Source organism: Bubalus kerabau, chromosome 13, assembly GCF_029407905.1.
Source record: "Bubalus kerabau isolate K-KA32 ecotype Philippines breed swamp buffalo chromosome 13, PCC_UOA_SB_1v2, whole genome shotgun sequence".
Classification (NCBI taxonomy): Eukaryota; Metazoa; Chordata; class Mammalia; order Artiodactyla; family Bovidae; genus Bubalus; species Bubalus kerabau.
In genome coordinates this window covers 4,680,613-4,752,701 of record NC_073636.1, presented here as the reverse complement: position 1 = coordinate 4,752,701, position 72,089 = coordinate 4,680,613, and the positions used below count along the sequence as shown (strand labels likewise).

General features: G+C 41.2%; 1 non-coding gene across 1 annotated transcript; it reads right to left on the bottom strand.

Annotated features, from left to right (window-relative positions):
• Nucleotides 1-28,494: 28,494 nt before the first annotated feature.
• On the bottom strand, nucleotides 28,495-28,567 carry TRNAC-ACA (transfer RNA cysteine (anticodon ACA)). The gene has a single exon. It is a non-coding gene; the product is annotated as a tRNA-Cys (tRNA).
• Between the last annotated feature and the right edge of the window lie 43,522 nt (nucleotides 28,568-72,089).

Below are 72,089 nucleotides of genomic sequence, written 5' to 3'. Positions count from 1 at the left end.
TGTCCCTTGAGCAGGCAACTCTGAGACACGTGTTCTGAACTGTTTTCACTCCTTGCCTCTCCAGGTGGATGAATTTCCACAGTCATTTGCTAGATGACACACCATTTATTGCTTTTCTTCCCTCTTTTGTCTCACTTCTCCATGTCCTTACTGGTGTTTCTTAAAATCACTCCACTCCCAATAAAAAACTACTTTGATTTCCATTCTTGTCTCAGGACCAGCTTCTGGAGGACTGCAACCCATGCCTGATCCTGGGACTGAAATGTGTCCAGTCAGAGAGGGTTTCACCTTTTAATTCCTACAGGATCACTAGAAAGAAAGCTTTTGGCCAAATGTGATACAAGTAGATGGAAGTGAAAGAAAAAAAAAGAAAGAAGAAGTATTAGAGAAAAAGACAGAAGAAATAGAAGGGTGAGAGGGTGGTAACCAAAGAAGAGGAGAAAGGAGAAAAATGAGGAGGAGAAAGAAGAGGAAGAAGAAGAGGAGGAGGGGTGAGGAAGGAAGAGAAGAAGAACAACGTTTGCAGGATTGTTCAATTCTGTTTTCCAGGCTACAGCCTCCAAAGACAAAACCTGTAAGAGAAACCCTGGGGTACCTGGCATGTGTGTTCTTGAATAGAATAAGGTGGTGGTCTGTCTAAGGCACAAACTAATACTGGCCCGGTATTATCAATCAGAACAGCCCTGGGTGAGCGAGCAGTGGAGATACTACAGAGCAGAAGGCTTGGCGTCTGGTCTTGACTTCCCCAGTAAGATTCTGGATAAGTCTGTCCATGTCTTTTAGTCTTTCTAGGTCTCATTTTCTTTTTGTTGAAGTATATTAGGAAAAATAATGCATGCTTTGCTTACTTCAAAGGGAGGGGGTCTATGAGATAAAAACACAGAGAAGTAACTTCGAAGTATACAGACTTCCCTGTGGGAAGTGGTTATGACTCTGAGCTCCCAATGTAGGGGGTGTGGGTCTGATCCCTGGTTGCAGAGTTAAGATCCCATATGCTACACAGAGCAGCAAAACAAAAGTATAAAGCCCTGTCCAAGGGACATCAGACTCTGTGTCCTCAAGGTAAGTGAAGCAGACCTGTTGGGAAGGACCATATAGGGAACTAGAGAAGCTACTTCCTATCCACGCGGATGTAGTGATTATGACAATTAGACAATTGTCATTAGAACTTTCAATATCTTTAAGAATCCAAAAATCCTAATATTTATACAAAATCTTCTGACTACAGTGTGTTAACTAGTTCACATGTTCGAAAAATATAATGAAGATGAACACTGGAAAGGTCAAACAATACATAATTACAGGCTGCATTCCTCCCTTAGAGATCAGGTGTGACCTCTGGTCTTTACAGATGAAAGCAGTGAGAGATTTGGGCTACTGTAAGGCCTCCTTGGTCACAACCTGCTGATTAAGATATTCTCCAAACTAGACCATGTACTCATAGAGTCAGCCAGCAGCCCCCTCATTTAGTTTGCTCAGAGACCAGAACATCCATGCTCTGGCAGGTTTTCCCCACAAAGGTCCATCTGGTGGTACCTTGTACAAACAAATAGGCCCTTCAAGGCTTGAAGTCCAAATAACTTTCTCTTTAGCAGCACTGTCCAACCAAAGTTTGCAGAGGCTATCAATACACCAGTCCCAGATAATCTATTTTAGGGTCATCAGTGTTTATTCCCAAAATGTGTGAATGATACAGCCCAACCCAAACAGAGCAGACCACTGTACCCCATGGAAAACAAACATCCTTTTCATGAATATTTAAGTAAAACCCATTGCTTATCGGTATTTGACACAATTGGGTCAGTCCTCTCTTTTGTGTTCTGAAACATGTTCTATGAAGAAGCTCAGAATACTTTCTATTCTGACTTTTTTTTTTTTTTTTTTGCCTTCATAGCCTGAAACTTACTATTAAGCAATTTTGAATTCAGGTGATTTTCCCCAGGTCTTCTTCCTTGAGAACTAAATTCAAAGCCGTCTTGCCTATGAGAACATTAAAGGTTTATCTGATTTATCTCACTGACAGGATCATTGTTGACAAAGGTGCTTAACAGGTATTCAAGAGAAAGTGAAGCTGCTGGCCTTGCTTCAATGTTGAAGCACAATGTTGATTTGGGAAAAGATCCTTGGGAGTTGAAATGCAGGTCCAAAGGTGGTGTGTTAAATAAAAGAAAAAAAAGAAGAAAGAGAGCACCCAATCAGACCTATAAACTATATACCTTATGCATGCATTTGAGGAATATTCAAAGGCTTCCCTAGCCCCAAACTGTTCATTTTCCAACCTAGCAAAATGTGCCTGGAAAACTCATCTTTAATCACTTGCCCCAGTTGATTTATTAAAAACAAATGCATTAAATACACACACACACACACACGGAGTTAATATAGGTGGTGGTTGAAAGCTTGTGTCTCAGTTTGCATGAATGGTCCTGGACTCTGACCATTGCTTTGGTGTACCACAGCACCCCTTGTCATTCTCAAGAATGTCCCACTTGGATGATAAACAGCATGGTCACTGCAGATATAAGTCACCCAAGATCTCAGTATGACTACTCTTCTCCAGCTCTGAGACTTACACGGAACTCCCTCCCTCTGAGCTCTAATTCCTCATCTGTAAAATGAGAACAAGGGGAACACCTCCTTCTCAAGGTTGCTCTGAAGGTCAAGTGTGATAATAAATCTTAGATGTTTAACCTGCTGCATAGTAAGCACTCGGTGCATTTTAGCTGTTATTGTTTAAAGATATGTCGTCTGGGAAGAAACTTGTCACATGAGATTGAACCATCATCACTACAAAATGCTTGATCCATCTCAGGATATTTTAGGGAAAATACCATTGAGTCCCAGCAGGAACTCCAATGCAGCCCTCAAAGTATAACATAGGAATACTCAGGGATGGGTTTGAAACCTATGAAGGTGTCCCTCAAAAACTGTGCTGCTGGGAACTCAGGAGGTGGCAAGCCTGCCTCAGGCCCCATGGAATAGATGGCAGGGAGATGCTGCCCTCTCAGATGTACTCAGGTTTTTAAAAGAATCAAAGCTGGGGGTCTCCTAGGCCCCTTTGCTTCTCTTCCCTCCCATTTCTTGCAGCTGTGAGCACCAGCATTAGCCTGACTGGGATCAGCCGTAGCCACACACGGGACTGTGAAGTCCTGGTCCTGCATCCCTGCCCAGCATTTCACCTTTTGGAAGACTTGCCCAGCTCCACACTTTCGAAGCAAAGCCCCTCATTTCTCCTCCAGCAGTGGAGGACAAGGCCCAACTGTAATTTCAATGACAGCAATAACAAATTCATGAGGGCCCAGCCCTTGCCATCTGTCTCTGGAACATGTCCACCCTTTTATCCATCATGAGGAATACCGTTTCACCAACCATCTAAACAAATGAGAGCAAACCCATGGACTTTCTGCAAAAGACAGCTGATCAAATGAAGACTGGAACTGTCTGAATCCCCAGCACACGGCAGAGGTAAAATTTATCCCTTAGTATTTACATAATTCTGGAGAAGGAAATGGCAACCCACTCCAGTTATTGTTGCCTGGAAAATCCCGTTGACAGAGGAGCCTGGCGGGCTACATGGGGTCACAAGAGTCGGACACGACTTAGCGACTAAACCACCACTGCCATTTGCATAATTCAGTGAAATTGCCCATTTAAAAACTGACAAGGGCAACTGAAACAGAGCTTTAATTAGAAACCAAAAGGACAGATTTTTAAATGTTAAATTATCTATCAATCAATCTGTGAAATGTAACAAACTATATTGTAAGGACTTTGGTATTTGCTGGTGACTGTGCATTTGGTGTGGATGGATATGTAAATATAATAGCTAGCATTTATTAAAAACTTCCCACGTGCCCAGAATTATGCCACTTTGTTTCTTTTAATTCTCATAATTACTTTAGGTATTGTACCCATTTTAGAGGTGAGGATTTGAGGCTCAGAATGAGGAAGTGATTCTGAGTGATTCCTAGTTATGAAAGTGAAAATGTTAGTCACTTAGTCATTATGAAGCCCCAGCTATAAACAACAAACCTGATCCAACTGACTCCAAAACCTATGGTCTAACCTCTACCCCACCACAGGCCCTTGCATACATACAAACACACACAGTGAGTTTCCATTTCCTGTCCTGATGAGAACTGGCCTAGAACAAATCACCCGCCCCTCAGAAGAGGCAATGGGAATCCTAGGGCACAGGGAGAGAAGGCAGCAGAGTTTGGAGCTGAGGGAAAGCTGGAGCGAAGCAATCAGAGAATCCACCAAAGGATCAATGTCCTGGGCCAGCCCAGGAATTAAACTGTGGGGCAGATTTAACGTGATTTAATTAAACTGATGTGGTCAATTTAGCATGTTTATCCTAAAGACTACTAACACTTACTGAATCCTTCATGTGTGCCAGAGACTATTCTAAGCATTTTTGCATGGAATTATTCATTTCATTCTCAATGTTGCCTCATGCCCATTTTGCAGATGAGGAAACTGAGGTACAGGGATATTACAGACCTTGTCCAAGATCAGACAAATTATAGATCACAGAGTTTATATTGGAGCCCAGAAAATCTAGTTTAGGAACACAAACTTGTAACCCTTCTATACCACTGTGTTCCACACTTGCATGTTCTTGGGGAATATATATTTTGGGTTGAAATTTTGCATGGGATTAAAAAAGAAAGCACTGCTCAGAATTCAACTTATGAGTGCTATTGGTAAATAAGCACTATTTTTCTCTTTAGGGACACAAAGAACTGCCTATAACATTGGGGAAGAATAAGCTTCATGGCTCATATTAGCCAAATAGCTGTTTCCGAAATTATAAAAGCCATGTTGACTACTGCCAATATTCACAGCAATGAATCATATTCCCAATCCATTTCTTTCCAGTTGACATCTGGAGCTCAAGTGAAGTTGATATGGGTGGTATCTCATTGTTACATATCGATATAGCACTTCTGTAAAACTGGGAACATTACCCAGGCATAATAACCCTCATAAATAATCTATCAGCCTGAAGACATTAAATGTAAAGAAAGGGTGACCTCTGACCTTCCATTCCCTTTAATGGTGCTTCATTAGTCTCACAAATGGAGGCAAATTCATAACAGGGGGAATCAATTCTGCCACTTGGAAATAATTAAGACATGTACATCAAACAACAGCCTTTTTTTATTCTTCTAATTAAGTGATCCATCCCAGAGGAGTGCTAAATTGGTCAGGGCAAATATAAATTACACTAAGCCTGAGTGTTTTAAGATCAATGTAGAAGTCTCGATGCTTCTTCTGTACTCTTTGACACTTTACAGGCATTAAACTACTGTACTGGCTATGGCATCAAGAAACTAAAAACCTGGACTCAGTTGGCAAGAGGACACAAGTGGCCAAACTTTCTGCCTCTCTTACTGAAGAAGCAGTCCCTGTGATGAAGCTGACATCATGGGAAAACCCCTTATTGTTCCATCCACAGCTCAATGCTAACCTTGGACTTGAATATATCAGGAGATATAATATCTGGCTTGGGGATTACTTTGAAGGCTTTGGGGATTACTTTGAAGGGACAACTTTGAAGGCTACTTCTTATACCTTTTGCTAGCTGTCTTATCCTTCCTGAGATATTATCCTTGATGTGAAGGGTTTATCAAAAAGCCCACTAGTGGGTTTTTGCCATTATCATCCTCAGCCATCAGTAGAATGGGACTTCTGCCTGCTCTGATGCCAAGACCTGGTTTGTCTAAAACCTTTGACTTCTAAATCAACTCAGAAATTACATGCACTAGGAACTAATCAAACTCATATTTCTCCCAGGAAACTGAAGCAGGGTTTAAAAGCAAACTAAATGTATTCAACATTTTTATGCAGCTTTGCTTACATGTAGAAAATTAATATTAAAAGATTCTTCAACAAATGACTGACACTTTCAAAACCCACCAAGCAAGAGTGTACAAGAGTGTCTTGGATTCACAAAGAGAAATCAGAGAGAAGAACCCTGGACTTAGAGGCAAAGTACTCTATTCAAACCCTAGATTTATCACTTCCCCGAGGAGAGAGATGAGCTTTCAACCTCCCACACCCATCAGATATGGGGTATGGGCTGCATTGAGAGTTGTAACCAGGCAAGACTCTGACAATCAAGGTGCAAAAACCAAAGCACACAGAGGTGGGGAATGAGCAGATAAAACCACAACAAGTGAGCCAAGGGACTCTGCTTAAGGCCCTGGTGAAGTCTTCTCCAACTGGTTTGCAAGATTTTGTAGTTCTATAGACAAACATGGAGAAGAGGGTGTCAGAGGATGAGATGGCTGCATGGCATCACTGATGCAATGGACATGAACTTGGGCAAACTTTGGGAGATGGTGAGGAATAGGGAGGCCTGGTGTGCTGTATTCATGGGGTCACAAAGGGTCAGACACAACTGGTTGACTGAACAACAACAACAACAACAGACAAACACTGAGGAATAAGACATCTGGTCCTTAAACCAAAGGAGATCCTATCAGATGTTTAACATTTAATCTTAAAACACGACTGTGTAATAGATAAGGCTTCCCTGGTGGCTCAGACCGTAAAGAAACTGCCTGCAGTGCAGGAGACCCAGCTTCGATCCCCAGGTTGGGAAGATCCCAGGAGAAGGGCATGGCAACCCACTCCCGTATTCTTCCTGGACATCTCCATGGACAGAGGAGCCTGGTGTAATAGATGGAACACCTGATGCTATAACCTTTAATGCCAAATAGGGGACCTTGGACCCAGGGGAGAAAAATGGCTTGTCCCTGACAAAACTAAATTAGCAAAAATAGTTATCCATTATATGACTATAACTAGGGGAGGGCTGAATTGTTTGCTCAAGGTTATGGGCACCGGGAGACACTGGTGGTTTCGATGCTCACTGTAGGCCCTGGAGAATGAGTATAATGTAAGTATATAGCAGAGGAAAGAACATTCTAGATAAGAGAAGACCAGAGGAAGGAAATACACAGATAACCACAAGCTGGTTATCCTCAAAATGTCACTGAAGGTAGGACATGTCATTGAATGATGTTACACAAAGAAAAAGAAACTGCTACCAATTAAACTATGACACAATGCTCCCTTTTCACTTGGCATCTATATTTTATGTTTATTAAAAGATTATTTTATACCTATTTACACATAGAAGTGATGATATGAAGAATAACAAATTGAAGTTCAAACATGCAATGATAATCTAACTACTTCTTACTGCCACGACTGACAATCTGAGATGCACCAAATTACGATGCACCCCAAATTTATGTGTGTTAGAATTGACAATATGTGTTGTCAACAAACTGAGACCAACTCCTTAAAAAATCTGAAGGACTTAAAGATTATTTAAGGGGAAAATTATTACAAAATGTGTTATATATTCAGTTCGGTTCAGTTGCTCAGTCGGTTCAGTAGTGTCCAACTCTTTTTGACCCCATGGACTCTAGCACGCCAGGCTTCCCTGTCGTTTACCAAGTCCCAGAGCGTGCTTAAATTTATGTCTATTGAGTTGCTGATGCTATCCAACCATCTCATTCTCTGTCGTCCCCTTCTCCTCCTGCCTTCAATCTTCCCCAGATTTAGGGTCTTTTCAAATGAGTCAGCTCTTTGCATCAGTTGGCCAAAGTATTGGAGTTTCAGCTTCAACATCAGTCCTTCCAATGAATATTCAGCACTGATTTCCTTTAGGATGGACTGGTTGGATCTCTTTGCAGTTCAAGGGACTCTCAACGGTCTTCTCCAACACCACAGTTCAAAAGCATCAATTCTTTGGCATTCAGCTTTCTTCACAGTCCAACTCTCACATCCATACATGACTACTGGAAAAACCATAGCTTTGACTAGATGGACCTTTGTTGGCAAAGTAATGTCTCTGCTTTTTAATACCCTGTCTAGGTTGGTCATAATTTTCCTTCCAAGGGGCAAGCGACTTTTAATTTCATGGGTGCAGTCACCATCTGCAGTGATTTTGGAGCCCAAGAAAATAAAGTCTGTCACTGTTTCCACTGTTTCCCCATCTATTTCCCATAAAGTGATGGGACTGAATGCTATGATCTTTGTTTTCTGAATGTTGAATTTTAAGCCAACTTTTTCACTGTCCTCTTTCACTTTCATCAAGAAGCTCTTTAGTTCTTCACTTTCTGCCATAAGGGTGGTGTCATCTGCATATCTGAGGTTATTGATATTTCTCCCGGCAAACTTGATTCCAGCTTGTGCTTCATCCAGCCCAGTTTTTCTCATGATGTACTCTGCATATAAGTTAAATAAGCAGGGTGACAATATACAGCCTTGATGTACTCCTTTCCCAATTTGGAACCAGTCTGTTGTTCCATGTTCAGTTCTAACTGTTGCTTCCTGACCTGCATACACATTTCTCAAGAGGCAGGTCAGGCCATCTGGTATTCCCATCTCTTTAAGAATTTTCCACAGTTTGTTGTGGTCCACACAATTAAAAGTTTTGGCATAGTCAATAAAACAGAAGTAGATATTTTTCTGGAATCTTTTGTTTTTTTGATGATCCAACAGATGTTGGCAATTTTATATCTGGTTCCTCTGCCTTCTAAATACAGCTTGAACATCTGGAAGTTCATGGTTCATGTACTGTTGAAGCCTGGCTTGGAGAATTTTGAGCATTACTTTGCTAGCATGTGAGATGAGTGCAGTTGTGCAGTAGTTTGAGCATTCCTTGGCATTGCCTTTCTTTGGAATTGGAATGGAAACTGACCTTTTCAGTCCTGTGGCCACTGCTGAGTTTTCCAAATTTGCTGGCATGTTGAGTGCAGCACTTTAATAGCATCATCTTTTAGGATTTGAAATCACTCAACTGGAATTCCATCACCTCCACTAGCTTTGTTTGTAGTGATGCTTCCTAAGGCCCACTTGACTTTGCATTCCAGAATATCTGTCTCTAGGCTGGTGATCACACCATCGTGATTATCTGGGTGTTATATATTGGGTATATTGGGTTGTCTATAAATCACTTGCAGTCATTTCTCACAGCACCAGTGGTTCATAGCCACATTTACTCAACTCTTACACTCAATAAATGCAGAACGATCATTGTTCTTATGAGGAAGACAAACCCCTCAAAGAGCAGATGTTGACACAAGTCTAGATTGCTTAGTATTTATGTACAAAGGTGCTTATGATCATCTGTTCACACTTTTTCCACCTAGTTACAGACACAGAGAATAACTGTCATCAAATTTTCTGGTTGAAATGTCCCTGTTGACAATCTCTAAGCCTAGTTTGGCTGAAGAAAGTTTGAGTCACAAAAAACAGAGTGAGTTTCTCCTTCACAGTAAAGACGTACAAGAATAAAACATGGCCAGTTTAGCATTGTTTCCTTAAATATATATATATATATATATATATATATATATATATATATATATATATATATATCCATGTCTCTTTACCTTCAAATTCAGGACCATCCTACCTAATCTTCTGTTGGAATCAAATTATAATTGTTTGATTTTTAAAAATGTTCAATTGGTATTCTGTTTGAAACTGAAACCATTGAATTCTAGAATAATTGGCATCTAGCCTCTTTTTTCTCTCCTTTAAGAGACACTCAGCGTCCTGTCTCAGCCTTATATGCACAACTTTGATCCCTTTCATAGACTAAATTGAGAAGCTTCAATAGGTCTAAGTGTCTCATTTCAAGTCAAGTCATTATAACCATATGAGGAAGGAGTTGTCATACTGTAATCCCAAATTAAAAAGCATTTCTGTCATTTTGAGATTAAATTAAAAACAAATATAATTTAATCCAGTGTTCTTGCCTGGAGAATCCCAGGGACGGGGGAGCCTCGTGGGCTTCCATCTATGGGGTCGCACAAAGTCGGACACGACTAAAGTGACTTAGCAGTAGCAGCAGCAGCAGTGCTTTTTAGGCACAGGTTCTACTTATACCTTCAGAAGATAGATTTTCTTAAAGTGAAAAAGCATAATAAATTATTATTTTCAAGTACTTTTCCATGTACAGCTCAAGTCTGTGGTACAGAGAGAGTACTCAGATGGTGTTGCTGTATGAGGGTGACCTTTAAGAAGAAGCACTGTGTGTATCCAATTTCACAAACCAAGGTGGGAAAAGTGAATCTTAGCAGGAAGCCATGTCCTTTAGTTGTAGGCCTGGAATATTCCATAATAGATACTGGTTGAATTGACTGATGGTTTAAGTATCAGTGGACCTTGGAAGGGAAAAGATGGCCTGCACAAACTGAAGAAAGGTTGAGGCGGGGCTGTTTACCATGGGCAGGTGAAGTGTAGGACACTAACAAGAAATGACAAGAAGGAAAACCTGTTTTGAGCTCCTAAACCAGAATGAGCACAATTTAGAGGCAGTTGCTGGAATGCTGAAGGATTTCTATAGGAGAGAGCTGGGGTCTTCCATGACAGGATCAATTGACCCATGGTTGAGGGCAGGGAGGGAGCCAGGGGAATAGCACTCTCATCATCACTCTGTAGTTTTTCCGTCTCCTCCCGAAGCCTGCTGTTGAGCAACTCAATTGGAATCAGAGATCCACAGGGGTCAGAATAAGGTGGATAATCTGGTGATGGATGGAAAGAGGTAGATGAAATGTACCTAGACTGTTGTGGGATGCTGGGTTCTGCTTTAGACAAAGGTGATGTAGTGGCTTGTCTCTGATACCTCCTCAGTCTTCTTATGGTCAACTCTTCCTGGTCTGTTTCTTCCTAGGCTGACCCACTTACCCACCTAGGCTACCACCGTAAGTACACCATCATCAGGCACTGCGTCTAGGACTGCCTTTGACCACCATGCGACCCCCACACATGCTTTTCTTCCCTGAGTTACCATGCATATCTCAGATGGGCACAGTCCTTTTATTTCTCCTTTATATTTGTATTTTTCTTCATCCCAATCCTTCAAGGAGACTACTCCTTACTAGGTGGCAAGCTGGCCAATCTAATAAATAATTCTATGCAGGAATTTCCCTGGTGGTTCATTGGCTAAGACTCCAATGCTGGGGGCCTAGGTTTGATCCCTGGTCAGGGAACTAGATCCCACATGTCACAACTAGAGGTCTCACATGCCACAACTAGCGACCCCATGGACAGAAGCCCACCAGGCTCCTCTCTCTGTCCATGGGATTTTCTAGGCAAGACTACTGGAGTGGGGTGCCATTGCCTTCTCCGACAACTAACACCAGACATGGCCAAATAAATTTTTTTAAAAATTTAAAGAATGACATGAATGTTTAAAAAATAATTCTTTGCAATATCTAATATTACTAATTGGATATAACATTAAACTCTGACTAGAAAAGTTCTGAGAAATTATTTCTGATGCTGTCAGAATATTTAATACAATAACATGAAGATTTTATATAAGAGGTAATAAAGTTAATTATGTAAGGTAACACATAAATAACACATTATGTAAGGTAACACAGTGGACAAAATGTGGTCCACTGGAGAAGGGAATGACAAAACACTTCAGTATTCTTGCCTTGAGAACCCCATGAACAGTATGAAAAGGCAAAAACACAGGACACTGAAAGAGGAACTCCCTAGGTCGGGAGGTGCCCCATATGCTACTGGAGAAAAGTGGAGAAATAACTCCAGAAAGAATGAAGATATGGAGCCAAAGCAAAAACAACACCCAGTTGTGGATGTGACTGGTGATGGAAGTAAAATCCGATGCTGTAAGAATATTGCATAGAACCTGGAATGTCAGGTCCATGAATCAAGGTAAATTGGAAGTGGTCAAACAGGAGATGGCAAGAGTGAATATCAAAACCTTCAGAATCAGTGAACTAAAATGGACTGGAATGGGTGAATTTAACTCAGATGACCATTCTATCTACTACTGTGGGCAGGAATCCCTTAGAAGAAATGGAGTAGCCCTCATAGTCAATAAAAGAGTCCAAAATACAATACTTCGATGCAATCTCAAAAATGACAGGATGATATCTGTTCATTTCCATGGCAAACCATTCAATATCACAGTAATCCAAGTGTATGTATGCCCTGACCAGTAATGCTGAAGAAGCTGAAGTTGAACCATTTTATGAAAACCTACAAGACCTTCTAGAAATAACACCCAAAAGAGATGTCCTTTTCATTATAGGGGACTGGAAAGCAAAAGTAGGGAGTCAAGAAGATACCTGAAGTAACAGGCAAAGTTGGCCTTGGAGTACAGAATGAATCAGGGAAAAGGTTAATAGAGTTTTGCCAAGAGAATGCACTTGTCATAGAAAACATCCTCTTCCAACAACACAAGAGATGACTTTACATATGGACATCATCAGGTAGTCAATACCGAAATCAGATTGATTATATCCTTTGCAGCCAAAGATGGAGAAGCTCTACACAGTCAGCAAAAACAAGACTGGGAGCTGACTGTGGCTCAGATGATGAACTCCTTATTGCCAAATTCAGACTTAAATTGAAGAAAGTAGGGAAAACCACTAGACCATTCAGGTATGACCTAAATTAAATCCCTTACAATTATACAGTGGAAGTGACAAATAGATTCAAGGGATTAGATCTGATAGACAGAGTACGTGAATGAACTATGGATGGAGGTTTGTCACATTATACAGGAGATAGTGATCAAGACCATCCCCAAGAAAAAGAAATGCAAAAAGGCAAAATGGTTGTCTGAGAAGGCCTTAAAAAGACCTGAGAAAAGAAGAGAAGCTAAAGGCAAAGGAGAAAAGGAAAGATATACCTATTTGAATGGAGAGTTCCAAAGAATAGCAAGGAGAAAAAAAAAAAAAAGACTTCCTCAGTGATCAATGCAAAGAAATAGAGGAAAAACAATAGAATGGAAAAGACTAGAGATCTCTTCAAGAAAATTAGACACCAAAAGAACATTTCAGGCAAAGATGGACACAATTAAGGACAGAAATAGTATGGAGCTAAAAGAATCAGAGAAGAAGAGGTGGCAAATAAACACAGAAAAATTATGCAAAAGAGCTCTTCATGACCCAGATAATCACAATGGTGTGATCACTCACCTAGAGCCAGACATCCTGAAATGTGAAGTCAAGTGAACATTAGGAAGTATCACTACAAACAAAGCTAGCGGAGGTGATGGAATTCCAGTTGAGCTATTCGAAATCCTAAGAGATGAGGCTGTGAAAGTGCTGCACTCAATATGCCAACAGATTTGGAAAACTCAGCAGTGGCCATAGGACTGGAAAAGGTCAGTTTTCATTCCGATCCCAAAGAAAGGTAATGGCAAAGAAGGCTCAAACTACCACACAATTGCACTCATTTCACATGCTAGCAAAGTAGCGCAGTAATACTCAAAATCATCTAAGCCAGGCTTCAACAGTATGTGAACTGTGAACTTCCAGATGTTCAATCTGGACTTAGAAAAGGCAGAGGAACCAGAGATCAATTGCCAACATCTGCTGGATCATAGAAAAAAGAAGAGAGTTCCAGAAAAACATCTACTTCATTGAGTATGTTAAAGCCTTTAACTATGTGTATCACAACAAACTGTGGAAAATTCTTAAAGAGATGGGAATACCAGACCACCTGACCTGCCTCCTGAGAAATCTGTATACAGGTCAAGAAGCAACAGTTAGAACTGGACGTAGAACAACAGACTGTTTCCAAATTGGGAAAGGATTACTTCAAGGCTATATATTGTCACCCTGCTTATTTAACTTCTATGCAGAGTACATCATGTGAAATGCTGGGCTGGATGAAGCACAAGCTTCTTGATTCTAATCAAGATTGCCAGGAGAAATCTCAATAACCTCATATACTCAGATGACACCACTCTTATGGCAGAAAGCGAAGAACTAAAGAGCTTCTTGATGAAAGTGAAAGAGGAGAGTTAAAAGGTTCACTTAAAACTTAACATTCAGACAACGAAGATCATGACATCTGGTCCCATCACTTCATGGCAAATAAATGGGGAAACAATGGGAACAGTGACAGACTTTGTTTTGGGGGGCTCCAAAATGACTGAAGATGGTGACTTCAACCATGAAATTAAAAGACACTTGCTCCTTGGAAGAAAAGTTATGACCAACCTAGACAGCATATTATAAAGCAGAGACATTACTTTACTGACAAAGGTCCGTCTAGGCAAAGCCATATTTTTTCCAGTAGTTGTGTATGGATGTGAGAGTTGGACCATAAAGAAAGCTGAGCACTGAAGAATTAATGCTTTTGAACTGTGGTGTTGGAGAACAGTCTCGAGAGTCCCTTGGACTGCAAGGAGATCCAACCAGTCCATCCTAAAGGAGATCAGTCCTGAATATTCATTGGAAGGACTGATGCTGAGTCTGAAGCTCCAAAACTTTGGCCACCTGATGTGAATAACTGACTCATTGGAAAACATCCTGATGCTGGGAAAGACTGAGAGCAGGAGGAGAAGGGGACGACAGAGGATGAGATGGTTGTATGGCATCACCAACTCAATGGACATGAGTCTGAGTAAACTCCAAGACTTGGTGATGGACAGGGAGACCTGGTGTGCTGCAGTCTATGGGGTCACAAAGAGTCTGAAGTGACTGAGTGACTGAACTATACTGAACACATAAATTTGTATGCAATTCCACCTGGGGCAAAAGACATTTTGCTTTTAATAAAGACCACCAGAAAGCCCAATATATACCAAAGTGTGGGACTTTCCTTAATTAAAGGCATTCACACAGCATCAAGAACACTGAAGCATACTGTGAGAAAAATGATTCTTTTTACACTCTTGTCAACAATTGATTTTGATTAAAATAAAAAAAAGGACTTGATTGGAGCTAGGACATCTTAATCCCTCTTTAAACATCTGCTTTCCTTCCTTCTTATCAAAAAAAAGTATCAGGCACAAACTTCAAGTTCCAGCCATGGTTGATACATTTAATTTGATAATATTTTATTTCCCTTAAATTTATATTTGTCACCTTCTATTTCATGATGCTACTGGAGATCAGTGGAGAAATAACTCCAGAAAGAATGAAGGGATGGAGCCAAAGCAAAAACAATACCCAGCTGTGGATGTGACTGGTGATAGAAGCAAGGTCCAATGCTATAAAGAGCAATATTGCATAGGACCTGGAATGTCAGGTCCATGAATCAAGGTAAATTGGAAGTGGTGAAACAAGAGATGGCAAGAGTGAATGTCGACATTCTAGGAATCAGTGAACTGAAATGGACTGGAATGGGTGAATTTAACTCAGATGACCATTATATCTACTACTGCGGGCAGGAATCCCTCAGAAGAAATGGAGTGGCCATCATGGTCAACAGAAGAGTTTGAAATGCAGTACTTGGATGCAATCTCAAAAATGACAGAATGATCTCTGTTCGTTTCCAAGGCAAACCATTCAATATCACAGTAATCCAAGTCTATGCCCCAACCAGTAACACTGAAGAACCTGAAGTTGAACGGTTCTATGAAGACCTACAAGACCTTTTAGACCTAACACCCAAAAAAGATGTCCTTTTCATTATAGGTGACTGGAATGCAAAAGTAGGAAGTCAAGAAACACCTGGAGTAACAGGCAAATTTGGCCTTGGAATACAGAATGAAGCAGGGCAAAGACTAATAGAGTTTTGCCAAGAAAATGCACTGGTCATAACAAACACCCTCTTCCAACAACACAAGAGAAGACTCTATACATGGACATCACCAGATGGTCAACACTGAAATCAGATTGATTATATTCTTTGCAGCCAAAGATGGACAAGCTCTATACAGTCAGCAAACACAAGACCAGGAACTGACTGTGGCTCATACCATGAACTCCTTATTGCCAAATTCAGACTTAAATTGAAGAAAATAGGGGAAACCACTAGGCCATTCAGGTATGACCTAAATCAAATCCCTTATGATTATACAGTGGAAGTGAGAAATAGATTTAAGGGACTAGATCTGATAGATAGAGTGCCTGATGAACTATGGAATGAGGTTCGTGACATTGTACAGGAGACAGGGATCAAGACCATCCCCATGGAAAAGAAATGCAAAAAAGCAAAATGGCTGTCTGGGGAGGCCTTACAAATAGCTGTGAAAAGAAGAGAAGTGAAAAGCAAAGGAGAAAAGGAAAGATATAAACATCTGAATGCAGAGTTCCAAAGAATAGCAAGAAGAGATAAGAAAGCCTTCTTCAGCAATCAATGCAAAGAAATAGAGGAAAACAACAGAATGGGAAAGACTAGGGATCTCTTCAAGAAAATCAGAGATACCAAAGGAACATTTCATGCAAAGAAGGACTCGATAAAGGACAGAAATGGTATGGACCTAACAGAAGCAGAAGATATTAAGAAGAGATGGCAAGAATACACAGAAGAACTGTACAAAAAAGATCTTCACGACCCAGATAATCATGATGGTGTGATCACTGACCTAGAGCCACACATCCTGGAGTCAAGTGGGCCTTAGAAAGCATCACTACGAACAAAGCTAGTGGAGGTGATAGAATTCCAGTTGAGCTATTCCAAATCCTGAAAGATGATGCTGTGAAAGTGCTGCACTCAATATGCCAGCAAATTTGGAAAACTCAGCAGTGGCCACAGGACTGGAAAAGGTCAGTTTGCATTCCAATCCCAAAGAAAGGCAATGCCAAAGAATGCTCAAACTACCGCACAATTACACTCATCTCACACACTAGTAAAGTAATTCTCAAAATTCTCCAAGCCAGGCTCCAGCAATACATGAACCGTGAACTTCCAGATGTTCAAGCTGGTTTTAGAAAAGGCAGAGGAACTAGAGATCAAATTGCCAACATCCGCTGGATCATGGAAAAAGCAAGAGAGTTCCAGAAAAACATCTATTTCTGCTTTATTGACTATGCCAAAGCCTTTGACTGTGTGGATCACAATCAACTGTGGAAAATTCTGAAAGAGATGGGAATACCAGACCACCTGATCTGCCTCTTGAGAAATTTGTATGCAGGTCAGGAAGCAACAGTTAAAACTGGACATGGAACAACAGACTGGTTCCAAATAGGAAAAGGAGTACGTCAAGGTGTATATTGTCACCCTATTTATTTAACTTATATGCAGAGTACATCATGAGGAATGCTGGATTGGAAGAAACACAAGCTGGAATCAAGACTGCCGGGAGAAATATCAATAACTTCAGATATGCAGATGACACCACCCTTATGGCAGAAAGTGAAGAGGAACTCAAAAGCCTCTTGATGAAAGTGAAAGTGGAGAGTGAAAAAGTTGGTTTAAAGCTCAACATTCAGAAAACGAAGATCATGGCATCCGGTCCCACCACTTCATGAGAAATAGATGGGTAAACAGTGGAAACAGTGTCAGACTTCATTTTTCTGGGCTCCAAAATCACTGCAGATGGTGATTGCAGCCATGAAATTAAATGACGCTTACTCCGTGGAAGGAAAGTTATGACCAACCTAGATAGCATATTCAAAAGCAGAGACATTACTTTGCCAACAAATGTTCGTCTAGTCAAGTTTTTCCTGTGGTCATGTATGGATGTGAGAGTTGGACTGTGAAGAAGGTTGAGCGCCGAAGAATTGATGCTTTTGAACTGTGGTGTTGGAGAAGACTCTTGCGAGTCCCTTGGACTGCAAGGAGATCCAACCAGTCCATTCTGAAGGAGATCAGCCCTGGGTGTTCTTTGGAAGGCATGATGCTAAAGCTGAAACTCCAGTACTTTGGCCACCTCATGCGAAGAGTTGACTCATTGGAAAAGACTCTGATGCTGGGAGGGACTGGGGGCTGGAGGAGAAGGGGAAGACAGAGGATGAGATGGCTGGATGGCATCACTGACTCGATGGACGTGAGTCTGAGTAAACTGCGGGAGTTGGTGATGGACAGGGAGGCCTGGCGTGCTGCGATTCATGGGGTTGCAAAGAGTCAGACATGACTGAGCGATTGATCTGATCTGATCTGATTTCATGATGAATAATAATGACCTTCAAAATATGTTAATTGCATTAAAATTTCCTTTTTGGAACAATTTTCAGGGGTAAAAGTAAGCAATTCAAAGCAAAAGATATATAAAGAGTGATAATACAGTTTTTTCATGTATATGTGAAAATAAAAGTATTAAGTGAAGCAATGAAGTTTGGGAAACACAACTTTACTGTAAAGAACTTTTACCTATAATCCTGGAAGGTACATAAGTTTGAAGTATATGTAATTTACCTAAGTGTGTATGTGTGTGTTTAATGACAGGAAGAATCTAACATGGCCTCTAATATTCCCTGAAACACATACTCTATAATTCCTCCCCCTTGAGTGTAGACAAAACCTGGGAATATAATAGAATATCACTTCCATGATTATGTTACATTATAAGCAAAAAGGAGTTTACAAATAATTAAGATCCTTATCAGTTGACTTTGACTTAATCAAAAGGGCTATTATCTCAGGTGGGCCTGCCCCAATCAGCTGAGATAGATGAGAGGGGATGAGACATGAGGGAGGAAATAGCAGCAGATGTGAAGCAAACAGGAGAAGGCGATGGCACCCTACTCCAGTACTCCTGCCTGGAAACTCCCATGGATGGAGGAGCCTGGTAGGCTGCAGTCCATGGGGTCGCTAAGAGTTGGACACGACTGAGCGACTTCACTTTCACTTTTCTCTTTCATGCACTGGAGAAGGAAATGGCAACCCACTCCAGTACTCTTGCGTGGAAAATCCCATGGATGGAGGAGCCTGGTAGGCTGCAGTCCATGGGGTCGCTGAGGGTCGGACATGACTGAGTGACTTCACTTTCACTTTTCATTTTCACGCATTGGAGAAGGAAATGGCAACCCACTCCAGTGTTCTTGCCTGGAGAATCCCAAAGACTGGGGAGCCTGGTGGGCTGCCGTCTATGGGGTCACATAGAGTCAGACATGACTGAAGTGACTTAGCAGCAGCAGCAGCAGCAGCAGTGAAGCAAACAGCCGTGCTGTGAAAGGAAAGGGCCCTATGGCAGAGACCCGAGAGTAGTGTCCAAATGCTGAGAGGGTCTGCAGCCAACAGCTGGTGGCAAGACAGACTTAAGCCCCACAACCGCAAGAAAGAGACTCTTCCCACAGTCAGTGAGCTCCAAGGAGGAACCTCAGTTTCAGAGAAGACCCCAGAGCCAGCTGACACCTTCACTGTAGCTTGATAAGATCCTGAGCAGAGGACTCAGCTAACACACATCCAGACTTCTGACCCATAGAAACTGTGAGACAATAAAGGTGTGTTGTTTTAAGCTACAAAATTTATTATAATTTGCTACATAGTGTTGGGGGAAATCTAAAACACAGGCATATTCAGACACTTAGAATGTAAAAGAATTTGGGAGAATTCAATGGAGGAAAGCTTCATGGGAGTCTTCAGATCATACAGAAACCAGAATACGACCTACACAATATAGGCAGTTTTGCGTAACTACAGGGCAACCTATCAAAACTACTCATCATTCACCTACCAAGTAGAAATAACTGAATTTTCAAAGAACTATCCAGGAGTCTTCCAAACCAGTGTTGTCTCCCTTCAGTGTACACACAGATCCCTCAAATACCTCACAAAATCACAGACACTGATTCAGGAGATGTGGTTTGGAGCCTGAGAGTCTGAACTTCTCCCAAGCTCCCAGGGAATATCAGTACTATCACTAATTGTCCAGATTCTTACCCCCTTTTCCTAATAGGGCTTTATCTAAGTCACAGCAAATGGTTTCCTAACTGGCGTTGGAGAGCTATCAAGGTGGTACTCTTTCCTTCCCACTATCCACCACAGCCAGAGTTCTTCTATTCGTGGTCCATTCAAAAAGTGAAAGGGTGCTGGGAGGTATCCACCTCAGAAGTGAGATTTCCAAGACTGAGTTTAGCAGTCACTTCTCTGACACAGGGCAGGTCACAGGAGACCGGAAGTTCTGTTGAAAAGTACGCCCAAGATTTGCAGCCTAGTCTAACCTCTATTCAAAACTTCTGAGACTGTGAAATTAGGCTGGAAGTCTCTGCATTTATTATAAGAGTCTTGGTATTTCCTGTTTCCAGCCAGGCTGGCAATATCACAAACACAGGCCTCTGTAGTGGGTTTTGGTACTTCCAGCTACCATCCCAGCTGGAATCAAAAGGAGATAAAGCAGCATACAAAAGATACCCCATTCAAAGTAAGAGTGAAGGGAAATTCCATTTGTGTAACCTCCAAAGAGTTTCATTTGGTTTTCACTACAGGTGGAATGCAGATAATTTCCTCAACTACATAAAATCACATGCCTGGTTTTTCTTCCCATCCCCTCTCACCATCTAATCTGTTTCATTCACCATATTGGGTTGAATGCTTAATCTAGAGACTAGAAAAGGATCTCTGGAGATGACCTGTCTAGTCGATTTGTAGAAAACCAACCACCAGTGCATGCAAATATGCTCACAGTTTTGTCTGAAATTTGAGATAAACTGATACATCTCCAAAAGAGACTGGAGAGTTGTACCAATTAGTAAGAAAACTTTCTTGTTCGTGCTGACTGAGGAGAGACAGGAAAAGGCTGGAGCAGGAGCAGTTGGCCAGAGTTGGGGAAAGGGAATTTGTGGTTAATGCAGAAGTTGAAGATGGAGGCGACAAAGATAATAGACTTCTCAGGCAGCCAGGCAAACCCTTGAATCAAGAAGCTGATTTAAGTACTAGGGTTTTATCCAGACCCAAAGAGAGAAAAAAGAAAAGTGATCTTCAGAAAAGAACAAAGCCACGCCCTCTTCTGAAAAGTACCAAGTATTTCATTGTCAGTGTCTCCATTTCACACGTCGGCTGTTGAAGTCGGAGATGTATTTAGTGTTACGTATTTAGTGTTATGCTTCGGAGACCGGCCTTATGGAAAATGTGGATTGTGTGACAAGGCAGAAATAAGAGATGAAAAGGCTGTGCTTTCAGGATTCGGTAACAGATGCTGCCGTAGCATCCCTTGCCAGTCACAGACCTCGCACGGCAGCAGCCAGGCCATTGGACATCAGGGTCTGCTGGCTGATGTGCCTCTCCACAGCACATCTTCCAGATTGGGGACCAAAATTTGGGTAGTGCTGAGATACAGCTATTCCTTGATGCCACTTTGAAAAGTCTCTTCTTTTGTTCTGAAGCAATGTTGGCACTCAGCACCAACCCCCTGCATCAATGCCCAGTGCCCAGGCATGGCTTAGAAGACCTCAAGGTGTCCTGATGCTGAGGTGTGTGGCAGAGAAGGTGTGGGCTGACGTCTCCCCTTAAGGACCACACTGCAGTTTGTAATAATCTCACTTATAAGCAAGAGTAGAAGTGAGTACACACAAACTTACACACATATGTACACGTGCACACTACACAAAAATTTCAGAGGTAAACATAATCCTTCAAATATATATGTTTATATATAATTTAGATATATTAACATATATGATATATTGATGAATGTATGTTCACTTCTGTGAGCCACTTAAAAAAATACTGGCTAAAGAAGGGACTAGGGATTGAGGCAGGAGATCCAGAGTAGAGGGAAGATGGGTACATTTCTCTATAGAGAATTTGGGGCAATGGAATTCCCACTGTAGGTGGAGGGCATGATTCATCAGGCTAATAGCACAAACTCTAGGCTGTAACTTCCCACATGACAAGGATACCTGTTTGCAAAAATAAAAGCTCCATGGACTACGTCCACTTAGGAGTTCTCTGGAGGCAGGTGTCTCCTCTCCATCCATTGGCCAATGTGACTGGGCTGCAATACGCATATCCTGCTCCCTACAGGGGACTTTCCCTCTGCCAGGATCACACTGGCCAGCACTAACCAGACCCCCAAACCTCCATGCCTGCCTCTGCCCCCACAGCATGAATGAAGATGAGAAAGACACCCGCTTAGGGAGTCTTTGTCTCTGCTCACTTTCTGTTCTACTTCTTTGATCAACTTTATTGAGAAAGCAACAAGATGCTACTACAAAAAGTTAGCTTACCTTGATTAGCAATTTGAAATCCTCTTGAAAGTCCATACAAGATGGTCATAAAAGATCAAAGAGAGTTTTTAAAAAATCATACACATTTTAAAAGCACTGTTGCCAAATAATTGTGGCTGGCTCTGGGTCAGATGATGCTCCACAGACCTCAGGGTGACAGAGCTTTCCTGAGACCTCCCTACATGTGCTATGCACTCGCCTCCTGACCCTCAGATCTATCCCCACCCTGACCCTGCTGTCCTGTGGCACCTGGCTGGCCCTGCAAGGTAAATTTCCCAGATGCTCTTGTCTATATGCTTTCCAAATAAGCTGGGGGCAGTGGGAAGGTGTTCTCTTAGGGGCCCAGGGCAGGAAAAAGGAAGAAGCCCAAGAAAATCATAATTCTAAAAGAAACATGAGCACCAGTGTTCATTGCAGCACTATTACAATAGCCAGGATGTGGATGCAACCTAAATGTCCATAGATAAATGAATGGATAAAGAAGATATGGTACGTATATACAGTGGAATATTACTCAGTCACAAAAAGGAATGAAGTTGGGTCATTTGTAGAGACATGGATGGACCTAGAGAATGTCATACAGAATGAAGTCAGAAAAAGAAAAACAAATATCGTATATTAATGGTATGTGTGGAATCTAGAAAAATGGAATGGGTGATCTTATTTGCAAAGGAGAAATAGAGACACAGAGGGAGAGAACAAATATATGGATGCCAAGAGGGAGAAGGATGTGTGGGAGGAATTGGGAGACTGGAATCGACACATATACACTACTGATACTACGTGTAAAATAGATAACTGATGAGAGTCTATGGTATAGCACAGGGAATTCTACTTAATGCTCTGTGGTGACCTGAATAAGAAGGAAGTCCAAAAGGGAGGGAATATATGTGTATGTATGGCTGATGCACTCTGCTGTATGGTAGAAACTAACACAACATTGTATAGCAACTATATTCCAATAAAAAGTAATTTTTAAAAAATGAGGAAACTGAAAAAAAGGAAAGAAAAGAAGCCCAGGTATTTCTCCTCCTTGTTCTGCTTAGAGCAGCTTCTCCAGAGAGGTTGCATCACCTCTGAGTCTCTAGGCAGGCTCTCCTCCCAGGATCCACATTTCCCTGAGCAACCTCTGGGCTCTGCAAACATCACTTCCCTTCTCCGTCCTCCAGCCTGACACACGTGCATACTGCACTGTTCCTCTGTAGACTGCCTCATCTTCCCTAATTTTCAGTTTTTTTGATAAGTCTCTGATTCAGTTCCTACATTACAGTCTATCAACCACTTTGAGTGGATTCAGTTTTCTTGAAAAACCGTAATGGATTCAACACACTGAATTGTTTTATGACTCTTCAAGAGGAAGAATGAATTTCACCAAGACTGATTTCACCATATTCCCCTCATTTTTGCAATCACCTATTGACTTCCTGCTAAAGAGCTGGTAAGTTCTAAGACACATATGCCTAGTTTTCCAAAGTTCTACCTCCTAAACCCAGAATACTTTCACATGAAATGAAGGACACTCTCTAGGACATTACATAGTCTCTGAAGGCCAGAGACAACACAGCTAACCCATAATTAAACTGCTGAGAAAACATGAGAAAAGAGTAGGTAGAGCTGAAGGCCAATTTCTAGAACCAAAGTGGCTCCCACCAAAAATCCAGGTCATCCACACGAACCAATATCTTTGCTCCTTGAGAGTCAAGGAGAAGAGCTTAGTCTACTGACCCCAAGAATCAGCCCCTCCAGGGCTGGCTCAGCTTTCAGTATCACTTAGAACCTACACAGTACTTTCTATCTTCAAAGAATGAGGCAGACATTAACCAATTATTCTGTACTTGGCTCTATGCTGGGTTACATTATCAAGATTTGACAAACACTTTGTACTCTCTGTAGGAATGTAGGTTTGTCTATTTCAATCAAAACTGAAGCCAAGCTGGGACCTTCGACTGAAGGAAGCCTTGACAATTTAATATTTAATACAAACATCCTGTTCTCATAAACTGATCCTCTTTAACAGAAAAAAATAATTTGTCATTAGAACACAGCTGAGCAAAAGGGAAAAGGTTATAAACTTTGAAAAGAACAAAACAGTTAATGTTTGGAGCTTTGAAAGTGTTTTCAACACACAGCCATGCAGCTGTGGTAACTTGGGAGGTGGGCTATAACTTCGCCCCTTTTCATCTGCCTATGGGTGCCTGTTATTGAAGGTTTACATTTTGTTTATTCTCTCCATGATGTGCAGATATTTTCTCTGCCTTTTGAATTTCCTCCTTCTTGCTTACCCTTTGAGGCTATTCTCTCTTTCCAGCACTGAGTTGATGAAGAGTGAGAGAGACATGAGTCCTTGAAAAGAAAGCTAGTTTCTTCAAGCAAAATCAAGGGACAGTGGATGAAGCTGTTCTCCAAGTCCCCCACCCTGCTCCTTCTCCAGCCTGATCACTGCCCGGAGAGGACCACCTGTTCCCTCCAGGCCTTCCTCACTGCCTCTTCTGTGAGTCAGGCTGCAGAACTGGTTCTCTGCAATGAAAATCAAGAGCCTGTTCATGCTGCAACCAGCTCCAACGCCAGAATTTCACTGTGGCAAAAGTTATCTCCACTTTTTGGGAGATTTCTGAGCATCAGACAACTGGAATATAACCAAAAACCACCAAATACCGTTTGCCATCTGGTCTTGATTTAAAAGCCAACCACATGACATTTGCACTTCTCCTTGACTGACAAGTTCCTTCGCAAAGCAGCCTTGGCTTTCCCATCCTGCTTGTCCCTGGGAGTTCAGATAAGTAACTCTGGCATTGACTATGCTCAAAAATACCCTACCAGGGAATGGAGCTATATGATCATCCCTGAAGGAGAAGGGGTCAACCCTAATAACATTATGCCCCAATCAAAGACAGAAAAAGATAGAGGCAACTTGGGTTTCAAAGAGTGTTAGCAGTCAACAAGCTGCTATTTCATAGTGGCCACTTGGTGATTAAAGTTTCCACTGGAGACTCAAGCACTGTTAATGGCTGACATTTAGTAAAGCAAAGAAAAACAGAGATTTGTAAGAATCCTAGAAAAATTCCCTCCCACGGATTCCCATGCCCTGGATTCCATTTAAGAATGTATTGAAATCATATTCTCACTTAAAGGCTTGACTCCAATGACCCCAGTTTTCAGTGATGTATTCTCATTTCTTACAACTCCTCTGTTATCTATTTTCTATTTATCTCCCATATACATGTCATGTCATACTGCTTTACGGTATTATAGTCTACACCCTTTATAATTTTGTGAGTGTAGTTTTGTCTTTTTGTCTTAGCTTGGGAAAAGCAGCAAAATCGGAGACAAGGATGCAACCACCTCCTGGAACTGTCCAGCTGCAAAGTAGGAAGCTGGAGTATTTATCCACCAGATTCCATCCCCCACTGTGGTTATTGATTCCCTAGCTCTTCTGCATGACTCTGAAACAGCCAAACAAGCTCCAGCTCCCAGAGTTTGGCAGGAGGCTCAGGGGCAAAGCAGAGAAAGCCATGTAGTGCACCCTCAAAGTAAGATGCAACAGCTGTTGTTGAGTCTTGAGTTCATGGAATTGTCTCCCATGTGGGCTAAAAACAGAAGTGGGCCATGAGTCTGTGGTCTCAGTATCAGAGGCACTGTTGCGTATCATGCAAACTTGGGCTGTGAGTTTCTCAGAACAGAGGTTGTCTTCCCTGACCTGGTACTATTCTGTGTACCTCGTACAACACCAGATGTTTGGAAGGAGGTGCAGTCAGTATTCCTGATGGGAACAAGTTCCGAATAAAACAATCATATATTATCCAATGCTTCTTTTTTCTTCTTCTATCTTTCTTACTCTTAATTTCACTTGCGATTCTGCTAATAAACAGTTGAGCCACGGTAGAAGGAGCATTGCAAGTTACGTGGAAATTCCCTGGTTCCAGTCTAATCTCAGACTGAGTGGCATTGGGCAGGTCAAAAGTATCTCCAAGTTTTGATTTTGAAATCTGTGAGCTGCTTTTCTCTCAATATTAATATCAAAATGAGCATATGTCTGTGTGAAAAGTAGTTGGAAACCATGGAAATGTGTAAGGGACATTCCTCCTCTTCATTCCCATGGACAGCTGCTTTTCCAGTCTGAAAGTCTGAGCATTGCCAACTGTGCAGGAGACACAGAACATAGAAAAAAATATAATCTGACCAGTACCCCTGCTGCCTGATGAATTCTTAGCCATTCCACAGCTTCTGGTCAATACATATCTTCCTAGAAGAGTAGATCTCACTAGTTCCTTTGGTAAGAAAATGTCATATTGGCCACTTTTCTCAGAACATTGGCTTATTTCCCCAAAGTCTTCTTTATATATTTTGTCCACTGCATCACTTACTTACTACTACAAATAATGCTTACATAATAATTCATCTCAAAATGCAGTGGCTACAAATGAAAAACATGATTCAAAAAGGGTATGAATAGAGTGAATAGAATGATAGGTATGTAGATAGAGGATAAAACAAATATAGTAAAATACTAGGTGTTGGATTGTTGAGTAAATGGCTACTCACTGAAAAATCCATTTAATTTTTCTGTATGTTTGAATTTTTCTTTAAAATATGTCAAAAGAAAAACTAAATATTATTTAGTTCACAAACACAGACATACCTCTTTTGATTGCACTTGACTTTATTGGGCTTCCCTGGTGGCTCAGTTGGTATAAGAATCTGTCTGCAATGCAGGAGACCCAGGTTTGATCCACTGGTTGGGAAGATTCCCTGAAGCAGGGCATGGCAAACCACTCCAGTATTCTTGGCTGGAGAACTCCATGGACAGAGGAGCCCCATGGGCTATAGTCCATGGGGTTGCAAAGAGTCACGCACAACTGAGTGACTAGTACTTTACCTTTATTGAACTTCAAAGATACTGTTTTGTTTTGTTTTTAAATTGAAGGTTGTGACAATCATGCATTGAGCACATCTATCAGCTCTGTTAGATGTTAGTTGTTAGTGTTAGTTGTTAAATATTAGATGTTAGTGTTAGAACAGCATTTGCTCACTCTGTGTATCCATGTCACATTTTGGGTATTATCAAAATATTTCAAACCCTTTCACCAGCACTCTGGTAGCTCAGTTGGTAAAGAATCCACCTGCAATGCAGGAGACCCCAATTTGATTCCTGGGCCAGGAACATCCTCTGGAGAAGGCATAGGCTACCCACTTTGGTATTCTTGGGCTTCCCTTGTGGCGCAGCTGGTAAAGAATCTGCCCACAATGCGGGAGACCTGGATTCAATCCCTGGATTGGGAAGATCCCCTGGAGAAGGGAAAGGCAATTCACTCCAGTATTCTAGCCTGGAGAATTCCATGGACTGTATAGTCCATGGGGTCACAAAGAGTTGGACACGACTGAGAGACTTTCACTGTCACTTTCCACCAGCAAAAAGATCACAACTCACTGAAGGCTCAGATGATGCTTAGCATTTTTAGCAATAAAGCTTTTTAAAATAAGGTGTGCACATTGTTTTTGAGACATAATGCTATTGCACACTTAGCAGACTACAGTATAGTGTAAATATAACTTTTACATGTACTAGTAAACAAAAAAGATCATGTTACCCACTTTATTGCAATATTTGCTTCATTGCAATGGTCTGCAACTGATCCTGCAATGTCTCTGAGGTCTGCCTGTATATGGGTTCTTCTGCTGTGACCTGGGCTAGGCTGATTTTGGCTGGGCTTTCTCATGCTTCTGCCCTGTAGAGTGGGGGATCCACTTAGGATGTGCAGTCTAGGATGGCCTTAGCTGTGATAACTTCTCTCCATATTTTTGTCCTCCAGAAGGCTAATGGGTTTGGTTACATGATGGTCACAGGAATCCAGAGAAGAAGTAGAAATGTTTAAGGCTTCTTGAGTCCTTGGCTTGGAAATGTCACACCCTCACTTTTACTGCAGACTATTGTCCAAAGATTGAAGGTGGGAGGAGAAGGGCACAATAGAGGATAAGATGGTTGGATGGCATCATTGACTCAATGGACAGGAGTTTGAGCAAACTCCAGGAGTTGGTGATGGACAGGGAAGCCTGGTGTGCTGCAGTCCACGGGGTCACAAAGAGTTGGACATGACTGAGCAACTGAACTGAACTGAATTGTCCAAAGTAACTTATAAAGCCAGCCCAGATCCCAGGGGAAGGAAAATAATAAATAGGAAAGTTAAAGAGCTGAGGTCATTTTTGCAATTGATCACATCTACCTTGCTGGTTACTAACCATTGCTGCCATAAAGCCATGGAGCCTACACATTCAGACTTATATACTCAATTTCAATCACTCAGTCACATGCATAGAACTTTGGGAGTCTAGATGTCCTCAGACCCGAGAAGAAAGGGATGGGACTTTAAGATCTGTATTGGTCAGGTGAGGCTGCAGACAAGTAAATTAGCAATTGCCCTCTGGAAGCACTAATCAGGAAGTAAAGGTGTCAACATTCACCCTCAGGTTTGGGGTCCTGCTACCCCCAGCCATCTCCATCATCTAATCCTATGTGTGTGTTAGTCACTAAGTCATGTCCAACTTTGCGACCCCAAGGACTGTAGTCTGCCAGGCTCCTCTGTCCATGGAATTCTCCAGGCAAGAATACTGGAGTGGGTTGTGCTTTCCTTCTCCAGGGGATCTTCCTGACCTAGGAATCGAACCTAGGTCTCCTGCATTGTAGGCAGATACTTTACCAACTGAGCTACCAGGGATGCTCTTAATCCTATGGCTCCCTCTAATCCTATGACTCCCTCTAACCCTACTTCTAATCCTATGGTTTCCCCTAAACCCACAGGTCTCCCTATGTAACCTCTTTCCTGGTGCGTCTTGGAGAATATATCATAACTTTCCTTAACTTACTACTTGTGGACCATCCCTTGTAAACTAAGATGAGGCCAGAAACCCACCTTTTCCAGAGCTCATACCTTTCCTCTCTTTGGCAAAAATTTTAGGGTTCATTAAGTGAATCATCCCCATACCTTCCAGAGTACTCAGAGGGCTCCAACAAAACCTTGTCCACACCAGGACACAGAGATTCCACAAAAGACTGAGCTGGCCTGTCTTTGACTGTTTGAGTGTCTCCTGGGAGGCATGGGTCAGCAGTGGCTTTCTGCGGGGACAGAGGTTCTGGCAGCAGCAGACCTGGGAGGTACTGCATGCGGCATAAATCCTCTTGGAAGAGGTCGCTATTAGCCCCACCATAGAGCCACTGAGCAGATGACCCACAAACCTGAGAACAATTACACCAAAGTTCTCACCCTGTTGCAAAGTTCTAGGATCCACAACACATTCCCCAACCTGGGGACCCAGCAAAGGGACTGAAAACCCCCAGTGAATTTGACTTTGAAGGCCAGTGGGATTTGATTACAGAACTTCCACAGGACTGGGGAAACAGATGCTTAGAGGGCACAAACAAAACCTTATGTGCACTAGGACCCAAGAGAAAGGAGCAATGTCCCCACAAGAGACTGAGCCAGATTTGCCTGTGAGTGTCCAGGAGTCTCCAGCAGAGGCGTGGGTCAACAGTGCCTGGCTTCAGGATAAGGGGCACTGAATACAACAGCCCTGGGAGCCACGGGGCATCCTGGCATAAGTTCTTTTGAAAGAGACAGCCATTATTACCATTACTCCCACCATAGTTTGGCCTCAGGCAAAACTTCAAGGAGAGAACACACCCCCACTGTTGATTTAATTCAACCAACAGAAAATTGAATCAAAGATTTACTGAGCATAGCCCCATCTATCAGAGCAAGACCCAGATTGCCCCAGAGCCAGTCCCTCCTAAGCTTCCACAAGACTCTTATCCTTATCCATCACAGGGCAGACAGAATGAAAACCACAATCACAGAAAACTCACCAAACTGGTCACATGGATCACAGCCTTGTCTAACTCAATGAAACTATGAGCCATGCTGTGTAGGGTCACCCAAGACAGATGGGTCATGGTGGAGAGTTCTCACAAAATGTGGTCCACTGGAGAAGGGAATGACAAACCACTTCGGTATTCTTGCCTTGAAAACCCCATGAACAGTATGAAAAGGCAAAAAGATATGACACTGAAAGATGAACTCCCCAGGAGAGTAAGTGCCCAATATGCTACTGGAGAACAGTAAGAATGAGGAGCCTGAGCCAAAGCAAAAACAATGCCCAGTGGTGGATGTGACCGGTAATGGAAGCAAAGTCCAATACTGTAAAGAGCAATACTGTACAGGAACCTGGAATGTTAGGTCCATGAATCAAGGTAAATTGGAAGTGGTCAAACAGGAGATGGCAAGAGTGAACATTGACACTTTAGGAATCAGTGAACTAAAATGGACTGGATTGGGTGAATTTAATTCAGATGACCTTTATATCTACTACTGTGGGCAAGAATCCCTTAGAAGAAATGGAGTAGCCCTCATAGTCAACAAAAGAGTCTGAAATGCAGAACTTCAATGCAATCTCAAAAATGACAGAATAATCTCTGTTCATTTCCACGGCAACCCTTTCAATATCACAATAATCTAAGTCTATGTCCCAACCACTAATGCCAAAGAGGCAGAAGCTGAATGGATCTATGAAGGCCTACAAGACCTTCTAGAATTAACACACACAAATACAGATGTTATTTTCATCATAGGGGACTGGAATGCAAAAGTAGGAAGTCAAGAGATACCTGGCGTAACAGTCAAGTTTGGTCGTGGAGTACAAAATAAATCAGGGCAAAGGCTACCAGAGTTTTGCCAAGAGAACGCACTGGTCATACCAAACACCCTCTTCCAACAACACAAGAGAAGACTCTACACATGGACATCACCAGATGGTCAATACTGAAGTCAAATTGATTATATTCTTTGCAGCCAATGATGGAGAAGCTCTATACAGTCAGCAGAAACAAGACCAGGAGGTGACTGTGGCTCAGATGAGGAACTCCTTATTGCCAAATTCAGACTTAAATTGAAGAAAGTAGGGAAAACCACTAGACCATTCAGGTATGACCTAAATTAAATCCTTTATGATTATACAGTAGAAGTGACAAATAGATTCAAGGGATTAGATCTGATAGATAGAGTGCCTGAAGAACTATGGATGGAGGTTCATAGCATTGTCCAGGAATCCATCATCCACGGAGTGATCTAAACCATCCCAAAGAAATGCAAAAAGGCAAAATGGTTGTCTGAGGAGGGCTTACAAAGAGCTGAGAAAAGAAGAGAAGTAAAAGGCAAGGAGAAAATTAAAGATATATCCATCTGAATGCAGAGTTATAAAGAATAGCAAGGAGAGATTAACAAAGTCATCCTAAGAGATCAGTGCAAAGAAATAAAGGAAAACAACAGAATGGGAAAGACTAGAGATCTCTTCAAGAAAATTAGAGATACCAAGGGAACATTTCATACAAAAATGGGCACAATAAAGGACAGAAAGAGTAAGGACCTAACAGAAGCAGAAGATAATAAGAAGAGGTAGAAAGAATACACAGAAGAACTATACAAAAAGATCTTAATAACCAAGATAACCATGATGGTGTGATCACTCCAGACATCCTGGAGTGCAAAGTCAAATGGGCCTTAGGAAGCTTCACCATGAACAAAGCTAGTGGAGGTGATGGAATTTCAGCTGAACTATTTCGAATCCTAAAAGATGATGCTGTGAAAGTGCTGTACTCAATATGCCAGCAAATTTGGAAAACTCATCAGTGGCCACAGGACTGGAAAAGGTCAGTTTTCATTCCAATCCCAAAGAAAGGCAATGCCAAAGAATGTTCAAACTACTGCACAATAGCCCTCATCTCACACATGAGCAAAGTAATGCTCAAAATTCTCTAAGCCAGGCTTCAACAGTATGTGAACTGAGAACTTCCAGATGTTCAAGCTGGATTTAGAAAAGGTAGAAGAACCAGAGATCAAACTACCCACATCCACTGAATCATAGGAAAAGCAAGAGATTTCCAGAAAAACATCTACTTCTGCTTCATTGACTACACTAAAGCCTTTGACTGTGTGGATCACAACAAATTGTGGAAAATTCTGAAAGAGATGGGAATACCAGACCACCTTACCTGTCTCCTGAGAAACCTGTATGAAGGTCAAGAAGCAACAGCTAGAACTGGACATAGAACAACTGTTTCCAAACTGGGAAAGGAATATGTCAAGGCTGTGTATTGTCACCCTGCTTATTTAACTTATATGCAGAGCACATCATGTGAAATGCTGGACTGGATGAAGCACAACCTGAAATGATGTTTGCCAGAGAAATATCAATAACCTCAGACATAAGGATGACCCCACCCGATGGCAGAAAGTGAAGAGGAACTAAAGAGCCTCTTGATGAAAGTGAAAGAGAAGAGTGAAAAAGCGGGCTTAAAACTCAAGATTCAGAAAACTAAGATCATGGCATCCAGTCCCATCACTTCATGGCAAATAGATGGGGAAACAATGGAAACAGTTACAGACCTTATTTTCCTGGGCTCCAAAATCACTGCAAATGGTGACTGCAGCCATGAAATAAAAGACTTGCTCCTTGGAAGAAAAGTTATGACCAACCTAGACAGCATATTAAAAAGCAGAGACATTAGTTTGTTGACAAAGTTCCGTCTAGTCAAAGCTCTGGTTTTTCCAGTAGTCATGTATGGATGTGAAAGTTGGACTGTAGAGAAAGCTGAGCACCAAAGAACAGATGCTTTTGAACTGTGGTGTTGGAGAAGACTTTTGAGAGTCTCTTGGACTGCAAGGAGATCCAACCAGTCAATCCTAAAGGAAATCAGTCCTGAATATTCATTGGAAGGACTGATGATGAAGCTGAAACTTCAACACTTTGGCCACCTGACTCATTGGAAAAGACCCTGATGCTGGGAAGGATTGAGGGCAGGAGGAGAAGGGGACAACAAAGGATGAGATGGTTGGATGGCACCACCAACTCAATGGGCATGAGTTTGAGCAAGCTCTGGGAATTGGTGATGGACAGGGAAGCCTGGCATGCTGGAGTCCATGGGGTTGCAAAGAGTCAGACGTGACTGAACTGAACTGAAGCCAGTCATCAGCAGATGTCTCCTGGTCCTCCTCATAGAGCAATTAGGAGGGACATAAGCAGGTCAGCCAATTAGGGGGACATAAGCAGGTCAGCCTTGGTCAGAGAATAACTGTCTGCTTATAAATAACTGTAGCATATTTGTGCTGAGTGCTACAAATATGCCTGGGGTGAAAACTCCAACATCATTACCATCATACTGACAGACCACTGGCTCAGACAGCTAAAAACAGGAGTGATGGCAAACACAACACTCTAAAAACTGGGAAACCTGCAAGTATTGCCCTCTTCAAAGTCAATTCATGTGGAGGGGCTTTCAACAACCTTATGCTACCAGTCTCAGTAAAGAGAAGCAGACTGTGAGAATTACCTCCTAATAAGGACCATTGAGCTATTAGAAAGTGAGTTATGGAATCAAGCCTTTCTTGATAGCCAGTTAACCAAACTCAAAGACTATGAGATTTACGAGTTTTTAATTAGCCTTTTCATTACATCATTAGTACTTCCCCACTCCTGCCATGCAGAGAGAGTAGAAAGGTCTAATTTATGGTGTTTACTGATTATGTTATTTGATTAAAGATGACAACTAGGCCTGCATAACATTCTCAAGGGCTGAGGAGAGGATGAGTTAGAGTGAAGAGTTGGGATGGCTGAGAAGTTGGACACTGGGGAAAAAACAAACACTTTTAGCTCAATGTGAATGAAATCACAGACTCCTTGCCCCATTCTCTTTGAAATAGAAAACTTTAGCATGTCCTGTAATGGGTCCTCCTTAAGTTATTAAAAAATAATGAAAAGAAAAGGGAGAGAGAACAGGGAATTGAAATATTTGCAACAGTGACTCATTTTATATCAAATCATAGGTCAACTGATGCCAGAGATATAAGCCACACCCACTCTAAGTACAAATCAGATAGTTCTGTCTACTGGACCTTCATTTAGACTCAAAAGGCAGACACTGGTGTAGAGACCTACTGAGCCTATGATGAGTGACTACCTTCCATGTACTGTATCTCCATCCTCCATCTGTAAAAGTCAAAGGGTTACTTGTTCAGTCATGTCTGATTCTTTGCAAACCCATGGACTGCAGCCTGCCAGGCTCCTCTGTCTATGGAATTCTCCAGGCAAGAGTACTGGAGTGGGTATCTTCTCCAGGGAATCTTCCTAACCCAAGGATCAAACACGGGTCTCCTGCATTGCAGGCAGATTATTTACCATCTGAGCCACCAAACTAGGTCCTTCTTCAGATGCCTTCCACCATTAATGGAATACTCTGGACCCCAAAGCCAACATCTAATACCTGTCTTCTCCAGGCCAGTCATCTTTACCAGTGCCAAGTCCAGAAGATAATCCTGGAAGGCTGATATCATTCTAACCCCTGTTCTCCTGAGGGTTCCAAGGCTTCCAAGACTTGCCCATTCCCTGCTACTCACAGCTGGTGTGAGGAAGAGCATCCCAGGATCTGGGGAGCACAAAGAGAGGCAGAGTCTCGAGCCCTGCCCATACCTCCTGGGTCTGAATCTACATTTTAACAAAACCCTCAGGGAATTTGTACCCAGGACACATTTTAAGAAGCATTGCCCTAATCACAAAGTGTCAAAGCTAGAGGGCAAATTCAACCCCCTTAATATTACATCCTGTATTTTCCCACCCAGACCACATCCATGAGTCCTCCTCCTTCCAGAAAAAGTGAAGTGAAAGTCACTCAGCTGTGTCCAACCCCATGGACTGTAGCCCGCCAGGCCCCTCTGTCCATGGAATTCTCCAGGCAAGAATACTGGAGTGGGTAGCCGTTCCCTTCTCCAAGTGATCTTACCAACCCAGGGATCAAACCCAGGTCTTCCACATCTCAGGTGGATTCTTTACTGTCTGAGCCACCGGGGAAGCCCAAGAATAGTAGAGTGGGTGGCCTATCCCTTCTTCAGGGGTCGTCCAGACCCAGGAATCGAACCGAGATCTCCTGCATTGCAGGTGGATTCTTTACCAAATGAGCTACCAGGGAAGCCCCTTCCAACAGAAACAGGCCCCTGTTTAGCTCTTCTTATAGGCCGTGGTAAGGATGCCAAGCAAATATCCAGATACCCTCTGCAATGTTTCTCTGAGGTACTTTTTTAACCCATTACTTACAATCAGAATCATAGACTCTTCCCTAGATGGTTCACATACCTTTCCCCCATGCCCATATAATTAAATTCATTTTGAACCCAAAATGACAGCATTATCATTAGCCTTGAAAATGATAGATAAATCAACTTTTCAAATGACTTTAAAGCTCGGACTCAAGAATAAAAGTAAAAGGGAAGCAAACAGTATGAGTAACTTTTTCTGTCTTTGAAAAGATTAGAAAAAAAGTTAACATAAATAGTTAATTAATTTTAAAAAATTGTTGCTGAAAAGGTGGCAAAGGGCCACTGCAAGCAGCAGGAAGAGCTCGCTTTCAGGAGAGCTGGCCTTGGTTTCTCTCTTGATGCTTTGCCTTAGAAAACATCAGAGGGGACCTCCACTTAGCTGTGCGCAGTGCCGCTCTGGAGACCCCCGGGAAGACCAGGCTGCCATTGGTTGGGTTACTCTGGAGCTGTAAACACGGCGCTCTCCCAGTCTGCTTTCCAAGATGAACTGTATATAGAGCATGTGTGTGGCAGCAGATGATAGCTCGCTTGAGGCTTTCAGCGACCGATGTTTACAGACTATAATGGAAACCACAAGTTTCTTCTTTAACTCAAGTCAGTATACATTCCTTCAACCCACAGGCAAATTGGAGTAGGGAGGGGGGTTGGGAGAGGCTCAGGATGAGTCATCATTTCACATTTTTTAACAGCTTAATGAGCATCTAGAAATGCTGTATTAGCCAGCAAAAATACAGTCTTTTTCCCCCACCAATTTCAGCAATGACCCTATTAGGACGTGGAATGCCTTGAGCATCTTCTTTCAGAGACTCCCCACATGGAAGGTGAGTGACTAATGTCTCTACCAGAGTTACAAACAAAAATATATGAAAGGCACCACAACTAACTTCAAGTTACAAACCTTCCCTCTTTTTGCCCCAAGTTGGAAGTAGAAAAAAGCGACTTTTCCTAGGTTCCCTTAGTTCTCTGGAAAACCCAGCCCAGGGTGCTTGGAAGGAAAAAATTCTCAGATCTGAAAAGCAGAGCTCTCAGCCAAGCTCCACGGTGCTAACAGACAGATGGTAAATAGAGCTGGGTTCTCCAGCCACAGCTGTGTGCCTCTGAAACTCTCAGATCTATGTGTGTGATCATCACAAATTTTCAGATCATCTGAAATAGAAGTCTCTGTGTGATCTTGGCAATTTCAGTATTCTGACCCACTTTTATATTTTACTTTCAGGGCCCACGTGCATAATATGGGTAAAATAAGGGGGAAATGTATAGGATTTCCCAAAGTGACTTAATGTCTTGAATATCTATGTGTTGGTACACAAATATTTTAATGTGACTTAAAATCCTTAGTCATTCATAGTTATAAAAAGAAATGACAGTAATTGAATATAAATAAATAGAAAATTTGGAAATTTGTTTATAATCAATTTTTAAATAAAGATAATTCATTCTGAATTTTAAACTGTCATTAGTATTTCAATATCTTAGATAAGCTGAGTTTTTTTCTAAGTTTTTCCTGAGCCCCAAATAAATTATCCCTCATCTTTTCACTTTCTTTCTCCAATTCTTTTTAATACTATAGGCCAATCATATACTGGCTCCCAAGCCAACTACAAGGTCTGAAGGAACCCCCTTGGCCTTTAGACCAACATTTGAAACTCTTATGTTATGGGGCCAGCCAAAAGGAAGGAGATTTCAAGAGTCACCCAGTTTCATGAGAAGAATTCTGTGAGATTTTCTTCTTGAATTTGCAAAAAAATAAAATACAAGGGTACCATTTTTGAATAAAGGCAGGGTACATGACTTTGAGAGCTTGTGGACATTTCTTCACAGCCCTACAGATTAGCTTTAAAGCTACCTGCTGTTTCAAAGCAAACATTCATTGTAACTCCCATAGAACTCATAACAATTGAGGAAAATATTCCTATTACATATATACTTAGGTGTGAATTCAATTGTGTTTTAGCCAAAGAATCTGGAATTCTTTTGACATACCATGGTAAATAAAGAATTCAAGAAGTAAATACATTAAAAAAAATAAACTTTTTATTTTGTATCGGCATACAGCTGATTAAGTGCTGTGACGGTTTCAGGTGAGCAGCAAAGGGACTCAGTCATACATTTACACGTATCCATTCTCCCCCAAACTCCCCTCTCATCCACCCTACCACATAACATTGAGCAGAGTTCCATGTGCTATACAGTAGGTCCTTGTTGGTCATTCATTTAAATATAGCAGTGTGTACATATTCATCCCAAACTCCCTAACTATCCCTTCCCCTATCCTTTCTCCAGGCAACCATAAGTTCATTCTCTAATTCTGTGAGTCTTTTTCTGTTTGGTAAGTTCATTTGTATCATTTCTTTTTAGATTCCACATATAAGGAATAGCATATATACTTCTCCTTCTCTGTATGACTTATTTTACTCAGCATGACAGTCTCTAGGTCCATTCATGTTGCTGCAAATGGCATTATCTCATTCTTTTTAATGGTTGAGTAATATTCCATTGTATATTTGTACTACATCTTCTTCACCCATTCCTCTGTCAATGGACAATTAGGTTGCTTCAATGCCTTGGCTATTGTAAACAGTGCTGCAATGAACACTGGGTTGCATGCATCCTTTCAGATCATGCTTTCCTCCAGATATATGCCCAGGAGTGTGATTGCAGGGTCACATGGTAGCTCTGTTTTTAGTTTTTAAGGAACCTCCATACTGTTCTCCATAGTGGCTGTACCAATTTTACAATCCCACCAACAATATACGAGAGCTCTCTTCTTTCCACACCCTCTCCATCATTTATTGTTTGTGGATTTTTTGATGATAGCCATTCTAGCTGGTGTGAGGTGATATTTCATTGCAGTTTTGACTTGCATTTTTCTAATAATTAGCGATGTTGAACATATTTTCACGTGCCTCTTAGCCATTTGTGTGTCTTTGGAGAAATGTCATAGGTCTTCTGCCCATTTGTTGACTGGGTTGTTTGTTTTGATGCCGTTAAGCATCATGAGCTGTTTGTAAATTTTGGAGACTAATCCCTTGTAGGTCATGTCGTTTGTAAATATTTTCTCCCAAAAAGAAGTAAATACATTTTTAATTGCTATCTAAGTTATGCTGATTTCACTGGGCAAATTCCTCAGAATAATGCTAATTGGTCTTTGAAAACAATCATCTATATTCATCAATCAGTCTTATAAGAGCACACTACCATTCAGTATATTCTTCTGAAGACACTCTCAGGTTAATTTCATGACCTTTAGCTCAGTTTTCACTTTCTTTTCCTTCTCTTGAGAAAGAGGAAAAGAAGAACTGAGTCATGTGTCCTGTGGCTTGTGGGCCCTTGAAAGGAGATTGTAACTGTACACAAAGGGATGTGTAAACAGAGAAATTTCCATACTTGTCCTTGCATTCATACTTGTATTCATTCAGCAGCTATTTACTGAGAATCTTGTATGTATGCTCTGCGAGGGGCTGGTAGACTGGCAGTTGACAGAACTCATGCATTCATGTAGCTTCCATTTTAGTGGGGTTATAAAGTGTGGATGATGATGATTAAATAACTAATCAACAAAATAATAAATTAATAAGAAAAATATCAAATGATATTACATACCATATAAAAAATTAAAGGCAAGTGGATTTCATGTGGATCCTGATTGGAAACCCAATAGTAAAGGACATTTTTTAATCAATCAAGAAAAACTGAATACAAACTATGTATTTAATTGTGTTAAAAAATTAGTGCTGGGATGCCCCTAGTGATCCAGTGGTTAAGAATCTGCTTTGCAATGCAGGGGACACAGGTTCAATTCCTGATCAGAAAACTAAAATCCCACATGCTGCGGAGCAACTAAACCCGAGCATGGCAACTAGAGAGTCCAAGTGGCACAATGAAGGGTCCACGTGATGCAACAAACATCCTGCGTGTTGCAACTAAGACAAGATGTAGCTAAATTTTTTTAAGTATGCTAATTTTGTTGGATAGTGTTAGTCGCTCAGTCGTGTTCGATTCTGTGCAATTCCATAGACTATAGCCCACCAGGTTCCTCTGTCCATGTAATTCTCCAGGCAAGAATACTGGAGTGAGTTGCCATGCCCTTCTCAAGGGGATCTTCCTGACCCAGTTATTGAACCTGATTTCCTGCACTGCAGGAAGATTCTTTACCATCTGAGCCAGCAGGGAATAGCGATTTTCTGCTAATGTTAAAAAGGAAAGGTAAGTCCTTATGTATTAGAGACATCTACTGCAGCGCTTACAGTGAATTTGCTAGGTTTTGCTAAAGAACTTTTTCAAAAGAAGTGATGATAGAAGAAATGAGAAAGGCAGACAGACTAGGTGTTATTGCTAAGTGATGGTAATAACAGTAGTAATTCACTGGACTGTTTTCTCTACATTTGGGTGTGTTTGAAAATATCCTTAAAAGTTAATAATCATAATCATAATGCCATGTTGCATTGGTTTTCAGAGTTAACATTGCCTGAGCACTCAGACATGGCAGCTGCCCTGCTGACACATACTTTTTGGCCACTCCATAGCAACAGGATGGATCCCCACCCAAAATCTGGTTCAGATGTCAAGAATGATGATGCTACACATACACTGAGAGAGAGTACAAAGATTTATTTTCTATCTATGTAATGAAGCTTTGCAGGGAGAACAGGGCAGCCCTCCTCCCCCCACTTCCAGCTGATCTGAAACTGACTCTGTGTTTTCGTTGTGTTGAGGGTAAGGCAGGGTAAGGATTCCCAAGATTAGACAGGGCCTCCTGGGGCTTGAATCTTCCACCACCTCCAGAGAGAGCACCAGGCTTTTTTTCTTTTACCAGGGTTCAAGTTGTGGAGCACAAGGGAAAGAGGAAGTGGAAAGGCTTAAAAGTTTTCAGCAATCAAAAACTGTAGTTATAATCTCCTTATTTAATCCATACTGTGACTTCTAAAGTTGGATAGCAGTTCATAGAAAGGACTTCCCTGCTGGCTCAGACGGCAAAGCATCTGCCTACAATGTGGGAAACCCAGGTTCGATCCCTGGGTCTCAAAGATCCCCTGGAGAAGGAAATGGCAACCCACTCCAGTTCTCTTGCCTGGAAAATCCCATGGACAGAGGAGCCTGGTAGGCTACAATCCATGGGGTCGCAAAGAGTCGGACACAACTGAGCGACTTCACTTCACTTCACTTCATAGAGAAGGACAGTGAGATTCAGGGAGGTCAAAGTACTTGTCAAGATCATCAATATAACAACATAACCTACTGTCATAAGCACACACACTACATCCTTTCATGTGGAACAGGAGGCATTTCCACATACAAGGATCATACCGGAACCATACTCCAACCAGGGAAGTCATCCCAGCTCATTATGCCCACATCCCAAGCAAGGCCTGAACAGGCAGACATGAGAAGGCAACAGAGATGGCTCTTGCAAGAAGAACACAGCTTTCTCTTTTGACAAACTGCTTTTCCACTGAATTGACTAGGATGTTTTTGGTTGCAAGTAACAAAATGGCTTAAACAACAAGGAACTGCACCATGACCGGAACAGGAAGCACAGACATGGGGCAGGATCCAGGTGGGTGGACTGAACACTTCATTAAGCCCCACAGGTCCAGGTTCTCTTCATGTTTCCACTCAACCATCTTGGTGGTGGTTGCATTCACAGAATAGAAGCAAAATGGACATAGACATGACATTCACACGGGACAACATTGAAAAGTAAGAAGAAAAATTCCCTGAAAGAAAAAAAAACACTTTTCCTAGAAGTTCTTCAGCAGATTTCTCCTCAAGTTCTGTTAGCTGAGAAGCTAGATCTCCATTCCTGAACTGCTCACCAAAGACCTTAAAGCAAGGCTAAACTTCAGCAAGCATTTGACCTCAAGTCTGAGAAGAAAGTGGAGCACATCAAACAAACCCAAGAGGGAGGCTCAACTCTGCTCCAGCAGACTGTGCCCTGGTGATAGTATGATTTATATAAGAAATAGATACTAGATCTGTGTTTCTATTGTTGGCTCAGAGCTCCTAAAACCTTGGAATTGACTAAGTGATGAGAGCAATAAAGGTGTCCCGTTATGTTAATGAGGTGACTTGGAAAGCACCTAAGGATGGGGCTGGTTGCCAACCATGTGATAAGAGGATTTGAACTTTCAGTCTCCTTCACCCAGCCACTGCACACCCCTGGCCTCAAGAAAGGGAAGGGGAGAGGGGCTGGAGGTTCAATCAATTGCCAATGACCAGTGATGGTCAATCATGACTAGGTAATCAAGCCTCTAGGCTTGCCAAGGGGTGCATTGGTAAAGAATCCACCTGCCAATGCAGCAGACCTGGGTTCAACCCCTGGGTCAGGAACATCCCCTGGAGGAGGAAATGGCAACCCACTCCAGTATTCTTGCCTGGGAAATCCCTTGGACAGAGAAGCCTGGCAGGCTACAGTCCAGGGGTCACAAAGAGCTGGTACATTACTGAGCATGCACTATGAAGCCTCCATAAAAACCCCACAGGCAGTGCTTCTGGCTGGTGAACTTGGAGACTGGGGAGCATGTCACACCTGGAGGGAGCATGGAAGCTCCCTGCCCTTTTCCCCACACCTTGCCCTGTGCATCTCTCCCATCCGGCTCTTCCTGGGTTATATCCTTTCATCACCAACTGATGATCCAGGAAGTAAAATGTTTCTTTTGACTTCTATCAGCTGCTCTAGCAAATTAATCACACTTGAGGAGGGGGTCACCGAAATCTCAATCTATAACAGGTTGGTCAAAACCATTGTGATTGGCATCTGAAGTGGAGTGGGGAGAAGCAGTCTTGTAGGACTGAGCCCTTCACCTATGGGATATGATGCCATCTCCAAGTAGATCGTGTCAGAATTGAGTTAAACTGTAAGACACTCCACTGGTGTCAGAGAACTGCTTGCTGGTAAGCCCACCACCCCCATTCACAACACACACACACCCAAAAGTTGGATCTAATGACCAGAACCTCTAGCCACACAAGAGTGTGATCCCAGTGATGCCAGACATTTTTGGTCTTGTCATGACAAGTCAGAAGTCTAGATTTTTTTTACATCCAGATGTGTAAATTTTGGCATCAAATTTAAATATTAAGAATACGTTGCAGGCCAACACTGTAGCTTGAACAAAACAGATCTGTTGATTAAAAGTGGGCTTTGGATAGCTAGTGTGCAACCTCTGAGCACAAGAATCACAGATATTCCAACACATAAGTTCTGGTGGATGGCTTCAAATGGTATCCCTGAAAGTGTCTGGGGGAGGCTGGTGTTGAAGTGCTCTTGGAGTGGTACTGTACTCACTGTTCTAGATTCATACTCCATCTTGCTGTTCTCAACATGACTGAACTGCATAAGGTTCAAAGCCTGTGCTTCTCTTCCCCTTTCACTGAGCATCCTACCTGCCTGCTGACGCCTCTCCTTCCCTTTTCTGGCCCTCAGTGCTTTTCAGGACACAAATTGGATTCTCATGTTGGCCACTGATGCCCTTTTCCTATCCCTTTCTCAAAGTGAAATGAAATAAAATGAAACACATCTGATATAGAAAGGCAGAAAGAACTTCAAACAAGCTGGTTCATTATTCCCTCCACAAATGAGGGCACAAACAAATAAGCGCAGTGTTACTGAGAGGAAGCCAATGCGGGGGCGGGGCTCGGTTTTCGCCATGCAGTGACCTCCTCCAGTGCATTCAATGCCCAGAGCCCCAGTCTCATCTGGTCCTGATTTTCAATAGGCAGTAAACTGATATGTTTTTCTTTTTCACTTTCATTATAGCTTGTTTTCATCTAGTTTATATTTCCAACTGTACTGGTTTTCAAGTCTGAACTGTCATATTAAAAAAAAAAAAAAAAAAAACTTCAAAATATGTAGGCTAGCCAACCCAATGGCACCAAGGAGGGGGCCCTGGCTTCAGCTTGTGGGAACTCCTTGGAGATTTTCTTTTCTCTAAACTTACCCCAGAGGGAATCACCAAGTTGGAGGGGGAGGGGGCTACAAAATGAGTATTAGGTGGGACCCAAACTACCTTCCTTACCCCTATGTGGGGTGGAATGCTGATCAGAGAGAATAGAATGAAGAAATCTCTCAAGATTTCAACACATAGTATTCTCCGACACCTTCTAGCAAAGGCACAGAGGTGCTTTGAGGAAGTGGAACCTGGGCCAAGGGGTCGCCAGTCTTACCGCACAGATTTGTAAACTTGCCAGAGGATCGAGAATGGTCTAACTCTTCCAGCCAGTGAGAGCGGAGGCCCACATTTTGTGCAGAGAAAGCAACAGCCAAAAACCCTTCCCTCTGACTCAGTCTCAAAAGAATTAGTCAGCAAGTGGAATGCACACAATGGGGAATGAGCTATGAACATTCCCAGCACCCACCCGAGGTCCATGGACAACACACCCTTCTCAGGACGAAAGCCATCCTGGGCGACCTTCATGGTCGCCTGCCAGGCCTCCAGCTGCACCATTATCAGAGAATCTGAGCTCATCCCCTTGGGCAGGTGCCTCCCTCCGCTGAGCTCCCCGCAGCTGGGGTCAAGGCAGTGTTTCTGCTCCATGGCAGGAGGGATGACTTTGGCCATGGGGGGAATATGGCAAACAGACTTGTGAGCTCTCCAGGGTAGAGCTCGAATCCTTGTGGTCAGTACATCAAGAGTGCAGATGTAGTGGTGAACTGAGATTCATTACAAGGCAGCCTCCATTCCTGTAACTTCTATGTGCAGATCAAAGAGAAGTTTTCTCCTTTACAGAAATGATTAAGCATATACACTCAAACATGCTATTCCTCCAAGTTTAACTTTTCATGTAGGAGCATAAATAAATAAATACTGAAAGTACTGGCTTCAGAGTCTTTTCTCTGAAGTCTCTTTCCTCCTGGTTAATTCCAAGGCTTGTTCTTTTTTCTTCTCTCCATTTCTTCTGCCAAGGTTCTCATCATCCCTGGGTGGCAGAGCCCTCTCCCTTCTGAGGATGCTTGAAATCTCTGATCTTCAGTCTATTTCCATCTGGTGTTAAGCTTTAGTTCAGTTCAGTCGCTCAGTCATGTCTGACTCTTTGTGACCCATGGACTGCAGCATGCCAGGCCTCCCTGTCCATCACCAACTCCCAGAGCTTGCTCAAACTCATGTCCATCGAGTTGGTGATGCTATCCAACCATCTCATCCTCTGTCATCCCCTTCTCCTCCCGCCTTCAAGCTTTCCCAGTATCCCAGCTCTTTTCCAATGAGTCAGTTCTTCATATCAGGTGGCCAAAGTATTGGAGCTTCAGACTCAGCATTAGTCCTTCCAATGAATATTCAGGACTGATTTCCTTTAGGATGGACTGGTTGGATCTCCTTGCAGTCCAAGGGACTCTCAAGAGTCCTCTCCAGCACCACAGTTCAAAATCATCACTTCTCCAGCACTCAGCTTTCTTTACAGTCCAACTCTCACATTCATCACGACTACTGGGAAAACCATAGCTTCAATTAGACAGACCTTTGTTGGCAAAGTAATGTCTCTGCTTTTTTATATGCTGTCTAGGTTTGTCATAGCTTTTCTTCCAAGGAGCAAGTATCTTTTAATTTCATGGCTGCAGTTACCATCTGTAGTGATTTTAAGTGTTATGCTTAGGAAGTCAAAAAGTTGTCCCCAGTTCCCATCTTTTTTTGGTAGTTTGACCATTCTCTCTTGCTCTATTTTCTCCATTTTCACACACACACACACACACACACACACACACACACTCATCCCTCTCTTCAACATTATCTCTTCCTCTCTCCCTCCTACTCTTGACCTTCAGAAACTCAGAACAATATATGTCACACTATAATAAAACTGGTGGCATTTTCAAGCTTTGCTGAGTACTGTGTTTTGGAAGAATTATCTCACCCATTCCTCAAATAATTCTGTGAGTGAGGAACCATGCCATGCTCATTTAGGGATTCCTCCCTCTCCAAGTTCAGGAAAGAATCTGATACAGTTTCCTCCAGAGCTGAGGATAAGATGCTCAAGCCTACATTCTGGCTCAAGTACTCAGCATCTGAGAAACATTCAGAATCCCGTGGTACAGAGAAACTCGGTCCTATGAGGAAGCAAGACATCACATCTGGTAACAGCAGTCCTTCTCAACCTTTACTGCATTGGGACCTGGAGCTTTTAGAGTTCTGATGCCCAGGCCACACCCTCATCTGATAATATCAGAATACATGGGAGGCAGAAGCCAGGCATCAAAACTTTTTAAATCTCCCCTAGAGACGCCAGTGAATCTCCAATGAATTCCAATGAAACTCCCTTGGAGAGTCCAGCCTGAGACTGAGGCTGAGTATCACTAAAATGGTGAAATGTCAGGTGATATCAAGCAAAGTAGGAGAGTTCCTTTGGATAAATGGCAGAGCTATCCCCACAGCTTTGAAGTCATGGTATTAAACCATCAAATTCATGCTTTTCTTCATATCAAATCAGCTAGGGCAAAACTTGCTGAATGGCATCCAAAATGGTGGATGACTATAAAGAAAACCATGGTGAATTTGGAATCAATGAAACCTGGGTTTATGGTCTATCAAGTGTCTTGTTCTAGCTGTGTGAATTTTCATTTGTGGTAAAATATATAATATAACAAAATTTACCATAACCATTTTAAGTGTACAATTCAGTATTTTATTATTAATGTAGAGCTGATTTACAATATTATGTTAGCTTCATGTATACGACAGAGTGACCCAGTTATATGTACATGTATACGTGTTTTTTTTTAATCACTTGCCATTACGGCTTATTACAAGCTATTAAATATAGTTTTTTGTGCTACACAGTAGGTCCTTGTTGGTTATCTATTTTATATACAGTAGTGTGTATATGTTAACCTAAATTCTGAATTTATCCCTCCCTCCCATTTCCCCTCTGGTAACTGTAAGTTTGTTTTCTGTGAGTCTGTTCAGTAGTATTAATTACAGTTTCATTGTGTTGTACAAACATCACCACCATCCATCCCCAGAATTCTTATCATCTTACAAAACTAGAACTCTACACCCATTAAACTGCAGCTCCCCATTCCTTCCTCCCCATCTCCAGCCCCTGACAACCACCATTCTGTTCTAATTTCCCTTTGTCTGAATTTGACTACTCTAGGTATCGCATATAAGTGGGCTCATACAATATCTACTCTTTTTTGATTGCCTTATTTTACTCAGCAGGATATTTATTGATGTTGGAGCCTATGTCAAAAGTTACTTCCTTTTTAAGGCTGAATACTATTGCTTTGCCTGTCTATAGCATATTTTGTTTATCCATTCTCCCCCTGATGGACACTTGCACTGCTATTATAATAGACAGCTTTGGCTTTTGTGAATAATGGTGCTATTAGCATGGGTGTACATACATCTCTTTGAGACTGTTTCTAATTCTCTTGGGTATATACACAGAAGTGGAATTTCTGGATCACTGTATGTGTGCTCAGTCATATCAGACTCTTTGAAACCTCATTGACTGGAGCCTGCCAGGCTCCTCTGTCCATGGAATTTTCTAGGCAAGAACACTGGAGTGGGTTGCCATTTCTTACTCCAGGGAATCTTCCTGACCCAGAGATCGAACTCATGTCTCCTGTGTCTCCTGCGTTGGCAGGCAGATTCTTTACCACTCTGCCACCTGGTAAGCCTAACTGTGTAAATTTAAGCAACTCTCTTAAATCTTTCTGAGCATCTATTTCCTTACTGGTAAAATTCACATTTATTAAACATGCTTCTGGGTGCTAGGGATACCACAGTGAATAGGACAGGTAAGGTTCTCATGCAGAAGGAGAAACAATTGTTACTACCACCTACTCTAAAATGATTGAGATGACTTTCTCATTCTAACTTTCATTACAAATTTGATCCAGATAAGACCTTCTCACTGGGGGTTGAGAACTTTGCACCAAAACACAAAATGAATTATCTGGGAATCCAACATTGATGAATGCAAAGGGAAGAGATTCCCATGTTCTATCTTTGATGGAAGAAAACCTGAGTCCTGTAATTTGAGCTGGATAAGAAACTGTCAATCCCAGCCATGTTTCCCCTTGAGTATGGTATTAATAAGAATTCATGCCAGGACCTAATTAAATATTTCAAATATCTTCATCAAGGGAAGGAGAGCAATTATCCCAAAGTGCACACATACAACTATCCTGTGTTTTTAAATGCATCTCAGAAAAACTTCTGAGACAATCTGCAACTATATAAATCCATGAAGTCTGCAAGTCAAAAACCTCCATATAACCAAACAATAAAGAAGGCTATGATGTATCCAAATTCAAAGGCAATGAATGATTTTAAAAAATGTCAAGAATTCTTTATGAAGAATGAATTTTGTCCTGGGTACAAAATTGTACAAGAATGAATTTGGGGGTAGGAGAGGGTGGGATGAATTGGGAGAGTAGGATTGTATGTGTGTGTGTATATATATATATATACACACACTGCTGCTACTAAGTCACTTCAGTCATGTCCAACTCTGTGCGACCCCATAGACGGCAGCCCACCAGGCTCCCCCATCCCTGGGATTCTCCAGGCAAGAATACTGGAATGGGTTGCCATTTCCTTTTCCAATGCATGAAAGTGAAAAGTAAAGTGAAGTCGCTCAGTCGTGTCCGACTCTAAGCGACCCCATGGACTGCAGCCTCCCAGGCTCCTCCGTCCATGGGATTTTCCAGGCAAGAGTACTGGAGTGGGGTGCCGTTGCCTTCTCTGTATATATACACTGCTGCTACTGCTACTGCTAAGTCGCATCAGTCGTGTCCAACTCTGTGAGACCCCATAGACAGCACCCAACAGGCTCCTCCATCCCTGGAATTCTCCAGGCAAGAATACTAGAGTGGGTTGCCATTTCCTTCTCCAATATATACACTACCAATCATAAAATAGATAGCTACTGGGAAGCTGTTATACATCACAGGGAGCTCAGCTCAGTGCTCTGTGATAATTGAGAGGAGGGGTTGGGGGTGGTGGCAGGACGGATGTTCAAAAGGGAGGGGTGTATATGTATATGTATGTGTATGTGTATGTGTATGTGTATATATGTATGTGTATGTGTATATGTATATGTGTGTATGTGTATATGTATACATATGTATATAGCTGATTCACATTGTTGTGCAGCGAAAAATGGCACAATATTGTGAAGCAATGACACTACAATTTAAAAAAACAAGACTAATGTGCTCAAAGATGTCTAAATTAAGAAACAAATGTCCTATAAAAGGAATTAGTTGTGTATTAGCTTCCCTTAAACACGATAATTTCCTAAAGCAACAGGAATGGAGATAGAATATAAGTAATAAGAAATGTTATTCTGAAGCTCCAGTATTCTGGTCATCTGATATGAACAGACGGCTCATTGGAAAAGTCCCTGATGCTGGGAAAGACTGACGGCAGGGGGAGAAGGTGTCAGAGGATGAGATGGCTGGGTGGCATGGCCAGTGCAGTAAAAATGAACCTGGGCAAACCACAGGAAATGGTGAGGGACACGGAGGACCAGCGTCCTGCAGTCCATGGGCCACAAAGAGTCAGACACAACTGGGCGACTGAACAGCAACAAACAAAAAACGTGGCGGTAGCCTCAGAATTTTCCATTCGGTCACCTTTTGGTAGAAAACTTATTCTTCTTAAAAAACATAGAAAAATACAAAGAATAATACAACAAATACCCATAATACAGACTTTGTTTTTGTTTTATCAACCTTACTGAAGGGCAATTTATATAAACTAAATAAATTGCACATATCTTAAGTCTAGAGTAAATTTGAATTTTGATAAATGTAATACATCTGTGTAACAATCCACCCCAATCAAGCTCTAAAATATGTCCATCACCTGGAAAATTCCCTCATGCTCCTGTGTAGGCAGTCTACTCCTGACCCAAACAAATACTGATCTGATGTCTATAACTCAAAAAATTCAATTAAATGAAATTTATAGGATATGTTATTTTCTGTCCAGCACACTTTACTCAGTATTTATCCATGTTGTGCATATATCAGAATTTTATTTTATTTTTTTGCTGAGTTGTATTCCATTGTTCAAAGGTTAACATATTCCATTGTTCAAAGATACCACAATTTATTTATCCATTCTTCTGGCTTGTCTCCAGCATTTGACTATTACAAATAAATTTGCCATAAGCATGTAAAAGGCTTTTGTGGACATAAATTTTTATTTTTCTTGTAGAAATATCCAGTAGACAAATTTCAAGTTTGTAGAATAGATATTTAACTTGATAAGAAATGGTTAAGCTGTTTTCCTAAGTGGTTGTCAAATATATACTCACACCAACAATGTATGAGATATCCAGTTTCTCCATAGTCTTGACAACAGTTGGGATTGTCAATACTTTAAAATTTATCATTCTGGTGGGTATGTAGTCATAAATCATGTTTTTAATTCACATTTGCTTCATGACTAATAATGCTGAACATCTTTTCGTGGGTTAAGTGGCTTATTAGTCAGCTCAAGTTGTCATAACAAAATCATGGATTGGGTGACTTAAACAACAAATACTTAATTTCTCACCATTCCGGAGGCTGGAAGTCTGAGATAAAGGTGCCAGTCTGGTTGGGTTCTGGTGAGGACTCTCCTCTTGGCTTGCAAACAGCCATCTTCTCATGGTGTTCTTACAGTGGAGAGGACCAGGGCTGGGAGAGGGAGAGAGACAGGATGTTCCCCAACATGTCTTCTGATAAAGGCACTAACCTCAGCAGACCAGAGTCTTACCCTCACGACCTCACTAACCATATTACCACCCAAGTGTTTCATTTCCAACAGCCATCACATTGGGCATTAGGACTTCAAAGTACAAAGTTTGGAGAGACTACAAACATTCAGTTCATAACGTTGCCCATTCTTACAAGTACTATAATGAAGTGTCTATTCACGTCTTGCTTGTTTTTGTATTGATTTGTCTGTCTTCTTCCTATTTAATTGTAATACCTATTTGTATATTTTAGAAAAAAATTCATCAGTCATATTTACTGCAAATAATTTCCTTTGCCTGAAGTGACAAACTCCAAAAAAATATTGCTAAGACTTATGGCAAACAAAGTACTGTCGGTGTTTTTTTTTGGAAATGATGGTTTTTAGCCTTACATTTAGGCCTTTAATTCATTTTGAGTTTTTTTCTTTTTTTATGGTGTAAGAAAATGTTCTAATTTCATTAATTTACATGTAACTGTTCAGTTTTCCTGGCACCATTTACTGAAGAGACTATCTTCCTCATTGCATATTTTTGCCTTCTATTCACAGATCAATTAATTATAGGTATATGGGTCTATTTCTGAGCTCTCTATTGTGTTCCAATGATCTCTGTGTCTGTTTTTGTCTCAGTACCATGCTGTTTAGATTACTGTAGCTCTATAATATAAGCTGAAACCAGGAAGCATAATATCTTCAGCATTGTTTTTTTCCCATCAAGATCACTTTAGCTGTTTACAGTCTTTTGTGGTTCCATAGAAATTTTAGAATTATTTGTTCTAGTTCTGTGAAGGATGTCATGGGTATTTTGATTGCATTAAACCAGTAAATTGCTTTGGGTAGTATGGACATTTTAACAATACTCTCTAAATTCATGAACATGGGATATCTTTCCATTTCTTTGTATTATCTTCAACATCTTTTGTCAATGTTTTACAGTGTATAACAGAGTATAGACCTTTCATCTCTTTGGTTTAACATAGTATTGAAAGTCCTAGCAATAGCATTCAGACAAGAAAAAGAAATTAAAGGCATCCAAATTGGAAAGGAAGGAGTAAAACTGTCACTATTTGCAAATGACATGATACTATATACAGAAAACTCTAAAATCTCCATCAAAAAGCTATTAAAACTAAGAAATGAATTAAGTAAGCCTGAAAGATACAAGCTTATACACATAAATCTGTTGTTCCTCTATACGCTAATAATGAACAGTAAGAAAGGAAAAGCAAAAAAACAGTCTTGTTTAAAATAACTTCAAAAAGAATAAAATACCTAGGAATAAACTTAGCCTAAGCATTTTCTTTGGAGAAGGCAATGGCACCCCACTCCAGTACTCTTGCCTGGAAAATCCCATGGACAGAGGACCCTGGTGGGCTGCAGTCCATGGCGTCACTAAGAGTCGGACACGACTGAGTGACTTCACTTTCACTTTTCACTTTCATGCATTGGAGAAGGAAATGGCGACCCACTCCAGTGTTCTTGCCTGGAGAATCCCAGGGACGGGGAGCCTGGTGGGCTGCTGTCTATGGGGTCGCAGAGAGTCAGACACGACTGAAGTGACTTAGCAGCAGCAGTAGTAGCAGCAAGCATTTTCTTAATGACATCTTTTCTAGAGGAGTAGTTTTAAATTTGATCACATACATTTAATCCTTTTTTTTCCTTTTAAAAGTAATGCTTTGGGGTCATATCTAAGAAACACTTGTGTATCCCAAAGTCATGGGATTGTCCTCCATTTCTTCTAGAAGTTTTAAATTTTTAGCTTTTATAGATCCTATATAGATCCTATATAGTCTAGATCCTAATTTGAGTTAATTTTTGTATATGTCATAAAATAAGAACTGAATTTAATAAGTCAATGGATTTGACATAGGTGAGACATTCAATAAATGATAAATTCTAGAATTATTACTTTAAGCATTTAAGGATATTAAATGTTATTTGATATTAATAGCTAGATCAAACATTATGTGATATTAAATACTATTTGATAATTTTAAGGATATTAAACGCTATTTACAGTTGAGCTATTTCAAATCCTAAAGATGATGCTGTTAAAGTGCTGCACTCAATATGCCAGCAAATTTGGAAAACTCAGCAGTGGCCACGGGACTGGAAAAGGTCAGTTTTCATTCCAATCCCAAAGAAAAGCAATGCCAAAGAATGCTCAAACTACTGCACAATTGCACTCATCTCACAAGCTAGCAAAGTAATGCTCAAAATTCTCCAAGCCAGGCTTCAACAGTACATGAACCCTGAACTTCCAGATGTTCAAGCTGGATTTAGAAAAGGCAGAGGAACCAGAGATCAGATTGCCAACATCCGCTGGATCATCAAAAAAGCAAAAGAGTTCCAGAAAAATATCTATTTCTGCTTTATTGACTATGCCAGAGTCTTTGACTGTGTGGACCATAACAAACTGTGGAAAATTCTTAAAGAGATGGGAATACCAGACCACCTGACCAGCCTCTTGAGAAACCTATATGCAGGTCAGGAAGCAACAGTTAGAACTGGACATGGAACAACAGAACTGGTTCCAACATGGAACTGGTTCCAAATAGGAAAAGGAGTACGTCAAGGCTGTATATTGTCACCCTACTTATTTAACTTATATGCAAAGTACATCATAAGAAACACTGGGCTGGATTAAGCACAAACTGGAATCAAGATTGCCGGGAGAAATATCAACAACCTCAGATATGCAGATGACACTACCCTTATGGCAGAAAGTGAAGAAGAACTAAAGAGCCTCTTGATAAAAGTAAAAGAGGCGAGTGAAAACGTTGGCTTAAAACTCAACATTCAGAAAACTAAGATCATGGCATCTGGTCCCATCACTTCATGGTAAATAGATGGGGAAACAGTGGAAACAGTGTCAGACTTTATTTTTCTGGGTTCCAAAATGACTGTAGATGGTGACTGCAGCCATGAAAGTAAAAGGCACTTGCTCCTTGGAAGAAAAGCTATGACCAACCTAGACAGCATATTCAAAAGCAGAGATATTACTTTGCCAACAAATGTCTGTCTAGTCAAGGCTATTGTTTTTCCAGTGGTCAGGTATGGATATGAGAGTTGGACAGTGAAGAAAGCTGAGTGCCGAAGAATTGATGCTTTTGAACTGTGGTGTTGGAGAAGACTCTTGAGTGTCCCTTGGACTGCAAGGGATCCAACCAGTCCATTCTGAAGGAGATCAGTCCTGGGTGTTCATGGGAAGGACTAATGGTAAAGGTGAAACTCCAATACTTTGGCCACCTGATGCGAAGAACTGGCTCGTTGGAAAAGAGCCTGATGCTGGGAAAGATTGAAGGCAGGAGGAAAAGGGGACGTCAGAGGATAAGATAGTTGGATGGCATCACCAACTCAATGGACATAGCTTGAGTAAAATCCAGGAGTTGGCAATGGATAGGGAGGCCTGGAGTGCTACAGTACATTGGGTTGCAAGGAATCGGACACAACTGAGTGACTGAACCAAACTGAAGGATATTAAAAGCCATAGATGCCCATTTACTGCAAAAGACTAGGAAGATTTACATACACTAAAGGGGAAAAAAGCACAATGGGGCACTCAACAAAGCAAAGAGTGTTTTCCTTGCAAGAAGCCTGCCTAATTGGCAGAGTTGGTGGCTAGAGTGATGCTCTCAGGTTTCCACTAAATTCTGGCTCACCCCCAAGAGAGCCTGCAAAGAGTTCCCATGCAGAAGGGCTCAGTTTTCCTCATCTCTCTCTGCCCAAGGCCATTCTCTGACTTTATCAACCTAAGCTAGAAAGTCTCAGAAGGAAGGTAACAACTCAGGATCAACCCTCAACCCAAGAGGGGCCAGAGTTGGTGGATACATGCCCCAGATGCTACATCCTTCAAGGGACAATTTTCAGTTGTGTTTTTCACAGCAATCCAGAGGGTTCCCAACAGGATGGGGCCCTACAGAGGTGTTCTGTTCCTCACATCCTTTGTTGGCTTTCTTCCCTTTCCTCTCTCACTTTCCGGGCTCCCTCTGTGTGCTTTCTGGGATCCACTCCCAAATAATCTACTTAGACCAAAATTCTTTTCTGACGGTCTGTGTTTGAGCAATCTCAACTAAAACAGAGGATGATCTCAGAAATGCAAAGCTCTGGACACATATGACTGCTTCCAATGAAAGGCAACCCTCCCTGGAGAAAGAAATAGAGGAAGGAGAGACCAATTGATTCCAAATCAAGGACCAAGAGTAGAAATAAAATAGAGAGATAGTCACGGTAGTTTTTGTTCCCAAACCCTCCATGGTATCACACCCTTAGGGCTAAAGAGTCTTTGTTCTGGAAACTTCTTAGCCAAGTGTTTCAAGGCCCTTGGCAAAACACCTTGCTAAAGGTAGCAGTCTCACAATATAGTGGAGTAATGTCTGGGTTGTTTCTGCTTCTTTTCCACAGGCCACTAGCCATAAACCAGAGGAGAATGGACATCATTTCAAGTATACCAATTTTGCAATACAGACAGTTTTCTTTGAAAGGGCTCTACAAATACATTTCTCTCACTTGGGAACTTCAATAGAAGATAATTACTCTTTTCTGCCTCATAATATATATTAAAAATGTTCAAATGTGGCTTACCAGGGATTTCTGCCAAATATTTTTAGGCACCAGATCCAGCTTTACTTAATTTTATATCGCCTGCTTAGCCTATTACAAAATATCCTTTCATGCAGTATGAATTTGCTAAATAAGCTAAAATATATTCCTTTCTATTAAAACCCCAATTGAAAAAGCCTGCAAGGGGACTTTTACCCCCAGACCTATCTCATAAGGAGATAGCCACTGAAAAGAGATAGAAAACCTCTTGAGATGTTATATACTTTTCTAAGTTGTCATGACTACCCTGAAACAAAATCAAACATGACCATCACCTTCCAAGAAAGGCCACATACATAACAAGAAGGCTGTTTTCAGATAAACAATGTACTTGATTACCACCCGGGCACACAATATCTCAACCACTATGTCTTATGGCCTTTTCTGTTTTTATGAGTTTATGCCAACACTAGTAACAAGCACAAAAGCCTGTGCAAAACTCTGCATTCGTTGGAGTGTTTGTGTTGGCTTCCTTGAAATCGGCTGATTTCCAAATCTCATTCTCCACCCTACCTTAGTTATATTTATACTGTTGTGCAGAACAAACTGGGATCCGTATTTAAATGTGAAATGCTTTGTGACCATTTGTGCAAAGCTCTTTATCGGGGTCTCGCACATTAACGCCCTTCACAATTGACCCACAGGCCGATTGTTTCACACGCCATTTCCACGGGGCTGCTTTCACGCACTCCCAGCCCTGTTTTTACTTTTCTTAGCTTTCCTGGACAATCAAAAGGAAGTAGAACCCAGCCGGCTCGCTGAAAGTTGGAACTGCCCCTTGTCTCCTCCTACCTTCTGTCTCGGGTTTTGTTTTTCTGCTGCTTCTTTTTTTTTTTTTTTTTCCATCATTTTTGGTAATGGAGCCAGACTATATAGCTACAATCTCTTGATCCTCATGTCTGCTGCTTTTTCCCCTCTGGCTCAGAGTCAATTGAAGACTCATTGTGATCAGTCCCATGAAGCCAAACCCTGCCACCTTGATTTCAATGGAATTTTGCTTTCTGTTGTTGATTTACAAAAGCAATGCTAAGGGGTATGTATGTGTGTAGTGGTGAGTGGGAGGTGGTAGGGCTGGGGGCAGGGTAGGGATAAAACCCCTCTTTCTTAAAGTAATGGAAACATCCCACTTAGGAAAAGTAAATGTTCTCATGCCTTTTTAATTTGGGGATTGCTTTGACTTACAGGTCACAGGGTTCCACACAATTTACTTCCCTCTTCCCAATTTTTTTCTTTTTTTTTTTTTTTTTTTTTGAAGAGAAGGGTTGCAATCTGAACAAACTGAAGCAGAGTAGGCTTCGTGTGCCCAAGGCACTTTATTTGAAATAAGGTTTCATGAGGTGCTATGGCTATTCATTTAGTCTCTCTCAACTTCAGTTTTCTGTAAAAGAGATTGATCTCTATTTATTGAGTGTTACTGTGGTTACAAGATACACTATGGACGTCTGTCTCGTTTGATGGCTATGAAGACTTAATAAACTATCAGACATAAAGCACAGTCTACAGGGTCTGACAAGACGTGAGTGTGCAGAAATGTTAATCATATCATCATGATGAAGCATGAATCATAGTGAGAGTTAAGAGGTCAAAGAACTAATAGTGAATGTCTCCACTATAGTTAATCTAATGATTAAGAGCCCAGGTTTTAGAGTTGAACACACCTACTTGCAAATCCCCACTTCACCATTTCCACATATGTGACCTTCAGCAAGTTAACTAAGTTATTTAGGCCTCAGTGTCCCCATCTGCAAAACAGGGATAATAAATTATCCCCTTAAGTGATTGCTACAAAGATTTTACTTATATATGTAGTTAGCAGTTTTGCCTATCAACATATGCTTTATATATCAGTAGATGGTTGGTTGCTGTTTAGTCACTAAGTTGTGTGGAACTCTTTTGCGACCCCACGGACCGTAGCCCACCAGACTCCACTGTCCTTGGGATTTCCCAGGCGAGAATACCGAAGTGGGTTGCTATTTCCTTCTCCAGGGGAATCTTCCCAACCCAGGGATCAAACCTGAGTCTCCAGCATTGGCAGGCAGATTCTTTACCACTGAGCCACCTGAGAAGCTTCAGTATTTGGTGCTAAGTTGTTTCAGCCACATCAGACTCTGTTGGACCCTATGGACTGTAGCCTACCAGGCTCCTTTGTCCATGAGATTCTCTAGGCAAGAATACTGAAGTGGTTTGTTGTATCATCCTTCAGAGGATCTTCCCAACCCAGAGACCAAACCCACATCTCTTATGTTTCCCGCATTGGCATGCAGATTCTTTATCACTAGTGCCACCTGGAAAGCCCTCAGTATATGGTAGGTATTATTAATATTACTTGCGTGTTTAATATATTTTTATTATAAGAACATAATACAGGATTACCTCAAAGGAAAAATTTATTTCTACTCATACATACACTTTAAAGATATAGATTATTTTCAGTCAATTGATTTATTGCTGAGGATATTCTTCAGTCCTAGGATATCTTTCAAACCAAGGTGCTTCCATGTGATGTAGAAATAAGCAAGATGGGAGCCAAACAGCTAGAGGAACTGATCCTGAGGTCAATTTTAGTGGGAGGAAGTTGGATGGAATATTAGTGATGGTGTAATCCTGCAGCCATTATAATGGTTTAACACAAATATGGTTCTTTACTGCTCCTGTCACAGTTCAACGCAAGTCCACAGGGAGGGTCTGCCTCCAATCATTCAGGGGCTGGGTCCTCCTGTACTCTGGCTTTACCATCATTTAGAGCCTTCAAGTCCTCCATTAAATTATTCCCATTCATCCAGAAGAATAAGAAAGAAAGGATATTGGAGTATGATGCAAGACATTTTAGAAGCCAGTCCTGATATGGAATACCTCACTTCTGCCTATATTCCCCTGGCTAGAATTCAGTTAATATTGCCATCTACTTGGAAAGACTTGGACACCACTGAGCAACTTTTACTCATTCACTCACTTCAAGAGATACTAAGAATTGTCTTCTGGGTGTCCAGAGATTTGCATATCACATGGCACTGTCTTTGCCTCAGGTAGGTATGAGGAACTCACTTTATCATCATCTATCAATCTAATTTAAACTAATTAAGGGACAACAGCTACAAACTGCCATGAAAATGCCTTATTCAGGCTGAATATTTTATTCTCTCAAAGAATGATCATATGATTTGTGTCCCAATCTAGGACAATTGTGGGAGTGATAAAAGGTGGTAAAGTAAAATAAAATAATAATTTAAAATACTTTTAAATTAACCAACATAATGATCTTACTTTACTGATAGAACTATAAAGTTGTTCTGGCCAAAACTATTTTTAAAAAATGGCATTTAAAAAATGAACATAGAATAAATCCATATATTAAATTTTTAACATTTTTAACAATCTGAATGTTAAAAAAGAACAAGAAAACAAACTTCCTAGGTACTTATTTATATGCATTTGTCTCTTTATACTATAATGTTTTTTAACATTCTCTCATAATTTTCCTTGTTTTCATAAAATACCTGAGATCTGTTTTCCAAATTGCATGATTAAAATATGTGAAACTTTGTAATTGTTTAAGGAGACAGCCTCTTCACATTTACTGTGCTGTCTGCCAAGCTCAGAGTAAATTCTGCTAAATAAAGGCTGTCTTAGTTTGCTTAGGCTACAATACCAAAACAACAAAGACGACAGAAATTTATTTATCTCTGGGAAATCCAAGATCAAGGTACCAGCTGATTCTGCCATTTCTGACGAGAGTTGTTTAGCTGGCTTGCAAGACTAGAGTAGAGGGAGACAGAGAAAGACAGCTCTCTGGTGTCTCCTCCTCTAAAGACTTTAATATTATTGGATCAGGGTCCAAACTTTACAATCTCATTTAACCTTAACTACCTCCCAATGGGCCCTGTCTCCAAATGCAGTCACATGGGAGAATACCGCCCAACACACAAACTGGGGGCAGAGGGGAGGCGAAAGGGTTACTACTAAAGACCATTGTCAATGCTACTTCTATTGAAATTTATAAATATTTCAACCCCAGTAATAATTTACTGACTTTTTATCTGTCTTCAGAGTACTTTTCTTAGGCAAATGTTTTTTACAAACAAAACTTCAAAGAAACATAATTTTATTTATGATCCTTTTGAATGTTTTGCCAGACTTAGATGCTATGGAATCATGGACCTTCTCGATTTCATTTTATTCCAGTATATAGAATACAATTTGATTTACCAGTTAAAAATAGGAGGTCTACCAATAGCTTCTTCCCACAAGAGTTTTTCCATAGCATAAGTTACAGCTTCAAATGGAAATCTTGCACTACATTTGTGTTTGCCTTATTTAATGTATAATGTGTAGAAATAAATGTAAATGTCTTCTTTTCTGCAAACTTTGTTGTCAATAATTTCAGGTTTGAAAGCTTCAACCATTGTAATTTTCTCAACACTCCATTCATTGAATTATTTTATTTAAAGATTTCCAATTGGTTTGGAACAAGACACAAACAAGATGAGCAGATTCATTTAAAAAAGGTAGTTTACTTTCACTGGAATGAACCTGCAAAATCTTGACTTCAATTATGTGAACTTGGTGAGAAAAAAACCAAACAAACCATTAATAGAACCACCTTCACTAATCTCCTATCATGCAAGCTGCCCCCTGGGCCAGGGAACAGCTGGCTGGGATACCGAGTGTCCAACAGAATCACAGCCTGGAGTTCTTCTCCCTCCAACAAATCCAGGGCAAGTGAGTCCACTGTAGACATTCCTGCCTGAATGCACAGTGAATGTTGTCCTAGAAAGGGAGATACTGATTTTGATGCATCCGGGGAAAGTTAGGGGAAAAAAAAACATGTCCTCAGTGCCTTTTAGATTGGACTGCCTATTGAAGTGAGAACCCTGTTGACTCCACATGCATCTCACATATGGTTAGGAAAGCATGGGAGAAGTCAAAGTATAATGTGGAGGTCTTCTGAGTCTATTTCAGATTATTTTAATTCAAACATTGACAATAATCCTTTGCTTAAAAAATAATCAGGGACATATGCTAACCTCAGTGGATGATAGAACAACAAGTTTAACCAGGAATGTCCCAGCAAACCAGCACAGCTGGAACATACAGTCCCATTTTTGTGCTCCTTCACAGTTATAAATTCCTCAGAGCTCTCCCCATGAAGATAAGTCATGTATCCATCTTTCAGGTCCTCCAAACGGGATCTGCTTAGCAGACAGGAATTCACTGTGTCATGAAATCTCAATGCTCTGGCCTCAGAAAGGAGCCTTCACTGCCTTCTTTTCAAGGTTCAGTTCAGTTTAGTTCAGTTCAGTCGCTCAGTCGTGTCTGACTCTTTGCGACCCCATGAATTGCAGTACACCATGCCTCCCTGTCCATCACCAACTCCTGGAGTTCACTCAGACCCACGTCCACCGAGTCAGTGATGCCATCCAGCCATCTCATCCTCGGTCATCCCCTTCTCCTCCTGCCCCCAATCCCTCCCAGAATCAAAGTCTTTTCCAATGAGTCAGCTCTTCGCATGAGGTGGCCAAAGTACTGGAGTTTCAGCTTTAGCATCATTCCTTCCAAAGAAATCCCAGGGCTGATCTCCTTCAGAATGGACTGGTTGGATCTCCTTGCAGTCCAAGGGACTTTCAAGAGTCTTCTCCAACACCACAGGTCAAAAGCATCAATTCTTCAGTGCTCAGCTTGCTTCACAGTCCAACTCTCACCTCCATACATGACCACTGGGAAAACCATAACCTTGACTAGACGGACCTTTGTTGGCAAAGTAATGTCTCTGCTTTTCAATATGCTATCTAGATTGGTCATAACTTTTCTTCCAAGGAGTAAGCATCTTTTAATTTCATGGCTGCAATCACCATCTGCAGTGATTTTGGAGCCCCAAAAAATAAAGTCTGACACTGTTTCCACTGTTTCCCCATCTATTTCCCATGAAGTGATGGGAATGAATGCCATGATCTTCATTTTCTGAATGTTGAGCTTTAAGCCAAATTTTTCACTCTCCACTTTCACTTTCATCAAAGGCTCTTTAGTTCCTCTTCACTTTCTGCCATAAGGGTGGTGTCATCTGCATATCTGAGGTTATTGCTATTTCTCCCGGCAATCTTGATTCCAGGTTGTGCTTGTTCCAGCCCAGCGTTTCTCATGAGGTACTCTGCATATAAGTTAAATAAGCAGGGTGACAATATACAGCCTTGATGAACTCCTTTTCCTATTTGGAACCAGTCTGTTGTTCCATGTCCAATTCTAACTGTTGCTGCCTGACCTGCATATAGGTTTCTCAAGAGGCAGGTCAGATGGTCTGGTATTCCCATCTCTTTCAGAATTTTCCACAGTGTATTGTGATCCACACAGTCAAAGGCTTTAGCATAGTTAATAAAGCCAAAATAGATGTTTTTCTGGAACTCTCTTGCTTTTTCCATGATCCAGCAGATATTGGCAATTTGATCTCTGGTTCCTCTGCCTTTTTTCAAACCAGAGAAGTTCACGGTTCATGTATTGCTGAAGCCTGGCTTGGAGAATTTTGAGCATTACTTTACTAGCATGTGAGATGAGTGCAATTGTGCAGTAGTTTGAGCATTCTTTAGCATTGCCTTTCTTTGGAATTGGAATGAAAACTGACCTTTTCCAGTCCTGTGGCCACTGCTGAGTTTTCCAAATTTGCTGGCATATTGAGTGCAGCACTTTCACAGCATCATCTTTCAGGATTTGAAATAGTTCAACTGGAATTCCATCACCTCCACTAGCTTTGTTTGTAGTGATGCTTTCTAAGGCCCACTTGACTTCACATTCCAGGATGTCTGGCTCTAGGTGAGTGATCACACCATCATGATTATCTGGGTCATGAAGATCTTTTTTGTATAGTTCTTCTGTGTATTCCTGCCACGTCTTAATATCTTCTGCTTCTGTTAGGTCCATACCGTTTCTGTCCTTTATTGAGCCCATCTTTGCATGAAATGTTCCCTTGGTATCTCTAATTTTCTTGAAGAGATCTCTAGACTTTCCCATTCTGTTGTTTTCGTCTATTTCTTTGCATTAATCGCTGAGAAAGGGTTTCTTATCTCTTCTTGCTATTCTTTGGAACTCTGCATTCAGATGCTTATATCTTTCCTTTTCTCCTTTGCTTTTTGCTTCTCTTCTTTTCACAGTTATTTGTAAGGCCTCCTCAGACAGACATTTTGCTTTTTTGCATTTCTTTTCCATGGGGATGGTCTTGATCCCTGTGTCCTGTACAATGTCACGAACCTCATTCCCTAGTTCTTCAGGCAGTCTATCTATCAGATCTAGTCCCTTAAATCTATTTCTTACTTCCACTGTATAATCATAAGGGATTTGATTTAGGTCATAAGGGCCTAGATCTGATAGATAGAGTGCCTGATGAACTATGGAATGAGGTTCGTGACATTGTACAGGAGACAGGGATCAAGACCATCCCCATGGAAAAGAAATGCAAAAAAGCAAAATGTCTGTCTGAGGAGGCCTTACAAATAGCTGTGAAAAGAAGAGAAGCGAAAAGCAAAGGAGAAAAGGAAAGATATAAGCATCTGAATGCAGAGTTCCAAAGAATAGCAAGAAAAGATAAGAAAGCCTTCTTCAGCGATCAATGCAAAGAAATAGAGGAAAACAACAGAATGGGAAAGACTAGGGATCTCTTCAAGAAAATCAGAGATACCATAGGAACATTTCATGCAAAGATGAGCTCGATAAAGGACAGAAATGGTATGGACCTAACAGAAGCAGAAGATATTAAGAAGAGATGGCAAGAATACACAGAAGAACTGTACAAAAAAAATCTTCACAACCCAGATAATCACGATAGTGTGATCAGTGACCTAGAGCCAGACATCCTGGAATGTGAAGTCAAGTGGGCCTTAGAAAGCATCACTACAAACAAAGCTAGTGGAGGTGATGGAATTCCAGTTGAGCTATTCCAAATACTAAAAGATGATGCTGTGAAAGTGCTGCATTCAATATGCCAGCAAATTTGGAAAACTCAGCAGTGGCCACAGGACTGGAAAAGGTCAGTTTTCACTCAATCCCAAAGAAAGGCAATGCCAAAGAATGCTCAAACTACTGCACAATTGCACTCATCTCACACGCTAGTAAAGTAATGCTCAAAATTCTCCAAGCCATGCTTCAGCAATATGTGAACCATGAACTTCCTGGTGTTCAAGCTGGTTTTATAAAAGGCAGAGGAACCAGAGATCAAATTGCCAATATCTGCTGGATCATAGAAAAAGCAAGAGAGTTCCAGAAAAACATCTATTTCTGCTTTATTGACTATGCCAAAGCCTTTGACTGTGTGGATCACAATAAACTGTGGAAAATTCTGAAAGAGATGGGAATACCAGACCACCTGACCTGCCTCTTGAGAAATTTGTATGCAGGTCAGGCAGCAACAGTTAGAATTGGACATGGAATAACAGACTGGTTCCAAATAGGAAAAGGAGTTCATCAAGGCTGTATATTGTCACCCTGTATATTTAACTTATATGCAGAGTACATCATGAGAAACGCTGGACTGGAAGAAACACAACCTGGAATCAAGATTGCCAGGAGAAATATCAATCAACTCAGATACGCAGATGACACCACCCTTATGGCAGAAAGTGAAGAGGAACTAAAGAGCCTCTTGATGGAAGTGAAAGTGGAGACTGAAAAATTTGGCTTAAAGCTCAACATTCAGAAAATGAAGATCATGGCATTCATTCCCACCACTTCATGGGAAATAGATGGGGAAATAGTGGAAACAGTGTCAGACTTTATTTTTTTGGGCTCCAAAATCAATACAGATGGTGACTGCAGCCATGAAATTAAAAGACACTTACTCCTTGGAAGGAAAGTTATGACCAACCTAGATAGCATATTCAAAAGCAGAGACATTACTTTGCCAACAAATGTTCGTCTAGTCAAGGCTATGGTTTTTCCTGTGGTCATGTATGGATGTGAGAGTTGGACTGTGAAGAAGGCTGAGCGCCAAAGAATTGATGCTTTTGAACTGTGGTTTTGGAGAAGACTCTTGCGAGTCCCTTGGACTGCAAGGAGATCCAACCAGTCCATTCTGACGGAGATCAGCTCTGGGATTTCTTTGGAAGGAATGATGCTAAAGCTGAAACTCCAGTACTTTGGCCACCTCATGCGAAGAGTTGACTCATTGGAAAAGACTCTGATGCTGGGAGGGATTGGGTGAAGGAGGAGAAGGGGACAACAGAGGATGAGATGGCTGGATGGCATCACTGACTTGATGGACGTGAGTCTGAGTGAACTCTGGGAGTTGGTGATGGACAGGGAGGCCTGGCATGTTGCGATTCATGGGGTCGCAAGAAGTCGGACATGACTGAGCGACTGATCTGATCTGATCCGAATGATCTAGTGGTTTTCCCTACTTTCTTCAATTTCAGTCTGAATTTGGCAATAAGGAGTTCATGATCTAAGCCACAGTCAGCTCCTGGTATTGTTTTTGTTGAATGTATAGAGCTTCTCCATCTTTGGCTGCAAAGAATATAATCAATATGATTTCAGTGTTGACCATCTGGTGATGTCCATGTGTAGAGTCTTCTCTCATGTTGTTGGAAGAGGGTATTTGCTATTACCAGTGCATTTTCTTGGCAAAATTCTATTATTCTTTGCCCTGCTTCATTCTGTATTCCAAGGCCAAATTTGCATGTTACTTCAGGTGTTTCTTGACTTCTTACTTTTGCATTCCAGTCCCCTATAATGAAAAGGACATTTTTTTTTGGGTGTTAGTTCTATAAGGTCTTGTAGGTCTTCATAGAACTGTTCAACTTCAGCTTCTTCAGCATTACTGGTTAGGGCATAGACTTGGATTACTGTGATATTGAATGGCTTGCCTTGGAAACAAACAGAGATCATTCTGTCATTTTTGAGATCGTATCCAAGTACAGCATTTCAGACTCTTGTTGACCATGATGGCTACTCCATTTCTTTTAAGGGATTCCTGCCCACAGTAGTAGATATAATGGTCAAGAGTTAAATTCACCCATTCCAGTCCATTTTAGTTTGCTGATTCCTAGAATGTTGACGTTCACTCTTGCCATCTCCTGTCTGACCACTTCCAATTTGCCTTGATTCATAGACCTGACATTCCAGGTTCCTATGCAATATTGCTCTTTACAGCACTGGGCCTTGCTTCTATCACCAGTTATATCCACAACTGGGTATTGTTTTTCTTTGGCTCCATCCCTTCATTCTTTCTGGAGTTATTTCTCCAGTGATCTCCAGTAGCATATTGGGCACCTAGTGACCTGGGGAGTTCCTCTTTCAGTATCCTATCATTTTGCCTTTTCATACTGTTCATACTTTTCAAGGTTGTTTTCCCCCAAAATACCAAGAGAGAGATGAAAGCACAAAAATAGCCTAAAACCCTCTAGAGTCTCCTAGTTTGGAAAAATGAGTCAGTGAGGGGTAACACATGTGCTATTAACACTCATGAAGCCTGAGAGTATAGGATAGCCATGAGGGCAGGCACATAGTTTTAATCCCTACCTGTATTCCACTTGCACTTTGGAATTTTGGGGTGGGCAAAGCCACCTGTTCACCAAAATTAGGAGATACAATCCTTTCACACAATTCCAAAAGCTCAGATCAGCTAGCTTTAGGACAAATTAATGAAAGTCATGTTTCTATTCCAGAGAACGAATCCTGGTATCTATTTCAAGAGATAGCTTAGAGTGAAGAGAGAAACCAATTTAAGAAAAAGATGTAAAGCAAGCATGCAATTTGTTGTAGCTTCCATCTACAGTTTTTTCCCTAAGTTCCCTCTTTTAACAGCCTTCACAGCTAAATCACAATCTGCACTGAATTAAGATATTCCTTATTATCAAAGCTGTTACCAGGAAAAAAGGAGATTTCACCAAATAACTCATTTGCATATCTATTCACTCAAATGTTCATTCAACACATATTTGTCAAATACTGTAGGAGACAAATATCACCTCAGGTTCCATATTAGCCACAATATTTTCCAGAAGAAGACCCAATTAAGGCTGTGGGATGTTCTTTGGATACCACCAAATGGATATTCATGATGTTTAACAATGGTAGAACATGGGCAGCAGCCAATCAGAATGACACCCTTCTATAGACTGAATATTTATGTCCCCTCAAATTTTAACATTGAAACCTAATCCCCAACGTGATGGTATTGGGAGGTAGAGCTTTTGATAGGTGATCAGGTCATGAGGATGGAGCCCTCATGAAAGGGATTAGTGACAAAGAGGCTCTGCAAGCTCCCTCCCTCCTTCCACCATGTGACAACACAGTGAGAGGACAGCAGTCTATGAACAATGAAGCTGGTCCTCAGCAGACACTGAATCTGCAAGCACCTTAGTCAGCAAGTCCATCTTCCAGAATTATGAGAAATAAACATTTGCAGTTCAAGCCACTCAGGCCATGATATTTTTGTTTTAGCAGCCAGCACACACTAAGACAACACCCCCACTCAACCAATAAGAAAGGGTGAAGCTGAAGAATACAACATGGCCACTCTATATTTACTAGCTGAAGACAGCCCTGGAGCAACCTTAATTTCTGAGAATTGCAAAGACATTCATTTCAATGACAAATGCTTCTAAATGGTGTGTAAAAATTCTAAAATATGTGTATCTGTTTTCATTTCATTGTGTCATATGAGGTGAAAACTAGAGAATTTACTGGGTGCCTAATACATGTAAACCTGCTATCCATGCCTTACTTTTATCATCTCTAATTCTCACTTGTAAGAACTTGTAAGTAAGAATTACTAAACCTACTTTGTCAAAGAGAAAGTAATTTCCAAGAGACTATGTTTTACTGAGGTCACATATTTAGCTTATTATGGTGGTGGGTTCAAAACCAGGTCGGTCAAGCTCAGGTCATCTCCCCTTCAACCCAACTTTCTTATGGGAACTAACTTCTCCCACATTCTTCCCTCCTAGGAGGAGTATGAAATTGACATGCCTCCCCTACCCAAGGAGCAGACACACGATCTAAGCAAGGTTTGGTGAATTGTAGAAATGGTCACAACTGTTCCCCATGACCTCCCTTGTATCCATATTATTTTGCTGTATGAATTTTGCAGCTGCTCTCATCAAGAGCTGGAATTTTTTCCTCCACACTTTGAATCTGGACTGGCCTTGAGACTTGCTTTCGCAAACAGAATGTGGCAGAAATGACACTGAAAATTCTGAGCATGTGCCTTCAGAGACCTTGAATACATCTATTCCTCTTTTGCATTCCCACTCAATTGTGAACTAACTAATTCTTGCCATCCTGCTGGAGGATGAAATTAAGCATATTAAGCATAAATAAGCTGCATTGGAGGGACCAGCCCTTAACTAACAATAGAGCTAAAGGAAGATGTGACTATATAAGTGAACCAGGCTAAGATCAGCGGGGCCTGATCCACCTCTGCAAAGAAGTTCAGCAGAACCCAGCCCAAAATGTCAACCTACAAAATCATGAACTGCACACGTGTTATTTTAAGCCATAAAGCTTTGGAGTGGTTTGTTACACAGTAAAACCTAGCCAATACATGAGAATGGAAAAGATCCATGGTAAATTTCTGAGAGGGCCCATGTGGAGATTTTTAACTACCTCTTGCAGCCTAGCTCCCTAGATCTTCTCTGATTTTTGCTCTTTCTGAGCCTAATTCTCTACCATCATCATTGATATCATGAGCTGCCTGTATACTTATGACAAGCTCCTTTGGCTTACATTTGTCAGAGTTCCTGTCAATCCCCAAATCTCTAACTTATATTAAAGCTTTTGTCCAAACTCTTCACTTTGCTGCTGAAAAACTAAGACCAGAGAGGAAATCTAATTATCTGCCCCTAATCATGCATCTACTCTTGGGAACAATTTAGATAACATAACATAGACAATAGGGCCATCATGATCATACAAGGCCACCACCCTAGTCATGACATGAACCAACCCTGTATCAGCAAAGTAGAAAGACTAGCTGCTGCAAAGGCTTCACACAGTGTTTTCAGTGTCATACCTCTCACAGGCAAGTCATGGGTTTTAATGGCTTATTCATGAACTCAAACTCCTTCTAGATTATGGTTCCACCCTTCTCTAAGTCCTAGGGTTCTCAGTACTCAGCCAGAACATGGGAAGGAAAAAAAAAGGTCCTTGAGAGGGTTTTATGAGCCAGACCTGGAAGCAGCACCTGCCATCTTCCTCATATGCCACCGGACAGAGCCCAGGCACGTGACCACATCAGGCTGTAAAGGAAATGTGGTCCAGCTGCATCCCAGGGACTATGTGAGAGCACAGAGAGTGGCAGATCTATGCCACAGACTCTTAGCTGATTTTATAGAGAACCACATCATTAAGACTAAGCCCTTTCTGCTCCTTAGAAAATCACTCCATTCCAAAAAGTGACCAATAAAAGAACAAATCCATTTTATATTTATTCTTCAATAAAAAAAAAATAATTTAAAATGTTGCTCATGCAACTGAGTACTCAGAATCTGAAATTCTTACACTCACTGCAGCTTGCTGAAGCAAAAGTTCTGCTAAAGATAGGAAACCTTGTTCAGAACACACTATTACTCTATCATAATATTCTCTACTCTTCATTTCTTCCTAAAAAGAATCCTGGGATTAGGGGCATGAATTTTTCAAGTAATCATTTGCTTTCCTTTGTTTAATCAGTCACATTTAGCAGTCTACCAACCTGATTGCAGCCATGAAATTAAAAGACACTTACTCCTTGGAAGGAAAGTTATGACCAACCTAGATAGCATATTAAAAAGCAGAGACATTACTTTGCCAACAAAGGTACATCTAGTCAAGGCTATGGTTTTTCCAGTAGTCATGTATGGATGTGAGAGTTGGACTGTGAAGAAAGCTGAGCGCTGAAGAATTGATGCTTTTGAACTGTGGTGTTGGAGAAGACTCTTGTGAGTCCCTTGGACTGCAAGGAGATCCAACCAGTCCATTCTGAAGGAGATCAGCCCTGGGTGTTCTTTGGAAGGAATGATGCTAAAGCTGAAACTCCAGTACTTTGGCCACCTCATGCAAAGAGTTGACTCATTGGAAAAGACTCTGATGCTGGGAGGGATTGGAGGCAGGAGGAGAAGGGGACGACAGAGGATGAGATGGCTGGATGGCATCACCGACTCAATGGACATGGGTTTGGGTGAACTCCTGGAGTTGGTGATGGGAGGCCTGGCATGCTGCAATTCATGTGGTCGCAAAGAGTCAGACACTACTGAGCGACTGAACTGAACTGAACTGAACTGAACCACTGGATTACTCTTAAAATTTTGGCATCACATTAGATCACTCAGATACAATTAAGGGAAAAAAAAAATTTCTCTGCTCCTCACCTCCCCAGCAGATTTTTTTTCCCCTTCCAATTTCATAAGAAAGTAAAATAGATCCGCAAAAAGTATCAAATTAATAGATGAGCTGAGCCTACATTCTTCTTTTCCCATGATGCCTTCTAAATACCAAAAAAAGACTAGACAGAAGGCGAGACCCATCCATCTACATTCCAAGACACGCTCCAGTTCCCCAATCACTGCAGAGGGTTGCCAGGATGCACAGCCCATGCTTTGGACTAGAATCCAACAATTTTCAATATATTCCAGTTACTGAGTGGATACTGAAGACTCCGACCAGCCATTAAGCAGCCAATGGGCTTTTCTGAAGAATCTGCACAGAGGGCACTGTGGCATCTTAAGTGGCCATGCTTTGAGCCACAGAGTATGCCTCCAAACAGCTGAGATTACTAAACAAAGCCCTGGAACGCATACACTCTCATTCACTGTTTTCACATTTCTCTATTTCCAAAATGTTTGGCCACCTTTTTTTTCCTTCGCCTCAACCCCCAGCCCCCTAGCTCTTTCTTAAGGACAGAGAAAAAATCTAATTCTCATAAAATGAATGGTTTTCAAAATATGTTAAGCATTTAGAGATTTATTAGAAACAGTTTTAGTTCCTCACTAATCTAAAGCAAATTATTATTGATTTACAACAGACGGCTCATCTGATATCCTTTAGACAGTCATAAAAAAATAGTCTGAGCATTAAAAGTGGTTGATGTCTTCCTGGCAATAGCAACTAAACTCAGTCAATGATGGCCCTTTCCAACTGGATGAAAAATAGCCCATTCTCACTGTGTGCTCTGCTCACTTTTGCACAAGTATTCCAAATAACTTGTGCTTATATGCATTTATTTTCATATTTTGTTCATTTTTAGAGCTTGAGATACCTCATTCACACCAGAGTGATTTTCAGAGTGAGAAAGAAATACTTGCTAAGACTACCATGTCTTTACACCAGACATGTTTTACTATAGCAAATTTTTACTAAAACTTGTGAGGGTTTTTCCCACCTTTAAGCAATCTCAATGATAATAAGTTGAAGCCTGCCTTGGACTTGCTGGCTAAGACTATCAACTCTTTAGTCAAATTGCAAAGTTTGGGTGCTGGCTCTGCTACTTGAGCGATTTACCTGCTCTTGGTAAACCTCAGTTTTCTCCTCTGCAAAATGGGAATGTCAAGAGCAACTGCATCAATGGTGAAATTTAGATGAGGTTTATAATTGTTTCATAGCACCAGGCATATAGAGATTTCTCTATTAATATACGTTATTGGCACAAGATCAAGACTATTAATAGGCAATTATGAACAGCTTTGCCCACTCCCTGCCTGCTAAAGAAAACTACCCTTTGCCTGCTTAATTGTTTCCTGTCCTTTGGTCCTCCCAGAAGGGCCCACCTTTGTCAGACTAAAGCAAAGATGCAAGCCAAGATATGTTCAAGAGATTAAATAAGAGGCCCTGAGGAGATAGGCAAGGCTGTGGTATGCAAGGAGATGCTTTGAACTGTGGTGTTGGAGAAGACTCTTGAGAGTCTCTTGGACTGCAAGGAGATCCAACCAGTCCATCCTAAAGGAGATCAGTCCTGGGTGTTCATTGGAAGGACTGATGTTGAAGCTGAAACTCCAATACTTTGGCCATCTGATGTGAAGAGCTGACTCATTTGAAAAGAACCTGATGCTGGGAAAGATTGAGGGCAGGAGGAGAATGGGATGGCAGAGGATGAGATGGCTGGATGGCATCACCGACTCAATGGACATGGGTTTGGGTGGACTCTGGGAGTTGGTGATGGACAGGGAGGCCTGGGGTGCTGCAGTTCATGGGGTCACAAAGAGTCAGACACAACTGAGCAACTGAACTAAACTGATGCTGGGAAAGATTGAGGGAGGGAGGAGAAGGAGATGACAGAGGATGAGATGGTTGGATGGCACCACTGACTCAATGGACATGAGTTTGAGTAAACTCCAGGAGTTGGTGATGGACAGGGAAGTCTGGCGTGCTGCAGTCCATGGGGTCACAAAGAGTTGGACACGACTGAGTGACTGATCTGAACTAATAGGAAGATATGAATTGATTGTCTTTTGTTATGTTCTTATGTTATTCATAGTATCAAAAAAGGACTTGACTATTTCTAAATTTAGAGGGGGATGCTTAACTGTGTGTGTATGTGTGTGTGTGGGGGGGGTGGTATTTGGTGTGTGTGTGTGTGTGTGCTTAACTATTTTCCTGATTAGACAGGGCCACTCAAGTTACAGAATTATACATTATTACTACTACTTCTATCATTACTATTCTCTGAGTGCTATTATATGCTCTTTTTCACCTGGCTGTCCTGCCCTTAATTAAGAACATGCTTTCCATTTCCCCTAAAGTCAGGAACAAGACAAGGGTGCCCACTCTTACCACTACTATTCAACAGTTTTGGAAGTTATAACCACAGTAATCAGAGAAGAAAAAGAAATAAAAGGAATCCAGATTGGAAAAGAAGACGTGAAACTCACTGTTTGCAGATGACATGATCTTCTACACAGAAAACCCTAAAGACACCACCAGAAAATTACTGGAGCTAATCAATGAATATAGTAAAGTTGCAGGATATAAAATTAACACACAGAAATCCCTCGCATTCCTATACATTAACAATGAGAAAACAGAAAGAGAAATTAAGGAAACAATTCCATTTCCCATTGCAATGAAAAGAATAAAATTCTTAGGAATAAATCTACCTAAAGAAACAAAAGACCTTTATATAGAAAACTATAAAAAACTGATGACAGAAATCAAAAATGACACAAATAGATGGAGAAATATACCATGTTCATGGATTGGAAGAATCAATATAGTGAAAATGAGGACACTACCCAAAGCAATCTATAGATTCAATGCAATCTCTATCAAGCTACCAATGGTATTTTTCAGAGAACTAGAACAAATAATGTCACAATTTGTATGGAAATTCAAAAAACCTCGAATAGCCAAAGCAATCTTGAGAAAGAAGGATACCTGCCTGACTTCAGCCTATACTACAAAGCTACAGTCATCAAGACAGTATGGTACTGGCACAAAGACAGAAGTATATATCAATGAAACAAAATAGAAAGCCCAGAGATAAATCCACACACCTATGGACACCTTATCTTTGACAAAGGAGGCAAGAATATACAACGGAGAAAAGACAATCTCTTTAACAAGTGGTGCTGGGAAAACTGGTCAACCACATGTAAAAGAATGAAACTAGAACACTTTCTAACACCATACACAAAAATAAACTCAAAATGGATTAAAGATCTAAATGTAAGACCAGAAACTATAAAACTCTTAGAGGAAAACATAGGCAAAACACTTTCTGACATAAATCACAGCAGGATCCTCTATGACCCACCTCCCAGAATATTGGAAATAAAAGCAAAAATAAACAAATGGGACCTAACTAAACCTAAAAGCTTTTGCATAACTAAGCAAACTATAAGCAAGGTGAAAAGACAGAAGGT